This window comes from Electrophorus electricus, chromosome 23 (assembly GCF_013358815.1).
Source record: "Electrophorus electricus isolate fEleEle1 chromosome 23, fEleEle1.pri, whole genome shotgun sequence".
Classification (NCBI taxonomy): Eukaryota; Metazoa; Chordata; class Actinopteri; order Gymnotiformes; family Gymnotidae; genus Electrophorus; species Electrophorus electricus.
Window position 1 is genome coordinate 3,354,554 of NC_049557.1, and position 71,778 is coordinate 3,426,331.

General features: G+C 49.4%; 2 protein-coding genes across 4 annotated transcripts in view; one reads left to right on the forward strand and one right to left on the reverse strand.

Moving 5' to 3' along the window:
* Positions 1 to 6,149: 6,149 nt before the first annotated feature.
* On the reverse strand, positions 6,150 to 54,452 carry ptch1 (patched 1). 3 transcript variants are annotated; one of them, XM_035521970.1, is made up of 24 exons: positions 53,823 to 54,452; positions 52,625 to 52,817; positions 40,917 to 41,106; positions 40,730 to 40,799; positions 40,541 to 40,632; positions 39,091 to 39,289; positions 38,794 to 38,915; positions 35,691 to 35,838; positions 34,127 to 34,258; positions 33,864 to 34,019; positions 33,619 to 33,717; positions 31,716 to 31,841; positions 28,750 to 28,868; positions 23,163 to 23,655; positions 22,562 to 22,871; positions 20,781 to 20,923; positions 18,213 to 18,399; positions 16,012 to 16,292; positions 14,636 to 14,773; positions 14,406 to 14,548; positions 11,205 to 11,304; positions 10,778 to 11,059; positions 9,863 to 10,451; positions 6,150 to 8,977 (listed from the first exon to the last, which is right to left on the reverse strand). In XM_035521970.1, the coding sequence occupies exons 1-23, from the start codon at positions 53,988 to 53,990 to the stop codon at positions 9,864 to 9,866; spliced, it is 4,479 nt and encodes a 1,492-aa protein (XP_035377863.1). In that variant the 5' UTR covers positions 53,991 to 54,452; the 3' UTR covers positions 6,150 to 8,977; position 9,863. The 3 variants fall into 3 exon arrangements, with proteins under 3 accessions (XP_035377863.1, XP_035377862.1, XP_035377864.1); XM_035521969.1 differs by having other exon boundaries at positions 9,863 to 10,463; XM_035521971.1 differs by lacking the exon at positions 6,150 to 8,977 and having other exon boundaries at positions 10,035 to 10,144; positions 10,239 to 10,463.
* Positions 54,453 to 69,236: 14,784 nt separating this feature from the next.
* ercc6l2 (excision repair cross-complementation group 6-like 2) overlaps positions 69,237 to 71,778 on the forward strand; it is an 11,098-nt gene continuing 8,556 nt past the window's right edge. The window contains exons 1-6 of the mRNA XM_027031692.2: positions 69,237 to 70,120; positions 70,229 to 70,345; positions 70,461 to 70,654; positions 70,781 to 70,942; positions 71,025 to 71,232; positions 71,362 to 71,619. Coding sequence (XP_026887493.2) covers positions 69,845 to 70,120; positions 70,229 to 70,345; positions 70,461 to 70,654; positions 70,781 to 70,942; positions 71,025 to 71,232; positions 71,362 to 71,619 — 1,215 coding nt within the window. The 5' untranslated portion in view covers positions 69,237 to 69,844. The remainder of the gene's footprint in view (positions 70,121 to 70,228; positions 70,346 to 70,460; positions 70,655 to 70,780; positions 70,943 to 71,024; positions 71,233 to 71,361; positions 71,620 to 71,778) is intronic.

Consider the following 71,778-nt stretch of genomic DNA (forward strand, 5'->3'; position numbering starts at 1 on the left):
ACATCAATGACCAACAGTCAGTCATGCAATCACCACAGGCTTATAAAGGAAAACATAACAACACGGCGAATACACGTGCCACCTGTGTGAGGCGTGGCATACAATCAAAACACATTACATGTGCAACGGAAAAGCACAACAGAAAGCACAACATAAACAAAAAGTCACATGAACGCTACCGCTACCAGATGGAGGCTGCTGACTGAGAGGCACCGTCACAGTACCTCCCACCAAAATGCGCTCCTCCCAGCATGCGGAAACATCCCAACCCAGGAACGGGGCAAGGTGAGCACCACGCCACCCAGACCCTGGGTGTCCACACCACCCAAAGCCTTAGGCACGGTGACACCGCATATCCCACAAGAATGGAGAAAGGCCTCTTCTCCTGATGGGGCTTCCCTGTGTCGACTAGGCATGGAATAGAGCATCCTGTTTCCTGGAATGGGCTTCCCAGGACCCCCTTTGTTGATCAGGCACAGAGACGCCGCCCCCTTACGTCGAATAGGCCCCATCAATCAGGCGTGGAGATGGCGCCCCCTTGTGTCAACCACAGACAGCACCCTGTGGTTTTGACCGGGCTCCCTCACTTTGACCTGGTGGCAGCCACCATGCTAGGAACAGAGCGCAACTGGTTAACATGCCCATGAGCGGCTCTCCAGACCCACCAGTTCGCACCTGACCGCTATGCGGGCGGCGAGACACGAGCAAGCCTTGATGGTGCAAGAGGGTGCTGTCTTGGTGCCCAGCCGACACGAAGGGGCTCCGTCGACACAAGAGGGTGGGCTCTCCACTAGCCCCGCCCATGGGGGACTCCCCTCCCCAGAACCAAGGCAGTTCTGGATACCAAGATCTCAGTCCTCCAGCATGGGCTCCATACAACTCTGGCTACGGTTCTTCTCCCTCGAGTGGCTCTCACGTCATGGTTCCTCACGGCCTTAGACAGTAGAGGTGGAGCAGGCGAGATATGGGAGTGGCACTAACGTCCCTGGTGAACTTTGGGGAGCGCTGCCCCAACACGAGCCAGGCAAACGAGTCCACTGTGACCGAAAGAAGAACCAATGCAGGAGGTCAGGGGAAAAAACAAAACAAAAAGGTCAGTCATTCTGTCACGGGCGAAGACCATGCGAAAAAGAAAGGAAGCAAACATGAGTCTTAAACAGAAGAGTTTAATGAAACAAATGAGACAGAACCAAACATAAGTGTGCGTTAGTGCACACAACTAAAGAAAGCAAATGTGACATCAATGACAATGTGACAATCAGTCATGCAAACCCAACAGGCTTGTAAAGGGAAAACGTAACAATACACAGGAGATGAATAAGGCTCGACATGTGCCACCTGTGTGAGGCGTGGCACACAATCAAGAGGCATGACATGCAACAGAGGAGCACAACATAAACGAGAAGCCACAAGGAAGCCACCAGAGTTTTAAATAGGGCTGTTCTTTGACCAAGTAACTTAATAAGAATTAAAATTGCGCGGGCAATTATTACAGGTTTTGGACAAATATGCGCTGCAGAACTATACTCGCACTGCTGAGCGATGACACAGTTCACAAACTAGCACTGCGGTATCTCACGTCCTTCTCTCCGGTGAACAGTCAAAGCTGTGTTAAAAGGAAGAACGTGTAATGGTGAGCTAAGTGAACTGTGAACCATGTGCCCAGTGAGCGATACACATTTCAGTTTGACAGAGATGATATGGCAGCACAGGCTCATGCACTTTTGTTTGTGAACATGCCACGAGCCTGTGACACCGAAGGAGGTTAAGTGTGCTGTCTCATAGCATAAACGCTCGAGTTGCTAAAAATATGGTGAGACAGACAGAAACATCATGCGCAATTGATCTTAACATGTGTAAGCGTATGTAGCGTACGTGCATGTCATTTGAAATGCTTGGCTGGACGTTGGGGGCGGGGGGCAGAGCAGCAGAGTAGAGCTGGAGTCCATGGGGTTTGATTAAAGCAATCGTGTAGACGTAACATAAACGAGAGCGGTGCGAGAGCAGGGGCCACACACAGAGCAGACACTGCACGATCTGCCCCTAAATCACACCCAGGTGAAAGAGTCGCTCCACAGCACTAGACCGCTGATTTCAAAACTTTCGCAACAAACTCTCTGGGCTTAAATGAGCGTGGGCAGCACAGGCCTTGGTTTGGGGCTGGCATGACGCGAGTTTTCGGAGGAACACACCAGGTGTTTGCTGATGCGGTATGTGAAAGCTTTGTATGGCCTAGTGCAATAGACCTTCCTTAATGGTTAAAAATCGATAGCATGGATGCTGATAGAACATGTAGCACATAAGGGCTATTGGGGGGCCTGGGGTCACTGATTGCCGTGTGCGGGGGCCTGATTGTGATTGAAATCACCCACATTTCAACTTCAAGTTTCACTTTTTACGTTGGTTCGAGTCAGAGTGATATGGTCTGCTTTGGCCATGCAGGGTGTTGGATTCCAGAGGTGACACTTGATTGCAGCAGATACGTTTTCCTCCTCTGGATTGCGCATGTCCACTCTGCAGTTGTCTGAACCTTCGACACAAATGTGCATTCAATTAACACAGTGGATTCAAACAGGGATGTATATGCAGGGTGTAAATAACACCCGCATCCATGCTCTCCCTCGCTCTGGCCAGTATTTATTAAAGTTTAAACATTTAATACTGGACAAATGACATGTATGGCTGAGTGGAGGAAAATAAAGGCATATTTGATGAGGGCTGCTTGCTCAGCGGGGTGTTTTAGGCCGGTTTCCCAGCATTTGCTGGGTTCACCTCTGGCATGGGTCCATAACGGCCACCGCCGCAGGTTCCTGCCCTTGGCCTATGCGTGGTCACGTCCAGCCAAACCGCGGCGCTGTAAGAGAGAGACACAGCGCACAGCACAGGCCTGCAGGCAGAGTGCTTCACCTGTTCGTTGGCAATGGAGCATGCGGCGCAGGTCTATGCATGCTCGTGCTTGGTCGAGAAGCGAACAAAAACAGATAAGTGTATTCTAACATCTCAGGTCCAGTATTCCAGGTCCGCTATTACAGGTGCAGAAGGGTGGAGGCGATCAGAGAAGAAAAGGTGGATGCTCGGTCCTGGGGGGGCGGAGGGGGGGTCTCACGAGCTGTTCCGCACATGTTATTTATTAGACTCCTGGCACTGCGTCAGAATCAGTACGCCACAATGCTGGAACAAAATCAACCTACCATTGGTGGATGCATAGAGCATTAGCGAATTCCAAACTGTTTACAAACATGGGGCCCCCTCTCATTTTTGCTCTCTGTCTCTCTGGTCCAGGGCAAGGTTACTTTTGGTCGGCTGCTCTCTCTCTCTCTCTCTCTCTCTCTCTCTCTCTCTGGTCCAGGTAAAGGTTCCTACTGGTTGGTTGACCGGAGGCTGGTGTGGGGCCCTTGCTGTAGCAAAAGCAGGATGTTTTCCCTCCATGCAGTGCGTGTGAAGTCAAATGCGGTAATTTTATTTGGATTAGCAGAATATTGTGTTCGCGCAGCACTCCCAAACACACATGAAAGCATTTAGCGTCTCTCTCTCTCTCTCTCTCTCTCTCACACACACACACACACACACACACACACACACGCGCACACACACACACACACACGCACTCACTTTCTCCCTCTCTTCAGATGACGCATATGTTTCCATAGGTTGTTGCGTATTTGCGGGCGAGGACAAGAGACTATAGTTAAAACCCAAAAAAAAAGGAGAATGCATGTTACCGTTATTTAGGGTTCTCATAAACTCAGGGCAACGGGAGAAAGAAAAACAACCACTGTAATCCGGCGTTAGTTTGTCATCTTCGCAATAAACATATGTACATCACTTACAGGGAAACGTGCCGACTGATCTGGAAAAAAGGCGGCCCGGAATGCGGTTGGGATTGGAAAGCGGAGCAGAAAGAGAAAAACGGCTCCCGAGGAGCTGAGTGAGGTCTGTGTGAGCGTCACGAGAAACCTCCAGCCTTGGCTCGCGCTCTACAATCACTGGAGCCGAAACGTAAATAACGGTTTGGTTTACCAGCGCAGCAAAATAAATGATGCGAGAGGAAATCAAAGTAAACAACATCAGTCAATGTAATTATTTTCGTGCTGCCCAGGCCCCTGATTCCGTGCCTTACTTGTGTACACACATGCCAAAATATTTGGCCTTTTTTGTGACATAGTGATCGCCTATGGCATGTTGTCATTTACGTATTGACTTTGAAGAAAAGGGCCATTTTACATTTTGCTGAACGCCTAGATATCGCGCGTGCATCACGTGCATCTGGAGCTCGTGAGGCCATTCAGACTGTGGGCAGGACCACAGCAAGGAATCCTGTGTACCCTATCCTGTGCAAATTTAGCAGCCCCTATATTATCTGACCATAAAAATCGTCAGTAAAACAAATACAGTCATTGCATGATAGGTGAAGACCATCCTTCTTTTATTAGTCAGGAAAACATTAGTGTTCTGTTAAATGTATTGCTAGATCCAGCAAGTTTCACTGCTGCCTGTTGCTGCTAAAATCACCAGCTCTCTTTGAACACTTCGCTTCCTAGTAATACATCACTCGCTACTAACAATGCCTCTTTGTCCCCGGTGCATTACGTGTCTCTGCATGTCATACCATCGCTCCCTGGTAAGGGAGTGTAGCTCTGAAAGATTCGGGTGGCGTAAGTCTCGAGCTACCCGCTGGCGGGTGACGGCGGTGGCTGTTGGGGCTCATCCGGGCGTTCTCGCACAGACGTCAGCCCGCTGTAGCCAAACAGCTGGACAGCAGCTCGCGACGCATAAAAAGAAACACCTCTCTCTCACACACACACAGATGAGACGTGTGATTTCAGGGCCTCTGAATTCTTCCATTAATGGTTCCCAGCTCTGAGGCCGGGGAGCGTGAGCCTCCATTCCGTACAGCTGTCGCGCACGCGGGCTGGACGCCGGTCTGCAGCGCGGAGGCCGCCGCGAGCTCCGGCCGTCGCGGTTAGCTGCATTACCTATACGGAGTGGAATTCCGAGGACATGCACGGGCTCTTTCGCTCCAGCGCGTCGCTCGTGAATGGCAGCGAGCTGTTGCGATCGTCTGTGCGCGTAGTCAGAGCAGGCCAGCTTGACCTTAAGTCTCACGGCACTCGGTGTAGGCATGACACTAACATTTTGTGCTTGACTGGTTTATGATACATAGTGTATGTACATTATGAAGCATGCGCGGTATGATCATGTTTGAGACGCTGTTTTTTGTGGGTTGATTTTAGTTTAGTGAACAAATGCTGTAAAAGTATTACAATTATCTTTTTTTTCTTTTGCTATCAGAAAATCTTCGGGAAGTACGTCCCCTTCAGTCGCGCTCCATAAAGTAATGCTCTTTCCACAACAGTCTGCAGGAGACTTATTTTTAAAATGTTATCAGGTACCTCAAGACAATCTTAGGACCTGTAACAAAGTGAAAGGAAATGACATTAAATCACTTATCTAACATCTTTGAAGAAAGAGGCAATGTTAAATTTTGCAGAACATCACAAATGATCAATTACCATTTTCCCCCAATACCTGGGAACTCCATTCAACAAGTCACTAAAGATTTGTGCCACCTGTAATGTACTGTAACTCATATCACACGACCTGCTTGTCAGTGTGGATTGGCTACCATAGCTAATGCCCTTATTGGCTGTAAAAGGCAAATCCGCCACCCCGCAGTCCGTTCAGACGGCAAATGCGCGCAGCGTGTCAAAGGGTACGACGGCCAAGCGCGAGGCCGGTGGTGCCGGCGCGTGAATAATAATCGGCCCCCACCCGTGCAGGCGAGTTACGAGGGGTCAAGCCGAATCAGTTTCCATCACTGCGTTGTCCAGGCCGCATTTCCCCCTTTTCATTACTCGGAGCACACCAGGTGTATTGTAACTACGACCAATTTCCTTGCAGTCTATAAACCTGTCAGTCAGAGGCGCAGAGGGAGAGGGGGCGAGAGGGGCCCAGGAACGTTCCGCCGGGAGCGGGAGAGCGTGGACAGAGCCGCCGGACCTCGCTCGCAGGCTCCGTCTCGCGCAGGACGCCAGCTCCAGCGCGCGCTTGTTATTTGGCGCGCTCGCGCCCATGCTCGTGCGTGTGAAACAGGCACGTGTCAAAGCGTCGCTGCTCTCCTCCACGACAGACTCAGTCACGCGGTCTGCTCGATTTTTCACATTCGTTTATTTATAACAAAGAGACAAATAAGTTATAATATTTTTATTTGTTAGAATTCTATCAGTGTTTGAACATTATTATTTAGAGAGCTAGTACATTTTCTACTTTCATGGCTAGCTTTTCACAAAACCCAAACAGTCTTTTCAGAGTTCATTCAATCTCTTCTATAGTAACACTGTAAAAGGGGAAGAAGTTAGCAATGAAAGTGTGCACCTTAATGACTTAATGTCTCTGTTATGTTCTCACAAAAAATGGTAGCATTACATATAAACTCTTTAAAAATATACTTCTGTCAAATAACTTGACAACTACTATGTACACTACAAAAATAAATTTTCATATAAATAAATTATATGGCATACATTTATCTTTGTAACTGAAATGGACATACATCCACACCAACCAAGGAAAAAATGACAGTCTGTAAAAACCACTCATTATTTTCCTTTTAGAATCCTCTAAGAGCTGTGATGAATCTGTATTGTAAATGTTATATACTCTTTTTTTCCTATTTAACATTAGTAAGCACTTTATACATATCAAAATCCATTAATGTAAGAACACAAAAACTGTAATAGTGTTTTAAGACAGACATAAAAATCCCTGCATTGTTAACAACTGGCATGTTGACCATTATTGAACAAAACAATATCTTATAATACAAAAATATAAATATTGCAAAACAAATGTAAAAAATGAACAGAGTATAAAAATGAATAACAATAGTTGCCAGCCATGATTCTCTCCTGTTTCTGCCAATGTGACATTTAGGAGAACATGAAACACAAACAAACAAACAAACAAACAAACAACTCAAACAAGCAGTTGACAGAAGGATAAACTTTGCTGAAGAAAAGAAAAAGTGAATGAGGAATAAAAAGACAGATATGTCTGACAGGAGGCCATAGTTGGATTAGAGGAACCAGCAAAAAGTGAACTGCACACACAAACAGCCTCCTCGCACACACACACACACACACACACACACACAGACACAGACACACACACACACCAGACTCAGACTGAAGTGTGGGCTCCCTGACCCTTGACCATAGAAGCACTCACATGCACCATTTGACCGTCGAGGGGGAACTTCCAATTAGTGTCATGGCGTTGTGTTGTGGAGTTTTATGAGGTGAGGTCAGAGAGAGCTGCTCGTGCTACACCGGGGGGCCAGTGGTCGCGGCCTGTCACTGAGGAGGTGGACGGACCACACGGCGGAAAGCGCTCGTCTCGTTCGGCCATTCAGTGGCTAACCCCTCGGCGCGCCCATCAGCGTAGCTTATTGAAATATGGAACGTGAGGGGCATCAACAGGCTGCTATAATAGCTACGGCTCGACCCGCTAAACCACCAGAGCCGTAGCTGTAATAGTTTATTAAACCATATCGTTAGCTTTAAAGAAAAAAAAAAAAAAAAAAGGAAAGAAAAATAATGCCTTTCTGTAACGTAGACGATAAATGTAAGAACAGTGCTACCAAGGCTGACCAGTTTCCACAGTAAACCTAATGACCAACAACATAGTACCAAGTGAAAGTCACAAAAAACCATACTATACCTTAAACTACTGTGTCGATTATAGTTTACCCAGTAATACAGTTATGAATGCCGAGAGCATACGTGAGTTGAGACTAAATGGCCATTTTTACAGTAAAATAACTTGAGACGAGCTAGAAGAAGAGGTTGGCCGTGGAGCAGGTACAGCAGAGCCACACGCAAACGCTCTTTGCACTTTCTTCATTTCTGAACTCCCACGCATAGCGTGGTTCAATGTTAATCGTATATATATATATTTTTTCCAACTACCACAGGTTTGTGATAAATTAACATCTGAATAAAGCATACATTATACTTCAATACACGCAGAACATGCAGATGACACGCACACACACACCATTCATCCATTTGCAATTCCTGCACAGTAACACTCGAAAAGACCTGACACTGTAATATGAGGTCTGAAAATGAAAAGACTACACAGTTCCTTGTGTAGGCACATACAGTTAATAACAGCTAACATATTCCGTAGCCAGTACATACTAATAAAAGTATTGTTCAGAAAATCTCTACAGAAATGCATGGACAGTTTCAAGAAGATATCCAACACAATATGGGAACTACAGTGAATGCATAAAGAACCCATGTATATGGCAGAGTAATGGTTTTGCCCAGTAAAGGACAGAGCTACTAAACAGTACGTCTTCCTTAGCCTGCATGCATGTGAATGTGTGGGGGACGGAGTGAACTCTTTGAACTGAGTGAAATGTTTGTATAGGGTGCTCATACACACTCATGCACGCACACGTACTCACACTCACACACACGCACAAATACATACCCTCGTATGTGCGCAATAAGTATGCATGCACGCACACATGCGCCCTTGCACACACCTACGTGGCACTATATAATGCTCAAGAGAACAATTGCATAGAAGTCTACAAGCACATCACACCAACACCTTAAGCAGCAGTGGTATTGGTGTCTGGATGCTGACAAGTGTGTCTAAGATGGAGCTTCCTCGTGTCATGGATACACAGAGGATGGACAGTAGTCGCTGGCCGCCGTCCGGCCCCACAGACCGGTACGATCGTGGCTACTCTCCATTCTTATTTACACTCATGTACGCGTTCTTCTTTCGTTTTGTTTTTCCCCCTTCCAACGTTCCCAGCCACATGTTGGACAGCTGCTAGACCCGTGCTGCCGAGAGAGTAGGCAGCACGAGAAGTCCCGCCTCTGCAGCGCTGTGGCTCCTCCCCTGCCAGGAGGCGGACGCCTCGCCTTTGGCCCTTTTTCGCGGCTCGGATGTCCAGGCTCTGCGAGGAAGAGGGGAGATGCAAACACGGTTAATGCTGGAACAGGACTAGTGACGCACTGGGACGGCTTTTCCCTGAGGTGTTGGGCGAGGGGAAATGAGACAGTGCTAACTAGAGCCAGAGCGGGTCAGCCGAGCCCCGAGGATGCCAAGCCCGCCCGCTGTAGTAAGATTTCCTGGTCTAGGACAAATGGCCCCGCCTCATTAAGAGTCAGTCAGCTGAGGAGTCGAACCAGGTGTCTCACACTGGGACAATGGGGAATCTCCGCGGAGCACGGGTTCCTCAGGGCTCGGAGTGGGAATCTCTGATCTGGAAGCATTAAGTCGTAGTTAGGGACCTCTATTTTCCCCAGACCCAGAGCCACTATTCTGGTCTCGGAACTGCCGTTGCAGATGGCTGACAGGGCTAGCTCCTGGGTTGAGGCTTTTTTTTTTTTTTTTTTTTTCCCCACCAGAAGCACCACGACAGGTGCTGCAAGTCGCTACCGCTGTGCGACGCTTGCTAGTTAAACGTGACTCACCGCGGTAATCCACATGTGCAGGGACAAAATGAGAAATACCCCCCCCCATTGACTTAACAGTACTCCCATGGGAATGCTAATAAAGTATCTGTTAACACGGCGACAGCCGCGATGACTGTGTTTGTCGCGTGCTACACAAGGCTGGTGTTAAAGATTGCACCAAGAGACACACGAGTGTGTCACAAGCGACTGGTTCAAAACGGGCCTTCAACGTCCCGTAAAAATGTTCGCAGCACTTTACTGTTTTCACGCTGCATCGTTATTACACCTTGCTTTTCTGAACTGGACGCAACACACCAGTCGTATTGCAATAGTACCACATTTCTAAAAGGCTGTGTGCTTCACTACGGAACTACAGGACGCACCTCATCTGGAGTGGCTGTTGTGGTGGTCTCTGGGAGAGTCTAGCTCCAGGTCCTGAAGTTCCATGCCCTCCAGTTTGGAGTCTCCGCCGTGGTGACTTTCTTCAAAGGGCACGTGCGGGTCGGGGAAACGGGCGTCTGGGTAGCCTTCTTCCGGAGAGCGATAGCTGTCGCTGGAGGTGTAGCAGGGGTAGGCGGGGCTCTGGCCGGGCACACCCGAATGGACGGCCACCGTCACGGAGGCCGAAGCTGTCACCGTGGTAATGGGCTGGCAGTAGGCGGGGCCTGGGGGAGGGGGGTTGGTTGGGTGAGGGTAAGGGTTGTGGGGGCGGGGCTGGCGCCCCGCCGAACGTTCTCTGGGGCCGTAGTGGCCGCCCACCTTGTTGGTGGTTTGGAAAGCATCCGTGCGTGGCCTCTGAGGGGGAGGTGGGGCGGAGCTGGCCGCTTCTCTCCGGGGGTCCCTGCCGCCGTGTCGGTGGGAAGCATGAGGTCCTGCATCCTGGGAGGGAGGAGGAGGATGGGCAGAGCGATGATGGCGATGGTGGTGATGATGATGATGAAGGTGATGATGCCTCGAGTCAGTGGGCCCAGCCTGCGGAACACACTATGTTACACATGTGAAATTAAAAACCATCTGCAGACATTTCCATCTTCCTGAACCCTGACCATATATTAACAAGCATCACTGTAGCAGTATCAAGTTATCATAACTCAGTTATCATTGTAACCAAGGCAACAGCATCCTTTGGTATGTTTAAGACAACATCAAATCAAATCAGAACGGACCTTTTTTTAATCTTGGTTCATGTTCCTGGTCATATTATGCCTGATTCATCAGTATTACACTTAAAATATTTAGACGAGACCAAGTTCACCATGCATTGCCTTTTGCCCTCCTCCAATGGCGTCTTGTCTTACCGAATAAGGAGGCAAAGTGGGCGGGGCTGCGTGGGGTCCACCTTGGCCCTGCCCCGTGCAGACCCGCACCTCTTCGGGCCGGGCGGCTCGCTCCCTGCTTGCTGTGAGGTTGTGGTGCTGGAAGTCCTGGCTGGTACCAGATGTGGTGGAGTTGGAGCTGTATTCAGAGTCGGAGGAGTCCGAGGCCGCGGCATGGTTCGGCTGCACGGTGAAGTGCACCACCGGTGGGAACGGGTCAGAGGACGGAGTGGGCAGCCGGCTACGTCCATCCGCGGGAGACACCTGGACACACCAAAGAGGTTCACGGTAAAGACCGAAGACACGTCTTTGTTTACAAAGCATCAGTGTTTACACTCAAACTGCGCATCGGAGGGGGACCACCGCAGGTCGGCTCGGCCCGGCGGGCGTGGGGACACCGCCCTCTTACCTCGGGGTAAGGGCCAAAGTAGGACAATAGGACGGGTAGCAGCACCAGGCCGTTCAGGACACCCAGCACGGTCAGGATGGCCAGCACAGCGAAGAAGTATCTGCCAAAACACACACACACACACACTTAGTCCAACAACTGATCATTACCTTGTGGCATTAGCTGGTTCCACAAATAAATAACAGAATAACTGGGAGTTGATCCAAGACAATAATTCTACAAAACACACACCTGAACCCCCCCCCCCCCCCCCAACACACACACAGACAGACACACAGGAAGAATTCATTAAGTTCAAAAACCAGTTTTACCTTGTGCCAAACAAAGTCTCCAAAGAGGGTCTTTTAGAGAACAGCACAGAAAAGCTGGAGACATAATTAGTTGGTTAATTCAAAGGCACGGAAAAAAAGCGAGACCCCCCCCCCCTTGTTTTTTTTTTTGAAGGGTGAGCAGAGTACAAGCAAACAGGGGCTGAAGCAAGGCGGTAAGGAATGTGGAGCAGGGGGCTAAGGGTGGGGGGAGGTGGGAGATGAATCACAAAAGGACAGGGGCCTCTCTCTCTCTCTCTCTCTCTCTCACTCTAAAAAGGAAAGAGAAGGAGAGAGAGAAGGAAAGACAGGAAGAAAAAACAAGCAAGCAAGCAGAAGAAAACAAACGGAGTGAAGGGTATAGAATTTAAACAATTTAGTCTAGGAGAAGAGAGGAAGAATGGCCTCAATCTCTCTCTCTCTCTCTCTCTCTCCCTCTCTCTCCATCTCTCTAAGCCTCTGTGAAATCTCCCTGCCTTTCACAATCCCTTGGTCTAATTAAATCTCCAGAGTATCAGGTAAGACCCCCCCCAGTCTCCCTGACAAATCCCTCTCTCCTCTCCTCCTCTCCTCTCCTCTCCTCTGCTTCTCTCTCGCCTCCGCGGCTAGCCTTTCCCTGTCTCTGCGAGGCTGCCGACGCGCCTGTGCAAATTGCGGCGGCTCAAATTGCAGCTGCCATCCTTTGTCTCATTAAAAGGCACGCAGGGACCCAAGAGGGGTATTTTTGAAAGAATCTTCCAGGAGGGGGATCTGGGCTTTAACCGTGCTCCCTCTCTCCTACCCAGGGGCAAAGCTCCGCTACCTCCAAAGCAAACCGCCAAGACACAGGAGGCACCAAGCCACAGACACCAGTGGGAGTCAGCAAGGTAGTGGCTGTGTGTTTAAAACGTTTTCAAAAGCGTGAGCGTGCACATATGCCGTGCGCGTGTATGTCCCGCCAGCTGGTGTGCCGCACGGCCGGTCCTCAGTCTAAACTCGGGGCCAGATTTCTGACCTACGCGGCTCATCGCCTCCACGGCCTTTGCACTGTGACGACGGGCAGCTGAGTGAGGCCTCCCCCAGGCTCGGTGGCCACTGGGTGTTCCTGTCAGCAGGGTGACTAATCCCTAGCCTCACTTCGCAAGCCTCGGTTCGGTGTCAAGGGCGGCGGCACCGCCGGACAGAGACAGGTCCGCACACCTTCGGCCAGAAGGTCAGTGGCTCCTGAGTGAGCGGGGGGCCCTGAGCAGCGATTTATACCGCTGTGGGATTTTTCCACAGACGAGCACTGCTCCCAGATGGAGATGGAGGCGAGTCACATAGGCAGCGGAGGGTCCTCCTGGGCGAGGCTGCCGCGTACCCGCGCCGGAAGCCGCGTCTCTCCAGCGGAAAGGCGAGCGAGCGCATACCTCGCTGAGCTGCACGTCCGGACTGTTTGGACTCAAAACATTCGCAGCCCTGACAGGGGAAAGGCAGGGGAACATTTATTTCTGTAAGACTAGAAAAATATAGCCTGGCTCGTTTTGTCCTTTGTTATCTTTTCTCCTTATCGTCGGGGGGAGGGGGCTGTGTGTTCATTTGTGCGTGTGTGTGTGTGTGTGTGTGTGTGTGTGTGTGTGTGTGTGTGTGTGCGTGTGCACGCGGAGGGAAGGGGGTTGTGTTTGGTGAAAAAACAGTGGTTATGTTTCAATGAGAGCTTGCAAGAGTGACTCAGTCCCATTGTGGAAAGAGGTGAAGAGAGGAGTGTGTGTGTGTGTGTGTGTGTGTGTGTGTGTGTGTGTGTGTGTGTGAGAGTGTGTATAGATCCAGAGTGGTTTGAGACTGGACAGCTATCCAAGCCTCTCCATAGGGAATGAACTGCTCAGATATAGCCTGTTTAACTAACATAAGTGACTATTAGACCACACCACATTACACTACACCATATTATACCACACCAGATTATATTTGACCAGATTACACCAGACCAGATGATACCTGACCATATTATACCACACCAGATTACATCAGACCAGATTATACCTGACAAGATTACACCAGACCAGATTACACCAGACCAGATTATACCTGACAAGATTACACCAGACCAGATTACACCAGACCAGATTATACCTGACAAGATTACACCAGACCAGATTACACCAGACCAGATTATACCTGACAAGATTACACCAGACCAGATTACACCAGACCAGATTATACCTGACAAGATTACACCAGACCAGATTACACCAGACCAGATTAGGGCAGCCTAGATTACACCCTCTAGAGGTGCTTTAGCGTGTCAGCATCAAGACAAAAGGTCTGCTTGTTTCATTGAGTCTTTTAGAGGAAATTCATTTTTTAAAGCATGTTCTCTTTAAGAAAGAGAGAAGTAATAGGGCAAATTAACATAACAGCTGTTCCAGGCTTGCCAAATGCAGTGGAACACTTCACGCTTAATATTCAGCCCCCCATCTGATGTAAACCCTCTCACATCCTGCTAAATGACACAGGTGTCTCCCTTCAGCCTTCTCTTCCATTCTTAGCAAGACTGACAAAAACAATAGAACTTGCACAAGACCTATGACCTAAAGGTACAAAAGACACACACACACACACACACACACACACACACACACACACACACACACACACACACACACACACACACACAGGGGGACCCTGAGGGTTTACGAGTGATTAGGAAAACGAAGCACTCGGTAAAGCGCAGCATCCTTGTATCAGAGGACGCGTGATTCATTGTTCAGTGGATTAATAGATTAGTAGCTAGTTCTCAACATTATTTTGAAACTACGGTTCTGCGGTTAGCAAAAAAGTTGGGGGGAAAGGTCAAAAGGTCAGAAAGTACCGGAACATCTTGGGGGGGGGGGGGGGGGGGGGGGCGCTCCTGACCCGGCGCTTCTGCCTGTACCTGACTATGAAGTCGAACTCGGAGCCAGCCAGCATCAGCACGCCCAGTAGGGTGGAGAAGGCTCCGTCCAGCACGGGGGCGAACATGTGCTCCAGGGCCAGCACGGCGCGTCTGCTCCGGTCCCCTACGGCGGTGAGGAAGGCCTGCGGAGGGAGGGGGCACGACCGTCAGACGGCGGCCCCCTGGGGAACGGGGGGGCGCGCGGGTGGGCTGTGGGTGGCAAGACTCACCAGGGCCACGTGGACGGTGAACTCCACGCCGATGCCCACGGAGGCGATGAGGATGACCACGGGCACGGCGCTCAGCTTGATGCCGATCAAGCCCATCATGCCGAACAGCTCCACCGTCATCAGGGACAGCACTAGCACCTACAGCAGCAGAGACGTGTCAAGACGAGCGCCTTCCCAGCCGCAAGGCTTCCGGGATATTCCGGGCTCAGAAGCACATTTGTGTTTGTGAATGACGGCCAGTTGTGTTTCCGAATGGCTGTCATTTGTGCGCTTCCGCGGGATCGTCCTAAACCGACATTTCTCAGCGGGAGAGCCGGCCGACAGGACCGTCTTGACAATGCAGGCGATGAGGGGAAAGGTGGGGAATGCTGGAAACCTCTGGAGCTGAGAACACAGCCTGCGTAGACGACTCTGTGTGGAGCTTAAACTGCCTCCCGGATGAGGAAAGTGGAGGCCGTAATCAGCCGATGGGTCTCGGGTTTCTGGGGGGGCTGAACAAGGGGGAACGAAAGGGACATTCTGGGCCGGGGATAGGGGGTGTATGGGGGGGTTGTGGGAGGGTGGGTGGGGTTAGAGGGGAAGTTTGGGGGGGGGGGGGGGGGTGTTGTCGGGGAGGCTGCTGCCACAAAAGCAGGATAGTAAAAGCGGAAGCGGTGCAGTAACTGCCCCTTTCATCTGTCCGTCACAGAGGGACAACATGACTAGATGGCTAAAACACAGCCTGTAGTAAAACAGGCGGTGACCATGGAGGTGGGGTGGGCCGATGTGCTACGATAAGCGCACAGGCGTGTACTTAAAACAAAGACGAACGTCGGAGAAGGCCGAGAGGGCGAGGGTCTATTTTGTGCGCAGGGCGGATGCGGTTGCTGTGGTAACCCCCTCGGTCATTTACTTTAGAGAAATACCCTGAAAGGCTCCATGCAGACTAAACAAGCTGGGCCTGACAAGATAATCACAAAGAGCCCGGCTGTAAAAACACAGGTTCTGTCGGGCTCGGCCTGCCTCCTCCCTCCCTGCTTTGCCTCATTCTGCCTACCCTCTCCCTGCCTTGCCTCGGTCTGCCTCCTCTCTCCCTGCCTTGCCTTGTGGTCTTAGAAAACGCATTTTAATTACTCGCAAGCTTCAGCAAAATCAGCGAAAAGACTCTTATTGTGAAGGTGTAGCCGCATAAGCCAACAGAAGGATGTGAAGGTGCAAAAAACAGAATAAAACATCAGTGTTGGATAAAAAAAATAAAAATATGAGCGCGAAGGTGAGAAAAAGCACGTTACCGCTGTACACACGTGTTCTACCAAGGTACGTGTGAAGTTTTAACAGAAATGGGGTCACGCGGGGTAAGGCTAAAGTAAGCGTCAAGGCCACGGCGAAGCACTCACGATGATGCCGGCCGTCCAGGGGTTGAGCAGGAAGACGGCGCACACCAGGAAGGTGCAGGCCAGCACCACACTGATGAAGAGAAGCAGCCAATGGCGGAGCCCCACGTACTGCTCCCAGAAGTGGAACGGGTAGCCGTTGGGGTAGCTGGCCACGCCCCGCCGGCTATAGTCGGCGCAGATGGCACGCACGCTCTCGATGGCCTCCACGAAGTGGGACGTCTCACGCAGCCCGTTAAGGTAGAAGGGGAACTGGGCATATTCGATGGGCTCTGCAGCAGGAACTGGTTTGGCGAAAGAAAAAACAAAAACAAAACAAAAACATACATACATCAGAAACAAAAAACGAAACCCAAAAAACCAGAACAAATCGCCACTGATAGACTGGGATTCTTATGCTCAGCTTTTATTTGTGCAGTTTCTTTGCTGAGTCTTTGCTAACGAGGTTTACTCCCACTGTAGTACGGTAGTGAAACAGAACCTCAGTCGCCTGCTAAAACGATTTTCCTTCCGGTAAGCTAATGTGTCGTCAGACCAGAAAGCAGGCCCTCTGCAATGCGGTACCTGAGCCACCCTCCTACCTACGCTTCCCACTATACGTTTTGCCATTTCGCCACGACAGCTTCTGGGGAGACACGGGAGGAATTACCGGCTATCAGCTCCCGACATGCAGCTAAGTGTCAGCACTGACACTGATCGGTTGTAATTACGCTGTCAGAAACCTACCCCCCTTTCCCAACTCATCAGAAGCGCCACTCAAAAGCACGTCCATCACGCAGAGCACGGCTAACCACAACTTCTTGCTGCAAAACGTGACCTGACACGCTCTCACATGCATCCCCAGGGTAAAAAAAAACGCTTATGCTTTGATTCGAAGCCAAGTTAGGACCCCTCCTACGCGTTGTGTGTGTGTGTGTGTGTGTGTGTGTGTGTGTGTGTGTGTGTGTGTGTCCCCATGGGTGCTCAGGACGAAGGCTTGCTGCCCCCAACTCCTCTCCTCAGCTGGGCTTTCATGAGCCTCCCCACCCATGACTCATCGCCGCTACCAGTGACCTGGAAGTGTCGTTCTTAAAACCACAAATAAAATCGCAAGAATGTGACCTGGACTGCCTACCTCTCTGGAGTTAGGTGTGTGTGTGTGTGTGTGTGTGTGGGCTCCATTTACAGAAACATGGTTTTGCCCCCATTATAATCTCCAAGATAAATTTTCCGTTAGGACGGGAGTTGGACGGTGGCCGGCCGTGCTGCGAGCGCTCTGGTGTTGAGAAGTCCTCTCGCCTTGTTATCCAATCATGTACTCTTGAGCACCCCCTGCGTGCAGGCCACCCGCTACCCACAACCACACTCTGATCCTGATCCTAGGCGACCTCCCACAAACTCCCCGGGGGCAGCTTCCCAACACCTCCGCCAAAATCCCAGTACTAATAATACTGTACTAAGATCGTGATTCTGTGTCCCAGCTCATGCCACCGCTAATCAGTTCCTACTGCAAACTCTCAACGCTGCAGGCCGTATCTCAACGCTGCAGGCCGTATCTCAACGCTGCAGGCCGTATCTCAACGCTGTAGGCCGTATCTCAACGCTGCAGCCCATATCTCAACGCTGTAGGCCGTATCTCAACGCTGCAGCCCGTATCTCAACGCTGCAGCCCGTATCTCAGTACTGTAGACCATATGTCAGTACTGTAGACCATGTCTCAACACTGCAGCCCTTATCTCAGCACTGTAGGCCGTATCTCAACACTGCAGCCCTTATCTCAGCACTGTAGGCCGTATCTCAACACTGCAGCCCTTATCTCAGCACTGTAGGCCGTATCTCAACACTGCAGCCCTTATCTCAGCACTGTAGGCCGTATCTCAACACTGCAGCCCTTATCTCAGCACTGTAGGCCGTATCTCAACACTGCAGCCCTTATCTCAGCACTGTAGGCCGTATCTCAACACTGCAGCCCTTATCTCAGCACTGTAGGCCGTATCTCAACACTGCAGCCTGTACCTCGACACTTTGACCCGTCTTTCCCAAATGCAACCCCTCTTTCGATTCTGCACTCCAGCTCTCAAATGGTGCAATACTGGCATCACTTTTCCATGCATCCTGTTTAAATACAACACACACACACACACACACACACACACACTCTCACACACAAACAGCGAGCATAGAGCTTCAGGTGGAAAGCAGCACGGCGCCTGGGTCGTACTCACTGGTGAGCCGGCCAATGGAGATGGAGTCGGTGGGGTCGTGAATCCACTCGGGTGGGTGCGGCCGGATGCTGGCCTGAGAGGCGGCGTAGGCCACGGGGTCGTTGCTGACCCAGGCAGTCAGGTAGACATAGAAGGCGCTGGGGTTGATGATCCCGTTGGCATCCACCAGCCGGTGCGCCGTGGTGACCTGTGGCAGAGAAAGAGAGCCTCAGCACCACGACAGAACCGGAGAGAGAACGACGACCTCCTAGGGGTCAGGGTCCTGGGCCTGGATGAAACCTAAACTGGAACAGAGCCAGTGTTTAGTCTGGAGACTTGGGCTTAAGCTGTGTCTGGGAAACTGGCACCATAAGAAGTGGTTAAATCAACATATTGCTGCAAGTTGGAATGAAAAGTTGAAAAGAGATGTTGAATTGTGCAAAAATGAAATGGGATACAAACAGCTCATTCATTATCATGTTCAGTAGGGAGAGTGTAATACTTCCCCCAACACACACACACACACACACACACACACACACACACACACACACACGGGGAGCTACCTGCCGGGAAGGTAAAATCATTACGATATGGTTCTCTTTGCCCCACACAATTCTCAGGACAATAAATCCACAGTCTCTCAGTCAGGAGGTGTGTGTGTGTGTGTGTGTGTGTGTGTGTGTGTACGGTGGCTGGGGGGGTCGAAAGAGAGACCGTGAGGGAGGGAGAAATTGCTTGAGTTAGTGTAACAATAAAAAAATTGGCCCAAGTCCCCTGGGTGCGCCTGTGTGCAGTTAACCTCGCTGTTAACACAGGAGGGAAATGCCACCCAGCAAATGGAGGGGAGCTATAAAAATAACACAACATCTGTACAAATGCTGCTAACACTTGCGTCTCCTGACCCCTATGGATACCCAGAATGCCCGGCGCCACTGCGCGTTCCTGCCCCGGGGGATGATAAAGTTGACCCTTGACAGATGCAGTAAAATGAATTAAGGCATTAAAAAAAGGATTGTATACCGAACACACTTTGCAAAAAAAAAAAAAAAAAAAAAAAAAAAAAAAAGACCATGCCATGATTTAGGGCAGAAAAGTGAACAATACAAGATAAATCTGTTGTAAAACACGTGTGAGAAATAAAAACAAAAAACAAAACAAAACAAGTCTTTGTAAATAAAAATAAAAAATGGATTCATGCTTTCATTAATAAGATGGACGACGGAGAACCGGAGGCCCAGACACAAACACGGTCCATTCGGAGAGGAGGAATGGCGAGAAGACAAGCAGTGGGTGGGAGGTGTTTGGGGATTTGGGGGACGACTTGGATTCCAGAGGTCTGGATTGAATTAAGCCGCAGGATAGGCAACAACTGTATGTCTTCAAGCTGTCATGAGGAGGCTGTGACGCGAGGCCCGTGGCCTTCTGGCCCACTGACCCCCCCCCCAAACACACAGCCGCAGGAAATGACATCACAAGGCCGCACACCAACGCAGGCCACTGCCCCTCGACCGACCTATCCCCGCCCCCAACACACTCGCTTCTTTGGCCAGTATGCAGACCACACTCGAAAACAAGGGAACCCAAATTGGATTCTTCCTGTGTGTGTTTGGCAGCAGGGTTGATGCACAGAAGAGAAGCATGTGAGTGCTCAACGACCCCCCACCCCCACACCCCCGCGCCCTCTGGCCTGGCAGCTATCCAGACGTCTCCTGTTCAGTGTGTGTGTGTATGTGTGCGTGTGTGTGTGTGTGTGTAGAAGGGGGCGTGTCTGAGGGGTGTGTGTGTGTGTGTCTGTGTGCGCGTAGGTAAGCATCAGGTGTGACAGTGTGTTTACAAATGATTGAACAAGTGAGTGTGTGAGTATGCAGAAGGGAGAGTGTCTGAGGTGCGTGTGCACGCGTGTGTGACAGCACAGCAAAGGCACAAAGCAGCCTAAATGAAGCACTAATTGCTTTTTCAGAGGCGAGCAGCATCCCCACTGAGGGCCTTAAATTCCTGTGCTTGGTAAAGCGATCAGTGTGAAAGGGAGAGCGATGGAATGAGAGCGAGATAGAGGAAGAAAGAGGAGTTGCAAGAGAGGAGGGGGGGGGGGAGATATGGAGAGGAACAGGTACGGTGCGGATGTGTGGGGGTGCGTGTAGGAACGCACTATCTGTGACGACGCAGATAACCAATCCCGTGTCCCGACCCAGCGGCACAGGACAGTCCTGCAGTGTCGTGTGTGAGCTCGCGTGCGAGATCGTGTGTGCTCCGAGCAACGCTGTTGCGCTCCTCTGGGCCTCTCCGGTTCCTCCCCCGTGTGCTGCTCCATAAAGGCAGATATATAGGGGCTCCGTATTCTCTCTAAGGCTCAGTGGGGAGACGCGCATTCATGTTGTCAGCGCCTTTTGATGAAAAAGTGGCGCGTGACTTAAAGAGCCACAGACAGATGTGCTCCCGTCCGGACGCCACCCAAGGCTCTGCCGTGCGGCTAGCGGGGGGGTGGGGTGTGGCCTTCTGTACTCGAGAGCAGGTCCACTGTCACAGGAGGGGAAGGGGAGGGGAGGGGATGTGGCAAAGTGGCTGGGCTCCGATTGGCCGGCTTACCAGACTGCGGTTGATTGGCTTGTCTCTGCGGCCCGTCTGAACCAGGAGCTTATAGGCCAGGACAGCGTCATCAGAGCCGTTCTTGTAGTTCTCCTCAGTGATCCTGCCTGCACGCTTGTCCTTATCAAACGCCTCCTGCAGGCCTGCACACACACACACACACACACAGACAGACACAGACACAGACAGACAGACACAGACAGACACACACACACACACACACAGACACAGACACACACAGACACACAATGAGAGAGTTATCTGACGATCAAAACCCAGAACCCAAAGCACGGATTCTTCTCAAGTGCTATGAGGAACATGGTGAGTGCGGAGTTCAATAAAACTCCCTCACTCTGCCTAAGGCCCGACCTCAACCAGCCAGGCAGCCCCAGCCCTGCTGCTCTCTCGCTCATTTCTGGGACAAACTTATTTCTCTTGCCTCTCCAGAACAGCGCTCACTCTGCCCCCCCCCTCACCCAATGCCCGCGCTCCCAGTAGAACCCCATTCTGAAATAAAAAGGCTCTGCGGAGGGGTGGAGGAGCAGAGCAGTGTGGCCAGGGGGGCTGGGGCGAGTCCGTGCGTGCTGCCCGTCCTCTCGCACAAAAGCACACAGAACAGCTCCGCGGGCAGGTATGCCATTAACACAGAGCCACTGACTCACTCACACACACACAGAGTAGAATGGGGTTTGCCTTTGAATGCATCCCACCCAGGATTACCCGGAATTCTAAGAGCTTGTCACATAAAGTGCGTGTGCGCACACACACACACACACACACACACACACACACACAGTAGGTACATGTCCTCCATCTCTCTTCTCGTTCCTTTTCTTGCCTCTTTATTGATAGTCCCCTTTTCACTCGGCCTCTCTCGATCTCTCTTTATGGAATCTTAAGCCATTAAATGTGTTATAGCTTTGAGGCTTAGCTGGCTGATTTATATTTGTGAAAAACAGATGAGCTAACGATGGCAGACCGAAAGAGGGATTCTTCGAAGGCACGCTCGCATGCACGCGCATGTAGGCACGAACGCACGCACACACACACACACACACACACACACACACACACACACACGCACAGAGAATGAGGGAGCGTCTGGATTCTGGACTGTCAGTTATCTAAGACAAATTAATGATCACCATCGTATTACAGTGACGATACTCCACCAGCAAACCAGTATGAAACTCACCTGACCTCACACACACACACACACACACACACACACACACACACACACACGCGCGCGCGCGCGCACACGCTGAACACCATGTCTCCTCGGCATGTACAGAAGGTCTGTATCTGGGCCACACGTCTGTGATCGTGAGTTTAAATGTCAGTCATTATAAAACATCCATGTATTTTACACGTTCGTTTTATATCCCCTTCACATACATTCAGATATTTTCTCATTTTTCCCCTCCTTTTTTAATATCCTCCTAACTTTATTTGTAACACAGATCCTACACCATGTAAACATTTTTAATATGAAGTAGTGTGAACGCTAAACCCATGGTTGTTCTACATCACCACGCTTTTCTTAAATATTTGATCTGATTTGGTTCCGGTTTTCACAGGTTTTCGTGCGGGTAACCGTGTGCCTAGGAACCGCCGGCTCTGAACGCCCACAGCTCCAAGCCACCCAGGCACCGACCGGGGGCGGAGCGTAGCAAAAACGCGAAAAACCCGCCCAGAGCGGGGGTTCCAGTGGGCAGCAGAAAGGGAACCAGGGAGGGGGGGGCGGGGCGGGGTGGTGTAGGGAGCTCGGTGCGCGCTACCTTGCAGCCAGTCACGGAAGTAGTGCAGCCACATGCGGGGCAGGGAGCCGTCGTCGCCGCGCAGGACGTACTTGACGCCGGCGAAGCGGGCGTGCAGCTCATGGAACAGTGGCTGGGCCTGCGCGTAGTCGGCCCGCTGCGTCACCACGTACATGTTGTAGAAGGAGAAGTAGCGAAACTGGGCGCCCAGGAAGTCGTACTCTGCCGTGTCCCGAGGCACGATGTCGGTTAGCTCCAGGCCGTCGCGCACCAGCGTGGTGCCATACAGACTAACGCCCAGCAAGGCGAGGAAGAGCAGGATCACCGCCACCTGAGGTCACACACACACACAGATGAGTCACAGCGTTTTCACTCGCAGTCGTGCTAAGAACTTTCCGCTAGTTTCCATCCAGATCTCGGCCCCCGTCACTAGTTCACGCAGCCGGTCCACATTTGTTAAGATACTCTGTTCTGGTTCTGGTCCACTTGTTCTACTCTGTGGCCCCAGATCTGAGTTAATCAATCAAAGAAGGGCTCAGTCCTGTTAGCAATGGGGCAGAAACGTGGACGGCCCCAGGGGCATCCCCGGGGCCCGTTAGCAGGAGTAGCCCCCTCTTCTTACCTTCGTGGTGGGCTGCAGCAGGAACGGCGCGTAGTGCTTCTCCGCGAACCAGGCAAATGTCCAATGAGAGCAGGCCGCCTCCCCCTGACCCGGCCCCACCTCCCCGGCCCGCGACAGGAGGTCCCTCGTGGAGCTAGCGCCCTCCTCGCTCCGGTAAGAGGCGGCGTCCGGGGGCGGGGCCCCATGGGCCGGGGGGCTCCGGCGCATGCCTGCCACCCCACCGCTGTTGCTGTTGTTGTGGTTGGGGGCGGGGCCGGGAAGGTAGGGCTGCACGGAGATGCGCGAGCGCGGCTCGGCCGTGGTGTAGTAAGCTTGCGTGCGCGGGTCGTACTCGGTGCGCAGCTGCACGGTCGACTGCATGGTGATGTGCGTCTGCTGCGCGAAGCCGTGGCTGCCGTAAGGGGGCGGCGGGCTGTAGCGGCCCGCCCCCTCGCCCGCCCCCTCGCCGTACGCCGCCACGGGCTCCAGCTGGATCACACGGTTGCTGCACGGGCTGCGAGGGGAGAGAGGGGGGGGCGTGAAACACGTTGCCACCGGGCCACGCCGTGAATCTGAGCCTGCTGGGTCGGACCAGAACATCGACAGCCCTCGAGAGAGAGACATAAAACGGTGGAGGTAGTGTGTGCGTATGTTAGATCAGGTGGCGTGTGTGTATGTATGATCACTGTCTTATGTCTTATTATACTATGGGTGTTCATGTGGGTTGAATGGCAGTAATTGTTATATGCAAACAGTAAATGCAATCAAATGGCAGCCAGGAGCGATTAACAGACAGGAAGCAGCTGATTGGGAGCGGCGTTCGTCAGTCACAGCGGAGGGCGAGGCTTCAGCCTCAATTTCCTGCCCGTGTTTGGGAGCGTGACGGAGAGAATGCAGTGCGTGCGTAAACCTGAGAGATTTCTCTGAGAGTCTAAATCTCTCTCTCTCCCTCCCTCCCTCCCTCACTCGCTCCCTCCGTGGTTCTCTCTCCCTCCCTCCCTCCTCACTCCCTCCCCCCCTGGTTCTCTCTCTCTCCCTCCCTCCCTCCCTGGTTCTCTCTCTCTCCCTCCCTCTCCGGTTCTCCCCCCTCCCCCTCTCCCTGGTTCTCCCCCCCTCCCTCCCTTCCTCCCTGTAGTTCTCTCTCTCTCTCTCTCTGGTTCTCTCCCACTCCCTCCATCTCTGGTTCTCTCTCTCTCTCTCTCTCTCTGGTTCTCTCCCACTCCCTCCATCTCTGGTTCTCTCTCTCTCTCTCTCTCTCTCTCTCTCTCTCTCTCTCTCTCTCTCTCCCTGTAGTTCTCTCTCTCTCTCTCTCTGGTTCTCTCCCACTCCCTCCATCTCTGGTTCTCTCTCTCTCTCTCGCTCTCTCTCCCTCACTCGCTCCCTCTGTGGTTCTCTCTCTCCCTCTCCCTCCCTGGTTCTCTCTCTCTCCCTCCCTCCCTCCCTCCCTATAGTTCTCTCTCTCTCTGGTTCTCTCCCACTCCCTCCATCTCTGGTTCTCTCTCTCTCTCTCTCTCTCTCTCTCCCTCACTCGCTCCCTCCGTGGTTCTCTCTCTCTCCCTCACTCGCTCCCTCCGTGGTTCTCTCTCTCCCTCTCCCTCCCTGGTTCTCTCTCTCTCCCTCCCTCTCCGGTTCTCCCCCTCCCCCTCTCCCTGGTTCTCCCCCCCCCTCCCTCCCTGGTTCTCTCTCTCTCCCTCCCTCCCTCCCTCCCTCCCTCCCTCCCTCCCTGTAGTTCTCTCTCTCTCTCTCTCTGGTTCTCTCCCACTCCCTCCATCTCTGGTTCTCTCTCTCTCTCTCTCTCTCTCTCTCTCTCTCCCTGTAGTTCTCTCTCTCTGGTTCTCTCCCACTCCCTCCATCTCTGGTTCTCTCTCTCTCTCTCGCTCTCTCTCCCTCACTCGCTCCCTCCGTGGTTCTCTCTCTCCCTCTCCCTCCCTGGTTCTCTCTCTCTCCCTCCCTCCCTCCCTCCCTCCCTGTAGTTCTCTCTCTCTCTCTCTCTCTCTGGTTCTCTCCCACTCCCTCCATCTCTGGTTCTCTCTCTCTCTCTCTCTCTCTCTCTCTCTCTGTAGTTCTCTCTCTCTCTCTCTCTGGTTCTCTCCCACTCCCTCCATCTCTGGTTCTCTCTCTCTCTCTCGCTCTCTCTCCCTCACTCGCTCCCTCTGTGGTTCTCTCTCTCCCTCTCCCTCCCTGGTTCTCTCTCTCTCCCTCCCTCCCTCCCTGTAGTTCTCTCTCTCTCTCTCTCTCTCTGGTTCTCTCCCACTCCCTCCATCTCTGGTTCTCTCTCTCTCTCTCTCTCTCTCTCTCTCTCTCTCTCCCTGTAGTTCTCTCTCTCTCTCTCTCTGGTTCTCTCCCACTCCCTCCATCTCTGGTTCTCTCTCTCTCTCTCTCGCTCTCTCTCCCTCACTCGCTCCCTCTGTGGTTCTCTCTCTCCCTCTCCCTCCCTGGTTCTCTCTCTCTCCCTCCCTCCCTCCCTCCCTGTAGTTCTCTCTCTCTCTGGTTCTCTCCCACTCCCTCCATCTCTGGTTCTCTCTCTCTCTCTCTCTCTCTCCCTCACTCGCTCCCTCCGTGGTTCTCTCTCTCTCCCTCACTCGCTCCCTCCGTGGTTCTCTCTCTCCCTCTCCCTCCCTGGTTCTCTCTCTCTCCCTCCCTCTCCGGTTCTCCCCCCCCCTCCATCTCTGGTTCTCTCTCTCTCTCTCTCGCTCTCTCTCCCTCACTCGCTCCCTCCGTGGTTCTCTCTCTCTCTCTCCGGTTCTACCCACTCCCTCCCTCCCTCCCTGTAGTTCTCTCTCTCTCTCTCTGGTTCTCTCCCACTCCCTCCATCTCTGGTTCTCTCTCTCTCTCTCTCTCTCTCGCTCTCTCTCCCTCACTCGCTCCCTCCGTGGTTCTCTCTCTCCCTCTCCCTCCCTGGTTCTCTCTCTCTCCCTCCCTCCCTCCCTCCCTCCCTGTAGTTCTCTCTCTCTCTCTCTCTGGTTCTCTCCCACTCCCTCCATCTCTGGTTCTCTCTCTCTCTCTCTCTCTCTCTCTCTCTCTCCCCCTGTAGTTCTCTCTCTCTCTCTGGTTCTCTCCCACTCCCTCCATCTCTGGTTCTCTCTCTCTCTCTCGCTCTCTCTCCCTCACTCGCTCCCTCCGTGGTTCTCTCTCTCCCTCTCCCTCCCTTGTTCTCTCTCTCTCCCTCCCTCCCTCCCTCCCTCCCTGTAGTTCTCTCTCTCTCTGGTTCTCTCCCACTCCCTCCATCTCTGGTTCTCTCTATCTCTCTCTCTCTCTCTCTCCCTGTAGTTCTCTCTCTCTCTCTCTCTCTGGTTCTCTCCCACTCCCTCCATCTCTGGTTCTCTCTCTCTCTCTCGCTCTCTCTCCCTCACTCGCTCCCTCCGTGGTTCTCTCTCTCCCTCTCCCTCCCTGGTTCTCTCTCTCTCCCTCCCTCCCTCCCTCCCTGTAGTTCTCTCTCTCTCTCTCTCTCTGGTTCTCTCCCACTCCCTCCATCTCTGGTTCTCTCTATCTCTCTCTCTCTCTCTCTCCCTGTAGTTCTCTCTCTCTCTCTCTCTCTCTGGTTCTCTCCCACTCCCTCCATCTCTGGTTCTCTCTCTCTCTCTCGCTCTCTCTCCCTCACTCGCTCCCTCCGTGGTTCTCTCTCTCCCTCTCCCTCCCTGGTTCTCTCTCTCTCCCTCACTCGCTCCCTCCGTGGTTCTCTCTCTCTCCCTCCCTCTCCGGTTCTCCCCCCCCTCCCTGTAGTTCTCTCTCTCTCTCTCTCTGGTTCTCTCCCACTCCCTCCATCTCTGGTTCTCTCTCTCTCTCGCTCTCTCTCCCTCACTCGCTCCCTCCGTGGTTCTCTCTCTCCCTCTCCCTCCCTGGTTCTCTCTCTCTCCCTCCCTCTCCGGTTCTCCCCCCTCCCCCTCTCCCTGGTTCTCTCCCCCCCTCCCTCCATCTCTGGTTCTCTCTCTCTCTCTCTCTCTCCCTCACTCGCTCCCTCCGTGGTTCTCTCTCTCCCTCTCCCTCCCTGGTTCTCTCTCTCTCCCTCCCTCTCCGGTTCTCCCCCCTCCCCCTGGTTCTCTCTCTCTCCCTCCCTCCCTCCCTGTAGTTCTCTCTCTCTCTCTCTCTGGTTCTCTCCCACTCCCTCCATCTCTGGTTCTCTCTCTCTCTCTCTCTCTCTCTCTCTCTCTCTCTCTCTCTCTCTCTCTCTCTCTCTCTCTCTCTCTCTCTCTCCCTGGTTCTCTCTCTCTCCCTCTCTCCCTCTCCGGTTCTCCCCCCCCCCTCTCCCTCTCTGGTTCTCTCTCTCCCTCCCTCCCTCTCTGGTTCTCTCTCTCCCTCCCTCCCTCCCTCCCTCTCTGGTTCTCTCCCCCCCTCTCCCTCTCCGGTCCCCCCCATATCGCTCCCCGGTTCTCTCCCCCTCCCTCCATCTCTGGTTCTCTCTCCCCCCCCTCTCTCCCTCCCTCCCTCCCTGTGGTTCTCTCTCTCTCTCTCTCTCCGGTCCCCCCCCCTCTCTCCCCGGTTCTCCCTCTCCGGTTCTCCCCCCCCCCTCCCTCTCTGGTTCTCTCTCTCCCTCCCTCCCTCCCTCCCTCTCTGGTTCTCTCCCCCCCCTCTCCCTCTCCGGTCCCCCCCATATCGCTCCCCGGTTCTCTCTCTCTGCCTCCCCCCCTCTCCGGTTCTCGCTCTCCCCCCCCCTCTCTCTGCCCAGTTCTCCCTCTCTCTCCCCGGTTCTCCCTCTCTCTCTCTCCGGTCCCCCCCCCTCTCCCCGGTTCTCCCTCTCCCCCCGTCTCTCTCTCTCCCTCCCTCTCCGGTTCTCCCACCCCCCCCCCCCTCGGTTCTCGATCTCTCGCTCTCTCTCTCTCTCTCTCTCCGGTTCTCCCCCCCCCCCCCCTCTCTCTGGTTCTCTCTCTCCCTCCCTCCCTCCATCTCTGGTTCTCTCTGCCCCCCCCACCTCTCTCTCCCTCTCCGGTCCCCCCCCTCTCTCTCTCTTCCCGGTTCTTCCCCCCTCTCTCTCCGGTCCCCCCCCCCTCTCTCCCTCTCCCTCTCCCTCCCTCCCTCCCTCCCTCTCCGGTTCTCCCCCCCCCCCCTTCGGTTCTCTCTCTCTCCCCCCCTCCCTCTCCGGTTCTCTCCCCCCCCCCCCTTCGGTTCTCTCTCTCCCCCCCCCCCCTCCGGTTCTCCCAACCCCCCCCTTCGGTTCTCTCTCTCTCTCTCTCTGCCTCTCTCTCTCTGGTTCTCTCTGTCTCTCCCCCTCCCTCTCTGGTTGTCTCTCTCCCTCTCCTAGCCCGACACACACACCCCACACACACACCCCGACACATACCACACACACACACACCACCAACCACACACACCACCAACCACACACAAAAACACCAACCACACACACTACACATACAGACGATTACGACACCTCAAAATGGCATAAAGCCAGAACAGAAACTGGCTACCCCCCTCCCCTCCTCTCCCCTCCCCTCACATACGTCATGTATACACCTTGAATGCATGATGAACAGGACTTGTACGCTGGTGGATGGTGGTGCTAATATCCCAGAGACAGGTCACCTCATCTTATGCCACTGAGAGGGAGTCACATGGCTGCCTGTGTGTGTGTGTGTGTGTGTGTGTGTGTGTGTGTGTGTGTGTGTGTCACCTGACGAAGCAGCAGAAGATGTCAAAACGGCGGTCTTCTCGGCGATACAGGTCCATGCTTAATATGGCGGGGAAGATGAGCAGCACCATGGCGAAGTTAAACACCACCACGACGGCAGCCTGAGACAGGCAAGTGCACACACACACACACACACACACACACACACACAGTTACAGAAAAAGCATGCTCGAACAGAAAGCGCACATCTGGGTTACGGGCACTGCCCAAACCGCACAGACTGAACAAATTCAGTTTCAAAACAACTGCCTTGGTCTGAAAAAACCTGGCGCACACACACACACACACACACACACACACACACACACACACAGACACAGAGAGACACAGACACACACACACACAGAGAGACACACACACACACACACACCACCCAAGACTCATCTGGAAGGCGTCGGGTGGCGCGGCTGGAACCTGGAACGTGGGCAGGCGAGCTATTACACAGGCTGCAAGGATGAAATACTGTGCGTGGCCCTGCAGCGCACGCTGAGATAAGCTCTTACAGCTCTGCAGAGCAGATTTAGCGCGCTGAAAAGTACGGCAGACTGGAAACGCTCCCCCTCGCCCGGAGAGAGAGCGAGCGGGAGGGAGAAGACATGAAAATGAGTGGAGAGGAAGAGAGAGAGAGAAAGAGAGCAGGAGAGCAGGCAGATTGTAGCATGCCCGGTCTGGTTAGCTTGATTTCATTTGACTTTTTCTGCCCGTCGTGTTCCTAGGTGGAGGCAGGCTGCGTTCGGCTGCCAGACCACCCAGAGAGTAGCAGGCCGACGGGGTGAGGAGGTGCTGAGCGAGGCTGCACACCTCCCAGCCCGGAGACGCACCCTCTCTCCGGTTTCCTCCTCTGCTGTATGTTCACTGCAGGGGCCACCGATACGCCTGCTCCTACTTTTAAAGGAGCGTCTCACGTGTGAGAGTGTTTGTGAGGGTGTGGGGGTGTGTGTCTGTGCGTGTGTGTGTCTGTGGGTGGGGGTGACTCGTGAAGAGATGCAGGAGAGCGGAGAATATAAAGGCTGAGTGTGTGTGTGTGAAGCAGCAGCCCTACAGATGAAGCGCTATGAGGGTTGGCGCACACACACCCCCCCCCCCCACACACACACGCACTGAGTCACACAGAACCACACAAAGTGAAGCCTTTGGCTCCAGTGTGGAGAACTTCTTTCAACTGCTTCATGCACCCACGCACACACTCACAAATTTCCCCACATACTATACCGATCATTACCAGCGTTTTGTCCTCTTGAGACTATACTCTCTGCTGTCGTTTGAATGACGTCACGGTACCGCCACGTGTCCATCACCACGTTACTGCTTTAACTGCCTGTTCTGAGTCTTCCGCTCCACTCGCACAGGCCTTATGTCCCAACCGGGAGGGGCACAGGGACAGAGACGCCTCGGATGGTACCACGCAGGTCACCGGGCAGCTTACAGTGAACATCTCACTGGTAGACCTCGCCGGTCTGCTTCTTGCTCTCTCTCTGAAGGTGAAGTGAGGCAGGCACGGTTTGAATCCCACAGTTCTAGTAACAGTGAGATCTTTCCGTTGAAGGCCATTTGATCGTGTGCGTGCATGCTGTCGAACAGATGTGATCGGGACCGCAAACAACACGGCGTTTGACAGACGATGTGTGATCCGTCTGTCCACAGACGGCAAAACGCAGCGCATGTGTGTGTGGTTATCATGCTTACGGTTGCCAGCTCTCATGTCATACAGCAACACACACACACACACACACACACACACACACACACACAGCAAAGGGGGAGGGGGATAAAAAAGTGGAAGTCGGATTAAATTCACTGAATTAATATCCAATGCTGTCACTGCTCGGAGTGTAGGAGCTGGGCGAGGTTCGAGGGCATTATGGGTAAACGCGAACCACCTGCTGCAGTGCGCCAAGCAGGTGATCTGGCGTTTGGGGGTTCAGGGGGAGCTGCGGACTGGCGCTGCCCCTGCAGGTGTGGCAGCTGGGAACTCTGGGAGCGCCCTCGGTGAGCAGAGTGGGAAAAGGGCAAGAGGACATCTCCACTCACACAGCTGTGCAGGTCGACCGCAGTGAGATCGCTTCACCTAAAGGCCGAGGGGTTAAGCGGGCGCGTGGGTGTGTGTGAGTGTGCGTGCGTGTGTGTCTGTGTGCGTGCGTGCGAGTATGCGTGCGTGCGTGTGTGTGTGTGTGTGTGTGTGAGAGAGTATGCGTGCGTGTTGGGGAGCTGGGGGCCATATGCACATTGAATTGGTGAGGTTAGCAAGGTCACCTAATCAGGCAGGTCAGAGTGCATGTGCACTTATATGCACACACACACACACACACACACACACACACACACACACACACACACACACAGGTCTAATCTCATCCAGGACCCAGTGTGCATTTTGGAGGTGCCAGTTCAGGCCTTGCCTAGCTCCGCCCACCAGCAGCCGGTGGGCGCTTCTTCTGCTTGCACCACACCAGGCCGACACAAAATCACGCGCAGCTGTCTGAAGTCTCGGGCACGCATGCACACCCCCACACCCCCTCACACACGCACGCTGACAATGCTAATGCACATACTAAACCTGCCAAGCCAGAGACCCTTTAACAACCTCCCACACAGATGCCCCACAGAACACCCCCCCCCCCACCCGAGGATTCAGTTATGTGTGCTCAGGCCACAGCTTGGGACGCATGTGGGCTGTACCACTAATCAGCCACAGCCGGGGGAGTTACAGGCAGCATCAGGCGTCAACCTGTCACACGCTCTGTTTGCTGAATGAAATCCATAAATGTCGCCTGGAGAAACCTGGAGCCAGTGAAGGCTGAACAGAAGGCCTCACAAGCACGCATACACGTGACCGCCCGCCAACACAAAAGAAACGTGGGTCTAATAAGGACATAGCAAACTCCTGCAGAACTCAGCAGCTGAAATGTACAAGCACATATAGACACACACCTACACACACTACATACCTGCAGGGAGAAGGCCCGCAGTGCTGGGATAGGGATGAGGGCAGCCATGAAGAAAGCCGTGATGTTGCTGATGGAAGTCAAAGCCACGCTGGCCCCCGTTCTCTTTAAACACTCGCCTGTACGGTCCTGCAGTGAGGAACACACACACACCCACACCCACACACACACACACAGAGCATGGTTGAAAAACAAAGCCCCTCTTTCACAAACACTTATCTCTCGTTTGAGACGCTTGCAGGTTCCACGCGAGTCACGGGCTGGATATCGTCGTGGGAACGCACAACTCACCCAACGTCCCTCAAAACATCGCCTCCCCCGTCTGGGGCAGCTCACCCAGACATGGAGGGCTACGGCCTCATCTCTACCACCCCCCGTTAGGGACGCCACTCGGGAAGGCCTGCGGGACAGCCCGTCCGAGAGAGACGGCCCACCGTCTCCGAATCTGCCCCGGCATCTTAACGAGCTGAAGCCCTGATGAAAAGCCTTTTCTTTCTAATCCACCATTATGTGGCTTTTTATGAAGGGGAGGAAATTTTAAAAAAAAGCGGGGTGGGGTGGGGGTGGGGGTGGGGGTTTGGTTGATTCCCCCCCCCCCCTTTATCCCCAGCCCACGCAGAAATATTTTCCATGGAAGGCAGGAGATAGATGTTTGGAGAGGCGCGCTGGGGGCCGCCGGAACACGACCGGCTCATTGTCTTGTTAGGATAAGCTCCCCCTCTCTTCATTTCAAAGCCATTCAGACTGTTGTTGAGGATAAGAAACTGTTCCAAACTCACACACACACACCCACGCACGCACACACACACACCCACGAGAGGGTGGGTGCTGCAGGGGTAGAGTGGGAAGGGAAGAGGTTGAGAGTAGAAGAGTGTGTGTGTGTGTGTGTGTGTGTGTGTGTGTGTGTGTGTGTGTGTGTGTGTGTGTGAGTGAGAGAGAGAGAGAGAGAGAGAGAGAGAGAGAGAGAGAGAGAGAGAGAGGAGAGAGAGGGGGGCATGGCAGTGTGTGTAGCAGGGGGGACGTGCAGGACCACACAGCGAGTGTGGGGAGTCAGATGGGCAGGGCTTGCCGCTCCTGCAGGGCTCTGTTTACTCTCCATACAAAAAGGTGCAGCAGTGCACACAAACACGTCCCGGATACATGTCCCGACGCAACCTGAACCCTCAACTCTCCTGTCCCGCGCGCGCACACACACACAGGCCAGATATAGACAGACACACACACACACAAACAGACAAACCTACACAATTGTAAACACACCAAAATAGATAATGGTTTAATCTGCAGTCTCTGCCTCAGTACATTTGTATTGCCTAACTACCACATGGACATTAATGTATGTTTGTGCAGCAAGCACACATAGCTGCCTGTGCAGGGTTTACCAGCAAGTAGCTTATGGTGTAACAAACGGGAAATCTAAATATCACGATAGGGAAAGTCACCTAAACCAGGTCATGCATGCACGTCCCCGCCCCCAACGACCTGCAACCAAACATCTACGTGTGATGCGGGTTAACCAGCGCAGGAACATGTGCCGTTCACCCGGCCGCACCCCGAGGCCCTCCGAGCTGCCCGCACCCGGCCTGGAGTGCCTCCCCTGGGGGCCCTCGGGGGGGCGGGCGGCCCTCTGTGACGCTGCCGCACATCAAAGCCTGCGAGGGCCGGGGTGTGACTCCCATCACAGGCCAGGACAGGCACCCACACACATTCCTTCACGCGACTGCGAGCACGATGGCGGCGATTCTCACACACACCTCCACCGGCACCAGGGGCCACGCCGGCTTGTCTCCGCACAATCTCGCACGGGCGGTTAGAGATCGGGGGTGGATTAGCGGGCGGCGGAGGTGAGTGAGGGAGAAGAGAGGGCATGAGACAAAGAAAGGGAGAGGTAGAAGGGGTTACTTGCCTCAAAAGGGATCCTCTTGTTTTGGCCGGTCTCGCTGAAGGCGTGAGCGAGGAGAAATACGTCGTCCACTCCCACGCCGAGGGCAAGGAATGGCAACACCTTCAAACACACACACACACACACACACACACACACACACACACACACACACACACACGCACACGAAAGACACTTGAAAACACCAGCCTACCGTCAACTAACAGCAGCTTTGACACCCTAGGTGACACTTTGTGTGCACGCCGTACCTGAGTAGTGGCAGCGTTGAAGGAGATGCCGATGAGCGAGCAGAGGCCAAGTCCGGCGGCGACGGACAGCGTGACCAGCAGAACACCGGCCAGCCCCACGGCCCCCTGGGATCGGGCACAGTCCCACCTCAGCATGGTCAGGCACGCGTAGGCCAGCTGCACACAAGCACCAGACAAGCAGCCCACTCAGCACCCAGGCAAAGCGCCCCGCCCCGCCCCCACACGGACGTGGGTGTGCACTGCATCGTAACGCGCATAGGTACCATGAGCAGGTAGCCGCTGGCAATCCGTATGCCGCTCACGCTGGAGAAGGACTTGAGGATGTCTTCCAGAGTGGTGGTGGTGAAGGTGAGAACCTTCTGAGAGGAGTTGATGGACACGCTTTGCTGGACCTCCTGGAGACGGGAGCGCACAGGGACAGAAAAACAGGGCTGGGGGGTTCAAAGGTCACCTGAACAATCCACTGCAATCAAACTCGGCTACTCAAGGTTACAGGATCATTCCACCTATAACACCAGAAACAATAATCGCTATGGACATCAGTTTCCAGTTCCTGGACATATAATCTGGAACTGGTGACGGCTCCATCAAACCACACACAGACACAGACACACACACAGAAAAACAAACACATTCAGGCACTCACACAGACATACTAAGGGGGTAACCCTATGCCAAGCAGGGGTCAGAGCTTAAACAACCCAGACCAGATGATGTCACACACAAACCACCAATGGGACAGCAGCTGTGAAAGAGATTGAGCGCTGTGTAGGTTAATGTGTTCCAGACGGGCTCCCACCACACACACACACACACACACATACACACATACACACATACACACATACACACACATACACACACACACATTCACTCTCTCTCTGCCTGGTTGGGACTAGTACTACAAAAAGATCATATCTTCAGTGGGTTCACCCTCTACCTGACTGAATTCTGCTGGTATGCTTCTTTTGTGCGACTCTAGGACTCGTACGGCACCACAGAGGCATCCAAGCATTAATCCCCCAAAAGCAAGGAGGAAAAACATGTTCACGACTTAACTCTGACCCCTACGCACTGCCAAAGAAAGCAGATTCTCTCTCTGGCAGTCAAAATGTCACATGTGTGCTAAAAGTATATCCAATACCATAACAGCTCTCCTGGGTATACAGTAAGCTTCGCTCACCAGCGGTGGAATTTGAGTGGCCTGCCTCAAGCACATGCTCTGAAGTTGTGCCGGATTTGAAGGCGACCTTTCCTGACCTTTCCTGATGCTCCTCCCAAGTTCACACATAATGCAGGCGTTAACACGGAGGAAAAGAGGGGATGAGGGTTCTTTCTGAAGCGCCAAACAGCTGGGTCCTAACCTTAAGGGTGAGGGCGAGTGAGTGAGAGAGAGACTCTGGAATGTGTACTTTACTTATGACTCGGGGTGGAATGCCTTCACACACACACACACACACACACAAATTCGCTTGTGCGCGTCGTGTGTGAGTGTGTGTGTCCAGTCACAGTGCAGCGAGGCAGGCTTTGATGTAGGTACGTCATAGTACGTCAGAATAATTCATATGTTACGTGGGACAGCCTTTTTCCGACGTAATGTAACGGCGTGAACTGCGGGAGATTATATGAATGACATGAACTGCAGACCTTTTCTCACTGTTCAGGTCTCGTCAGTGCCACCATGGAGTTTTTAGCTCTATTCTGCATCTCAAATGCCTTTTGACTTTCCGCCACTAAAGAGCCCGGCCGCACGTGCCGTTCATCGGGTACGCCACAGCCTGGCTTTGGCCCGGAGGGGCCGAGGGATAGGAAGTCCGGGCCTTTTACCTCGGAGTACCTCCTCTGCCAGGCCTCCAGGATGGCGGCTGCCTTTTCCTCGTTCCAGTTCATGTGCGAAACCTTGTTGTAGCCCTTCAAGTGCTCGTACATCTGCTTGGGCGTCATGAGCTGGAACATGGTCTGCAAAGCCTGGGCGCTGAGAACAGGGAGAGATGGAGGGGGAGGGAGAATCGTGAGACGGAGAGATAGAGGCAGGCACATCGTACTCCACAGCCTCAACCCTAAACCAAACCCTAACCCTTAACCTAAACCTAAACCTAACCCTTAACCTAAACCTAACCCTTAACCTAAACCTAACCCTTAACCTAACCCTTAACCTAACCCTCAACCTAACCCTCAACCTAACCCTCAACCTAAACCTAACCCTAACCCTTAACCTAACCCTTAACCTAACCCTTAACCCAAACCTAACCCTTAACCTAACCCTAACCCTTAACCTAACCCTAACCCTTAACCTAACCCTTAACCTAACCCTAACCCTTAACCTAATCCTTAACCCTAAACCTAACCCCTAACCCTAAACCTAACCCCTAACCCTTAACCTAACCCCTAACCCTTAACCTAACCCCTAACCCTTAACCTAACCCTTAACCTAAACCTGACCCTTAACCTAAACCTGACCCTTAACCTAAACCTGACCCTTAACCTAAACCTGACCCTTAACCTAACCCTAACCCTTAACCTAAACTTAACCCACAACCTAAACCTAAACCTAACCCATAACCTAACCCTAACCCATAACCTAACCCTTAACCTAAACCTTAACCCTTAACCTAAACCTTAACCCTTAACCTAAACCTTAACCCTTAACCTAACCCTAACCCTTAACCTAACCCTTAACCTAAACCTAACCCTTAACCTAACCCTAACCCTTAACCTAATCCTTAACCCTTAACCTAACCCAACCCTAAACCTAACCCCTAACCCTAAACCTAACCCCTAACCCTAAACCTACCCTTAACCTAACCCTTAACCTAAACCTGACCCTTAACCTAAACCTAACCCTTAACCTAAACCTGACCCTTAACCTAACCCTAACCCTTAACCTAACCCTAACCCTTAACCTAAACTTAACCCACAACCTAAACCTAAACCTAACCCATAACCTAACCCTAACCCATAACCTAACCCATAACCTAACCCATAACCCTTAACCTAAACCTTAACCCTTAACCTAACCCTAACCCTTAACCTAACCCTTAACCTAAACCTAACCCTTAACCTAAACCTAACCCTTAACCTAACCCTTAACCTTAACCTAAACCTAACCCTTAACCTAACCCTTAACCTAACCCTTAACCTAACCCTTAACCTTAACCTAACCCTTAACCTAAACCTAACCCTTAACCTAACCCTTAACCTAAACCTAACCCTTAACCTAAACCTAACCCTTAACCTAAACCTAACCCTTAACCTAAACCTAACCCTTAACCTAAACCTAACCCTTAACCTAACCCTTAACCTAACCCTTAACCTAACCCTTAACCTAACCCTTAACCTAACCCTTAACCTAACCCTTAACCTAAACCTAACCCTTAACCTAAACCTAACCCTTAACCTAAACCTAACCCTTAACCTAAACCTAACCCTTAGCCTTAACCTAACCCTTAGCCTAACCCTTAACCTAACCCTTAACCTAACCCTTAACCTAAACCTTAACCTAAACCTAAACCTAACCCTTAACTTAACCCTTAACCTAAACCTAACCCTTAACCTAACCCTTAACCTAAACCTAACCCTTAACCTAAACCTAACCCTTAACCTAAACCTAACCCTTAACCTAAACCTAACCCTTAATCTAACCCTTAACCTAAACCTAACCCTTAACCTAAACCTTAACCTAACCCTTAACCTAACCCTTAACCTAACCCTTAACCTAACCCTTAACCTAACCCTTAACCTAAACCTAACCCTTAACCTAACCCTTAACCTAACCCTTAACCTAAACCTAACCCTTAACCTAAACCTAACCCTTAACCTAAACCTAACCCTTAACCTAAACCTAACCCTTAATCTAAACCTAACCCTTAATCTAAACCTAACCCTTAACCTAACCCTTAATCTAAACCTAACCCTTAACCTAACCCTTAACCTAACCCTTAACCTAACCCTTAACCTAAACCTTAACCTAAACCTAACCCTTAACCTAAACCTAACCCTTAACCTAAACCTAACCCTTAACCTAAACCTAACCCTCAACCTAACCCTTAACCTAACCCTAAACCTAAACCTTAACCTTAACCTTAACCCTAACCCTTAACCTAAACCTTAACCTAAACCTAACCCTTAACCCATAATCTAAACCTAACCCTTAACCCATAATCTAAACCTAACCCTTAACCTCACCCTAACCCTTAACCTAAACCTCACCCTAACCCTTAACCTAAACCTCACCCTAACCCTTAACCTAAACCTCACCCTAACCCTTAACCTAAACCTCACCCTAACCCTTAACCTAAACCTCACCCTAACCCTTAACCTAAACCTCACCCTAACCCTTAACCTAAACCTCACCCTAACCCTTAACCTAAACCTCACCCTAACCCTTAACCTATACCTAAACCTAACCCTTAACCTAAACCTCACTCTAACCCTTAACCTAAACCTCACTCTAACCCTTAACCTAAACCTCACTCTAACCCTTAACCTAAACCTTAACCTAAACCTAATCCTAACCCTTAACCTAAACCTGAACCTAACCTTAACCCTAATCCTAACCCAGCATACACATCACACTCAATCTGTGGGCTCCTGTTCTCGCTTTTACAAAACCCGAGTAAAAAGACTAAATCTGCTCCAGTACCGCAGCCTGTCGTTATGTGACAGTCTGAACTGAATAATACCAACAGGGAAAGCCGGAGTGCTTGCCCTCTTCTCAGAGAGCACACACTCCCTCAAGCGGACGGGTAACGACCCTCGCACTAGCCGAGCACCGTCTCGCTCTGCTGACATCCAGAGGAAGTGTCCCTCCAGACCGTGAATCAACCCTTCCTTAGCTGCTGTATCTCAACACGACTGGGACTCCCACACTTCCTTGCCTCACCGGACCTCCGTAGCAAGCGGCATGACGCCATCGGCACCACGCTCCTACCTGAGGAGAATGCCGCTGTTGTTCTTCTCGGCTCCCCCCACGATGAGCTCCTCCTGCCAGTGCATGTACTTCTTGGAGATTCCGTGGCAACCTCCGGTCAGGATGCGGGCGATGTCCAGCGGCTACCGGGAACAGAGCGCAGTGATGTCCCAGAAGGACCCAGGAGTGCAATCTTAGACAAACTAAATCTTTAGATAAATGAAACCTCATCGGTACACGGAATGTCCGCTCAGGGCGCACGGTACCGTCAAGGTGCAGTTTGGTACAAGCAGCTCCAGGCATGGGTGTCGAAGCTACCTGTGTGGAATTCTTGTTGGGAGCAGACAGAGGGCAGTCGGGGTCGGCAGGGTCGATGCAGGGCCGGTCCATGTAGCCGCGGCCCACCTCGGCCTTGACCAGCATGTCCTCCCAACTGTCCACCACGTGGGTCACTGCCTTCATTTCCGCGATCAGCTCCAGCGGGTCGAAGTTCATCCACTGCAGGGGGGGTTTACCGCTGTAGGAGGGTCCAAAAGCAATCAGTCTGGAACCAAAGTGGCCTCTGCCTGCATTTCACTCCTGCGTGTCTGATCCAGCACATTTAACTGCCTGGAGATGATCTGATTAGGAGAACCGAAGGGAGACCAGGCCTCCGTGAAGCTGGAGGGCTTAGTCATAACCACCTTTGAAGCGGCGAAGTGCCGCCATGGGCCACGGGCAGCTGAGGAGATAAAGGACCAGTTCAGCCAGGCAAAAGCCGCCGCCGGCCTGGCTTCTGTCTCGCATGCTGGTGGCGGCATTAAAGCGCGGATCGGGTTTCAGGCCGCTTCTGTAATGACAGCTCTGCGTGACGGAACTGGCCCGACCGTCTGAGCTTCATCTCAGATAATTACACCAAGCTGCTGGTGCCCCTCGCGGCCTGCCGTCTACGCCTGGCTTCTCGAACCTCTCCGCACAGCTCCGGGCTTTCTCACGCCACCTTCTCGTCCTCGGCCTTCCTGCTGCCCCTCTCTCGCTGACGTCACCTAGAGAGCCCCCCCACCCAATGCTCCCTGCCTTCTGGAAGTCTGTCTGCATGATCTCCTTTGCTCCTGGGGTCTCCATTCCACTCGTCACTCTCTCACTCCTACCGAGCCACCATCTGCTATGCCAGCCCTACGCCAAATAAGCTGTGCTTCGCTTTCTCTCTCTCTCTCTCTCTCTCTCTCTCTCTCTCTCTCTCTCTCTGTTTTCCTATTATTTTTCACCCTCTGTTGCAAACGTTTTTTTTTTTGTTTTTTTTTTACTGTGTTCTGGTTGGGGGACTTGGAATAATGACCTAAGCCCAGTTAGGCACATACAATGGGATGGGGGGGGGGGGGGGGGGGGGGGGAGAGAGAGAGAAGCACGCGAGGGAGCGAGCGAGTGAGCGCCACACAGAGTGGGGTTGAGGGATATCTGCAGGATGTAACTGTTGTAAGGAGCTGTCAGGAGCTGAGGGGGGATATGGAGAATGGGCTTGCCTACACCAGAGGGGCATCACAACGCAGGCCTTCATCATGAACCAGCGCAGACACAACACAGTTTATCCCCTTACCTTCACTGCCCACTCACAAGCACATTTCTGTATCAGGAATGAAGTATGTATTTAGCCCCCCACCAATTTCATTTTTGTTTTTTTTTAATCAAATAACTTAGATTCTGGGTCAGATTTGGAGATTGGACTCACGAATGAAGAAAAAAACAAAACAATTCGAAACAGATGCGAAACAATGTGAGACTGACTTACGGGAGGTAGGCGATGCCTGAATGTAGCTTAGCACCTTCCCAGAAGCAGTCCAGAGGTGTGATGATCAGACAGGGATGGAGATTCTCAATGATCTGGAATGACAGATACGTCAAGTATCCTGAAGCCAGCACCCCACCCCAGTTACCAGACCGAGCAGCGCTCAGACAATGCTCAGGCGGCCTCTCTCACCTGATATGCAAAATTGTTTTCTGTGACGAGTTCTCCTGATTTGTAGCATAAATGTTCCAATTTCCATATGCTGGGAAGATGAGCAAAGAGAAAATGTAACAACACCAACAACAACAACGAGTGTGGGCAGTCTTGACATCGGAAAGTTGCAGGGAGGTAGAGGTGTGGGGGCGTGGGTGTTTGCTACCTGTTGTACATGGAGACGTGCACTCGGCTGGCCCTCAGGGCGGAGTCCAGGTGCTGTTTGAGTGCCTCGGCTGTCAGGATACTGGCCCCGCGCTGCCGTGGGGTCTGGATCATCAGCTGTGGGTTGTACATGGCCTCCTCGCCGATCTTCTGCCGCGTGTATCTCAGCTCCTGGTTCACCCTGCCGTCCACTGCAGAGAGAGAGAGAGAGACAGAGAGAGAGAGAGAGAGAACTAATGACACAGAACAACTGGAGCCAGGCACCCAACAGTTTAAAAAACAAAACAAAACAAAAAAACAACAACAAATAAACCTAACCTCATACACATATATATGTATGTATGTATGTATGTATGTATGTATGTATGCATGCATGCATGCGTGTGTGTGTGTGCGCGCGCGCAACACGCATACAGAGCAATTATTATCATGGTAGGCACGTACCATTCTGGCATACAATAACAAGTCTCACACACACAGCAATAAAAGCAATCCGGCCACAGCATGCCAAGGGCCAGTCCGTGGTCCAACTTGAACTCCATGACTTGCCATTATGTAGAGGAAGTGCATTAAAATGACAGAGTGCAACTCTGTCCTGCTCTCAAGAGCTTTATCAAGACACACAGATGGTATACGTGGAAAAGCCACCGCACTGCCTCACTAAAAAGAGACCTTGTGCCTAAACTATTAAACTACCTCAGAATAAACCATTCTATTAGTTCTTAAGCCTTTGGCTTGCATGAACGTGCACACCACCAGACATGTATGATTGATGAGTGTAATCAGTGGCACTGGGCATATGCCGTGTGTGTGTGTGTGTGTGTGTGTGTGTGTGGTGCTTTACTGAGCTTGTGCAGTGGAGTCCTCATGCGGTACACCTTAGCGCTTTTTAAAAGAGGCCCCGGCCGGATGGGACCGCCTCGACGGGCTGCCGGTCCGCTGCACCTCTCTCTACCTGGCCACCAAGGAAATAAGACTGCCCTGCTTTCAGGTTCAGGGAGCCGGGCGTGGGCGGCCATTGTGGCTCAAGGGGGCGTCCCGGTCGCTCAAACCGCCACACAATGCGGGGCAGTCGTGCGGGAAACCGGATAAATTCAGCGCAAACAAAGACACAGCGGTGCTTTTTTTTTGCTTTTTTTTTTTTTTTTTTTTTTTTTTTTTTTTAAACCGTTAAAACTCTTATTAACAGTGCATTGGTACGGTACTGCAGAGGAATGCATAAACAATGTATCCACAGCCGTCTTGGAAATGATTAAAGATAATTTAATTGGGAAGGGGACAGAGTTAAACTGACCACACAAGGACTTCGTAGAGATTACCCAATATTTTGCTCGTTTTGATGGAGAAGTTGTGAGGAAGCCACAGCTCCAAACTCTCTGGTGCTCACCTTAGCTCCTCACAGCTCATCATCACTCTGAGCTCAAGCCATGTCCTTGTACAACATCAGAAAAAGAATCTCTTTATTTTACCATTCAGAGTCAACCATTTCTTTTCTCTCAAGCAGTACGAGTCAACTCGTACATGTGCGTGCCACCTTTATCACATCAGGGGTCCAACATCCTGGCACAGTCAACAGACAAGAAGGCGACATCTACTTCTGCTTAACCTGCTTCACTTCTAATGGGAGGAGTTGTAAACCAATATGTTACCATTTCTAAACGTTAATCGAACCGAACTGAACTGAATTTAACGATGGCTTTCAGTTCAGAAGACCAGCCCAAGTCGTGCGTTTTCAAAGCCATTGCAACCGAATAAAAGATGAAAATAACCTTGCATTTCTCTGAGGCTGGACCACCCAGTCGGCGTGGAAAGACACAGGGAGAGGAAAATGTCTCCACGCATTAGGCCAGCGTGCTGGGGCCTTTTTTCCTGGGCCCAAAACACGCTCACATCTGATACTGTTTTAGGCGCATGTTTGTAATATCCTTGATTAATCGCAGCTTCAGCCCAGCCGGAGCTTCGTGTCTACATGGTGGCTGGGGCCAGGGCCATTATGGCCTGAAATGGCTTAGCGTGTTCTTTATTTGGAGGCCCCGGGAACACCAACAGCCTCCCGCTGGAGGAGAAAGCCCGGGAAAGCCAAGGACACTCGGCGTCGAGCTTCCCTCCGGACATGCGTCGCGCCGAGCAGAGCGGCTCCCAGACGGGTAGAGGCTCGTCGGTGCGACGGCCGCAGCCACCCCGGGAGAACCGCGGAGGGGCCTGAAAGGCCGCTTGTGTTACTGAAGCGAGGCGACGCCGGGGCCCAGTCGGACTCCCTGATCTTCTGCGGGCGCAAGGACCCTGGGGACTCAAACGCACTAGCTTCGAGAGTGAAGTTAATACCTGTGCCCGTCCCTAGTCCGACCATCCCGCCCTAAAATACAGGGGCAGAATTAACAACCTAAAAGAGAAGTTAATGTCAAACGTTACTAGCAGAGGTACATTTAGATAGATCGCTTCATTAATCCCAGTGGGGGATCGGTCACACACAAGCATAAAAATACCTACAAAATAAATCAATACAGTATACTATACAATAATAATACGTACAGCAAACACAAGGTTAAATAAAAATAATATAGAATGTTCGGTTGCGTAGATATTTATGCTACTATAAAACCATGGGATTGGGAATCAGGAGCCCCTGTAAGATGTGTAGAGACGCATCACTGGGTCAACGATGACCGCATTAGCTGGCCAGTGAGAATAAGTGCAGGTACAGTGGCTGTGCACTGTCCATCATATACATATTTTTGCATTGAAGGCATTTAGCTGATGCTTTTATCCAAACTTCCATTTATGACTGTAAACAACTTGAGGGTTAAAGGTCTTGCTTAGGGGCCCAACAGTGGCAGCTTGGTAGTGGTGGGGCTTGAACCAGCAACCTTTTGATTACTAGTCAATTACCTTATACACCGAGGCACTACTGCCTCATAGAGTAGCAAATGTGGTCACAGTACATAGGGTCACTTAGAATATACAACTGAAGAGTGTTTCAGTGCACAGTGATGATGATGATGATGATGATGATGATGATGCTGTCCTGACACAGTGGAGAGGCAAGTGTGTACAGTGTTCGCACGACACTACAAATTTGAACTTTGTCATTTTACAGAAAATATCAATATCCCGGGCAAAGCTAACCAAGCCCTGAGCTAGCTAACGGCTCCGGCATGTCCTCTCACGGCGTAAAAAACCTTATTTAGCAGTGCAGTGCCGGTTTGGCGTTGGAGGCGTGCGACAAGCAGTGGTCGTGAGGTACTCGAGGACACGCCTGCTGCTGCTCTGCCCCGGGGTTGGGGGGTTGGAGGCAGCTGTTCAGTACGCCCTCCCTCTGCGGCCACCGCTGCAGAACCCTTGCCCTTGGAACACTGCTACTGCCCCCATGTGGCGTGGAGGCCTGCTAGGCTGGGAACAGGCAGGGACTACGGCTGACCGGGAAGAAAAGAGGGCACACGCCTCCGATATGAAAAGCAACCAATATTTTGCTTTGACCAGAAGGGACAGAATGTAAGTGTTTCCAGAGCTCTCCAACTATCCACACAGCACGTGCGTGTACACAAATTGTGATGATGGTGAAGTCAGCAGACATTGCAGCAGAGCATCAGTGATGAACAGGTAACAAGTAAACCTACACTCCACGTTTAGTAATGGTATTCCCAAAGTATTCTTTCATATTTGCCCGCGTTAGACCCGGCTGCACGATTAGTGATGTCTGTGTGACATATTCTCCCTCCCAAGTGCAGGGAATGGGAATGAGAGTGAGAGAGTGAGCGAGCACAGGCTGAATCTGGTGTGCATGTCAGTGTATGTTTGAGCTTGAACCAGACCCATTCACTCTGTTGCATAACATTAACCCCTGAACCTCCTTTTCACTGCTGGGGGGGGGGGGGGGGGAGGGCGGGTTGGAAGGGGCCTGCCATTGCCCCCAGGTTTTCAAGCTTTGCCCCGCCATTCTCCCCATTCATCCGCACAGTGGCTTTTGATTGGCCTGCCTGTGAGGGTAGCATGGACCTCCTCACAAAAGACACCTCCCTCCCACACACACACACCTCACCCTCCTCCCAGACGCAGCTGACTACGCCAAATCTGGCCAATCCCGTGTGTGCTGGATGCTGCCGAGGGAAGACGGCTGGCCTGGCCAGCATGACGGGGGTTGGGGAGGTGGGGCGCAGCGCAGGGCGGGGGTGCTGCGTGTGGCACTGCAGGCACAGGGAGGCACTTTTATGACTGTGTTGCGGGCGGGATTAGCTGGATTAGACCCCAACTCAGAGAGACCCCCTGCGGTCACGCGGAAGTCCCCGAGCGGGGTCGGAGCATCGCGAGCTCCCCGCTCCTGGCGCAGTACCCCGCGCCGCCCGGCAACGACCCCTGCCTCTGCTGGGGCCACGCCGCGCAGCCCTGCGGGTCAGCCTCGTCTTCCACGGCTCCACTTGCGCCACCCCGCTAAGCCAGAGTGAGCTTAATCGAATTCAAAGCCCGGGCAACTTGGATGAAGCGAGCAGTGAGCGCAATTTTCCGGATCAAAAATATTTGGTAAGGCGGCTAAACAATCCCAAAGAATTCAGGGCTTTCGTTAGTACCAGTAAACATGCACTAAAGAGTCCTTATGCTGAGTAAGTGGGGACTCGGTTCGGTCCACGGTGACGCTGCCGGAGAACTAGCCCCACATACTAAGTGCCGTGCCCGCACACCATCCGGCCGGCGAGCACTCGGCCGTCTTTTCAGAGCTTCCTGATGCCGAGAGGGAAACGCGGGATGTGATCTCAGCGAAGGCGGGAGCGAAAGAGAGCGAGAGCGATTGAGAGGTTCGGGAGGGAGGGGACAGAGAGTTCCTGACCCGCAGCTGTGCCACAATGCCCCCAAGCAGCCTGCTCGACCCCTGACACAAATTTTACACCGCAGCTGCCATTTACTCCACACCGCATTACCATATGCATGGGCCGCTCTCCCCTAATTATGCTAATCACCTGTCCGGCTCCGCGCCCCCCAAAAAAGGGTGTATTTAGCAGTCCGCTGCGTACAAATGCAGCTTACTGCAATCCAGAGATGTACATTCAGAGCTCCCTGAATGGCCAGATTTTTCCACGTTGCTGGCTTCATTCAGATCTCTTACCCTGAAGAAAAAAACGATTCAAATGAACTAGATCGCACAGCAACAAAAAAGCAAGCAGAGAAGATTATTTATTTTTATTTATATATATATATATATATATATATATATATATATATATATATATATATATATATATATATATATATATATATTTTATTTATTTTATTTATTTTTTTTTTGTGTATATATATGTGTGTGTGTGTGTGTGTGTGTGTGTGTGTGTGTGCGTGTGCGCATGCAGCCAGAGTACTGAGGACTTAGTGTGCACCTACGCAAACACTTGGTGCGCTCCAGCAAAATAAGATATCAGGAGCAGCAGGCATGCACCGGCCCTGGACGTGATGGGGTTATGTTCTCCCTCAGCTGCATAATACTGCATTATCATAGTTTATCTAAACAAAACGCAAAAATAGAGATCCTTTTGCTTTCTTCTGTACCATTTGCTGAATCTGTGTGGAGAACTTTACTCTTTAATATCCAGAACTGATCAACAGTAACCTAATGATAAACTTTTAAACAAGACAGACACACTTCGACAACTGCAACACAAACAATCAAAAGCCCATCAGGGCCTTTTGCTCACTGCCATCAATAACGTTGCTAGCTTTCTCCATGGAAGAAACCGGTCCTCTGGTCCGTGTTTTCTACTTTAAAACATCAGTTACGTAAATTACATTCAGAACCAAACCGGAGCCTTGACTTGCACAGTGTCAAAACGTCTGGCCGGAATTCTTAAGACGGGCACTTTATGAAGCCTGTGTTCAAGCACATGGCCAGAAGGAACTCCAGCACCAGAGCGAAGGAGGGGAGAGAGAGAGAGAGAGAGAGAGAGAGAGAAAGCAGACCTTATAGCGCGAACACAAACAACACTATAGCTCGTATGCAGCTTCCCTCTGCATGCCTCCCTCGCTCCGCTCTGCCCCTTGGCCACCGCGAGAGGGAGGGAGCAGAGGGGAGGGCCGGACCACCCGGCATCCGTGGCAAGACACAGTGTTTACATTGCTGTGCTTCACTCTGTAATACATCTGGCATCCCAGGGCTGGACTCCCAAGAGAGGGGGAGGGGGAGGGGTTGGAGAGAGAGAGAGTGAGAGAGAGAGAGAGAGAGAGAGGGAGAGAGAGAGAGAGAGAGAGAGAGAGAGTGAGAGAGTGAGAGAGTGAGAGAGAGAGAGAGAGAGAGAGAGAGTGAGAGAGAGAGAGAGAGGGAAACGTTTCGGAAGAAAAGCAAAGAGGAGAAGGGGACGGTGGTGGGGGGCTGGAGTAGGTGAGAGAGGAAGTAAGAGAAAGTGAGAGTGTGTGTGTGTGTGTGTGTGTGTGTGTGTGTGTGTGTGTGTGTGTGTGAGTGTGAGTGTGAGAGAGACATTCTGGTGTCTCTGGTTTTTGAATAACACCAGGCAGAGGTATGCAGAACATAAACACAGGACTTGGAGTGTTGTCAGAGTGCCGCTTGTGAATGAAAGGCCGCTCCGTTCACCTCATCCTGTCTATTTCTAACAGTTTTAGCAACTTTAGGGCAACCCTTTAATAAACACGTCGGCAGGGAAGTCAAGGTTATACACTCTAAACCAGTGTCACCCGTGAATACCGCACGGTAATCGTAACGGCCTGCTGTTCCACTTTGCTGGTGAGTGATGACTGTACAGGAACAAAAAAACCACAAGCCAGACTTCTGGTCCACTATCTGTGTTACACCACATTAAACTAATATGTTTCTGGAGAGGACAGTAGGCTACCGACCAAAGAATCCAGAGCCGTGCAGTTTGAACCACTTCAGAGGGGATGGAGCCGAACAGCAGAGGACTCAAGGGTGGGGTCAGAGCCACGGAACTGCGGGCCACCCATCTTCATCCTGCCCTGGCCTGCTCGATGTCTTCCTCCCTGGCAGATGAAGGCCTGATGAGCTCCTCCGGTCCCACTCCTCCTCCTCCGGTTCAAACACGCCACGCCGCCTCCTCCGCAGAGCGGGGGAGCTGCTCCGTCCACATGCAAAGGAGCACGCGGATTAAAGCGCGTGCACGGCAGATTAAACGCCCCTGCGTGTCGCGGCAGTAAGACAGAGCCAGGCCCCAGGACACACTCCATCACGGGAGCTAGCGGCCGATGTGGGTCTGGCTTAAGAGGTCACGTTACCCCTGCTGGCTGTCCATGGCGTCTAAAGATGAAACTTTAATGCCACACTGATGCTTCAGAAACCTGCAAAGTCATATTGATCACAATCACTTCTATAATCACACTGCCCTCTGCTGGGTACATCGGATACTTTGCTGGCCCACTCATAATTAGAAATGCCCTTCAACACTTGATGAAAAATTGCATAACGGTGTCTGTCCTTTTCCTGGCGGTATTCTCTGCAGTCATCGCTGGCCGGAGCCATGAGCGCTCACTCTACGCCCGGGACATTCGGCCAGTATCAGATGAGCTTTTAAAGAGTGGTGTCTCCACTTGAAGACCTCAGGTCCTGAGGGACAGAGCCTTGCGGCCCCCTGTTTCATGACCTACACCTCCACACCCCCCACACCCTTTCTCAAAAGAACGGAGCAACCCAAACCTCAGTATCTCAGTGATTTCACTGCAGGGGCAGTCCCTTTCAACCATCCAACCAAGGGGGATGGCCTACAGGAAGGAAAATGTTTACGTGAAACTCTTTTAATTAAATTCAGATGGCACTGGTATTTTCTTTAAAAAAAAAGAAGAAAATGAGAAAAAAAAAAAGTGTGTTTTTGAAAACCTGGAATGCCAAAAATATACTCATATAGTCTTGGGCTCCAGTGCTTTCCAAAACCTTTCCTTGTTTTCAACTTTAGGGTTGTTGGATCACTTGTAAACACTAAAACGCTGACAGATTTTATGCATTTGACCACTCAAACTGCCTAAATCACACATTCCCAAAGTGTTGACTAGTGCCGCAATGCTGCGTTTAAGTTAAACATAACTTGTGTTGGTTTCACTGCTGTGAAGGACATGCCTGGGCCCACATACGACCATTGCACAGCCCCTGAGCCCACGCACAACCACCGCACAGCCCCTGAGCCCACCGCACAACCACCGCACAGCCACCGAGCCCACCGCACAACCACCGCACAGCCACCGAGCCCACGCACAACCACCGCACAGCCACCGAGCCCACGGCACAACCACCGCACAGCCACCGAGCCCACGGCACAACCACCGCACAGCCACCGAGCCCACCGCACAACCACCGCACAGCCACCGAGCCCACCGCACAACCACCGCACAGCCACCGAGCCCACCGCACAACCACCGCACAGCCACCGAGCCCACCGTACAGCCACCGCACAGCCTCTGAGCCCACGCACAACCACCAAGCCCAACGCACAGCCACCGCACAGCCTCTGAGCCCACGCACAACCACCGCACAGCCACCGAGCCCAACGCACAGCCATCGAGCCCAGCGCACAGCCACCGCACAGCCATCGAGCCCACGCACAGCCACCGCACAGCCATCGAGCCCACGCACAGCCACCGCACAGCCATCGAGCCCACGCACAGCCATCGAGCCCACGCACAACCACCGCACAGCCATCGAGCCCACGCACAACCACCGCACAGCCATCGAGCCCACGCACAACCACCGCACAGCCATCGAGCCCACGCACAACCACCGCACAGCCATCGAGCCCAACGCACAGCCACTGCACAGCCTCTGAGCCCACGCACAACCACCGCACAGCCATCGAGCCCAACGCACAGCCACTGCACAGCCTGAGCCCACGCACAACCATCGAGCCCAACGCACAGCCACTGCACAGCCTCTGAGCCCACGCACAGCCACCGAGCCCACCGCACAGCCACTGCACAGCCTCTGAGCCCACGCACAACCACCGCACAGCCACTGCACAGCCTCTGAGCCCACGCACAACCACCGCACAGCCACCGAGCCCACCGCACAGCCACTGCACAGCCTGAGCCCACGCACAACCACCGCACAGCCACCGAGCCCAACGCACAGCCACCGCACAGCCACCGAGCCCACGCACAGCCACCGCACAGCCACCGAGCCCACGCACAGCCACCGCACAGCCACCGAGCCCACGCACAACCACCGCACAGCCACCGAGCCCACGCACAACCACCGCACAGCCACCGAGCCCACGCACAACCAGTGCACAGCCTCTGAGCCCACGCACAACCACTGCACAGCCACCGAGCCCAACGCACAGCCACTGCACAGCCTCTGAGCCCACGCACAACCACCGCACAGCCTCTGAGCCCACGCACAACCACCGCACAGCCACCGAGCCCACCACACAGCCACTGCACAGCCTCTGAGCCCACCGCACTGGGGAAAAAAAAAATCAAGCCTGTCAGATGGCAGGGTGGATTTCAGAACAAGGGACAGACACAAGTCCTGATTCCCATCTTTCTGAAGTGTTGTGTAAACTGTGCGAAAGAGTCCTCACGGGCCTCCCTGCTGCACCCAAAAAGTGCAGTGATTTTAAAGTCACTTTTCAGAGACTAGATGTTCGGTCGCTTTTTACACACCTGAGCGGGTCAACAGTGGGGTGGCAAATTTCACACAAATGCCAGGAACGCTGACGGTTCATTTTCCCTTTACGTGGATCTTATATATATTCTAGATGCTTTACTTGATAGCTTATATCCTGGGTGAAGTGCACCCGTTAACAAGCCTTCATGCAAGATTGAGAATGAAAGCTGACTTGCAATAAACCATTTGACAATCATCTTCCCTTTCCCAAGGCTTCTCGTCTCGCCCGATTCGTCTACGACATATTCCATATCACAGGACACGGTCAGCATAGCTTAGTCTGCATCTCCCTACCAGACTATGGAACACACGTCCTTAACAGATGCACAGCTCAAAGATCGGAAGCAGAACGAAAACGAAAACTCAGACAAGCTCTGTTTCCAATTTTTACACAAAGTGAGTGAATATTGGCTTATTTTAGAGCCGAGGACCCCAGGAAAGTGCTATCCACATCGATCTTAACCTTGGAATTTGTAAAGCAACCAAACAAATTATATGTGTTGGACCACGCAATCCTCAATGGCAAATGATGAAAGCTGTAATGAGATCAGACTGAATCCCATTCAGGCTGAACTTGAAGGGAAGATGCGAGACAAAAGCTCCATCGCGGGGTCATTCGGAGGTCGCCAGCCAGAGAGCTCCACACGAAACGTAAACACGCATCCTAATAGACACCGGGGCTGACATCTCCCAGTTCACAACCCTGGACGGCCAGAACTAATACATCCCTCAGCTGTGGCGTTTAATCCAAACAAACAGATTTTGATGTTCCTGCCTCTGGCAGCTGTCATATCTCCCAACCTGAACCTGTCAGGGAGCGGAGTAGAGGTCTGGCACAAGCAATCGTCTGTCACCTATTACCTACCTTAATGAAATGTTTATTGGAAAGCCGACCACATGCATTTAAGGTAAATGGTAAGGTAAACCAACTTTACCATCCTAACGATGGAAACATGATCAGGAGCAATGTAGCATCTGCCAAGCAATTACAACATTGCAATTTCCACATTTTTCTTTTGTGTACACAAAAGGTGTAGCTTGTACGATGCCTGGTTACCTGCAACTTTCAAAAAAGAAATAAACCATGTCACCTTAAAACTTCACACCTAAATGTAGCAGGTCAGTTTAAAGATAAGACGGTGAACCAGTGAAAAATGATCTAGTGAAACCAGCAGCCTATTTATTTATTTTGAGAAACGCTATATGTGGTGTCCAACCGGATTTTCCTTCATCTCTACACAAGATAATTTACAATCCTCCAAACAGAAACATGTCATTACACCGTCTCGAATCACACGATCTCGGAATTTTAATGCTATTTTATGAGCGAGGCTCATACAGATATGCCTTTACAAAACAACCCCAATACCCTTATGCAGTTGAGCAAAATTAAAACAGGTTGCCCGTTACCACCACATACTATAAACGATGCTTTTTTAAAAAGAAACATGTTCATTTAAACATAACCTATGCTTTACGAGCCCGGTGCTATCATAAAGTTCCCAGACTGCTGGAATGCTGATGTGCGGATCCAGCGGGCCTTCCCTTATCCCAAAACATCTCACCACTGCCTTATTCACGCAGCATCGCAAACCGCTTCAAAATCTTTTCAGATCGTGCGTGGGGTGACGCCGGGCGTTTTTTGGGGGAGCGTGTGCGTCCAGCCCTGCGTTTCGCTCTCCTCCTCCTTTAACCCCGAGACAAATCTTTTCTGGAAAGTTGAAGGCTGTCCAAAAGCAGGACCACACACAGGCCCCCGAGCGGCGCGGATCGGGTTCAGCTGCTGGAGGCAGACACGCACTCGCACACACTCACAAAATGGCGGCTTGGACAAACTTTTTCTCCACTAAACACACACACATACACATTTACTCCCGGACTAAGATCGCGGAGATGCATAGAAACCGCAAGTTCGCCGGCGCGCGAGATCCCGCCTGGAAAGCTGGCGTAAACGAAACGCGCTCGAGCGCGTGTAGAAAACTCGGGGTGTTTTTTTCTCCCTCCTCCACGTTTGATCTGGAGCCATGCCAGGCCCCTATACAATAAACAGCCCCCCGAGCACGCAGCGCAGACCCCGCCATCCCACCCAGGAGCGCACGTCTTACCTTCCACCCAGAGCTTCTCCACGTCCGTTTCCAGGTTGGCTGCCCGCAAACCAACGGCGAAAGCTCCGAATATCAAAAGGCCCACAACTAAAAACTTTCCGCAGTTCTTTTGTATGTAACAGCCGAGTTTAAACAGGAGTCTTTGAAACTTCGCTCGCAGCCACAGCGGTGCTTTCCTTCCAGTCGCATTACCCTACGAGACAAAAACAAAACAGGACCATAGATTAATTCTCTTTCGCTTAAAGGTGACTGTTGCTCTGGTTGAAGTCGGGAGTTAGAAACGTTTTCACAGTTTAACGGGACCGCAGACTATATCCGAAACACTGTTACGAGTAGTCAATAAACAACAATAACAGTGGCTAGGGCACGCGAATAAAACCCTACCCTGGAATGTTTTGCACCTTTTTACAAGACAACGTTTTACATGTAAAAGGACCTCACGATGTAACTTCCCCAGTCAAGTAGCACGCATTATTCGAGAATGACTGCACATACAGCCTACATAATTCGGCTGTTTTTTTGTGTGTTTTTTTTTCTTTTCCCCCAAACCGGGGGATTATTGGCTCTCATATATCTCACGGGCTGCTGGAAAGCAAAAGATTCGCTCCTGCGCGACACCGTAGCCGCGAGCGTGACAAAACCCCGTCGGGCGACAGAGATCTGGAGGTGCACGTGGGTTCCTGCTGCATCGTGCAGACGCATTGCCATAGAGTCGCGAGACGCCGTGGGCTCTGAGCAGCAGCCATCGCGGAGGGAGTCACGACAACATTTGTTAACGGAAGAGGGCAGCCACATGGACCTTAGCCTCTGCGGCACGGGAGGAAAACCGCTCCCCGTGTAGATACTATCGCAAAAAAACAAACAAAAAAAACCACGTCTGGGCTCTATGTTGGGGTATGTTTGGGATGCACAAAACAGGCTGCATTACGGGGTGGTCTTCAACCCACGAGCTCATAGGTGGGGCTAACGTGTAGTGGTACGGCTCGCGCCTGACAGCTCTCTGGTAGTTAACGTGCATGAGCGTCTGTTGCATGCACCGCGGGACGTTACAAAGCAGAAAAGGAGAACCCTTCTCGGAGACACCCCCATATCGGTGCAGGAGCTATCCCGTTACCTAGCGACTTAACAAAAGTCGGTGAGTTTTCGGGCTGTCCCCCACTGGCTAGCTCCACATCAAACAGACAAACAGCCAATGCACCTCCGATATCTGCTCCAGTGCGAACGCGGCGTCGCAATAACTCGGCCGCTGCAAATACTCCAGATCCGATGCAGTTGCACGACTGTTCCCCCTAGTCCTCCGCGTTAACCTCGGCCGTTCGGGGTCCCTGTTTTCTTGCTCAAAGGAGACATTAACAGCCGAGGCCATGTTGCACAGTCTGCGCGGAGCTTCTCGTTATCCACGTTAGTATATTCCCCCGTAAGCGTTTTTGGATATCCAAAGGAAACAGAGTTTCTCTCTCGGTGTTCCCAGATCCACAAAGTACTTCATACTCCTGTTTGGGACGGCGAGTCAGAGTCTGCGCCTTCCATACCAACATTTCGCGATCCGGAGGTCTCCCAACGATTCCCACATTCACCGTTTTCTTTAAAAAAATGTGGTTTCAGAAGGCAAAGTGGAAGTGGCGCTTTCCATCCAAAGTGCAACAGCGTCGATCGCTCTGTGGTCGAAGCATTCTGCGTACTACGCGGTACTCCCCGGGACACGGCGATCTCCGCGATTCAATAGATGAGAAAAAAGACCACTCTCCATTTGGAGACAGAGGAGGAGGGGTAAGGCAAAAAAGAGACTGAAATCCCGCCTCCAGGTCTGTCAGATGGCTGGACTTTCTCGGATCTGATTGGTTCCAGAAGGGCAAAAATTACTCAGCAAACACGACTATTATTAGCTGCTTAGCAACAGCTCACCAAAGTGGAGAGACCACCCAGGCGGAGCGCTCTCGCGTGTGCGTCCCGGACTCCGGGGGCGCCTTAAAGAAGCGGCCCCCACCTCTCCGTGTTTGCGCGCAGCCGCTGCAAGCGCCGGGCTCCCGGCTGAGAGGCTCCCCGGCTTGCTGTCGACGAACGCGTCGACTCTTTACCACTAGACTGCGTCCTTAAATAAGTGGCAGAAAAGGGTTAGTGATTTGCGACCCGCCTGCTGTCTCTGTGCCCGCCGTGCGCACTCGTTTCTCTGTGACAGCTCCTAGCCATTAGTTAAGGGTAGACGTGTTAAATTCTTCGCGCAAAGCCAAAGAGAGGGAACAGTTTGGGGGGAAAATTGCATTGAGTCCGCTGACCAAAAGCAAAATTCTCAAAACATAATTTGTATGTCTGGAATTTTTTTCCGTTAAGCGTTTTTAAAAGGATAGTTGCACGTTTGTGTCATGTGCATAGATCAGAAACACAATTCGTGTACGTCTCTTCCGTTGCCTGAATTGTACCTTTTCCACCTGGGCATGTTGATCTCGGCCATTCTCAGCGCTGACTTCTGGCTCCAGGGCACAGGGAAAATAAAATTAAGCAGTACTGTCTTTTATGATGCACAGGTACTGTTGTCCTGCCACGTTCATGCCAAAACATGGGAATTCCTAGACATTTTTCATTAGATCAGTTAGAAACATCGCCCAGTTCACATGTAATTCTGTGAACTTGTAATTTCACGAATTCGCGATCTTCTAATGATGTTATCATATAATCTGCTGAATTAAAAGGATTCTAAAAAGCTACATTTCCCCATTTGACATCACCTAGCCTGCGCGGGTTACGCCTCGAACCCAGCGCGTCTTTCGCGATACACGCCCGTGTTTGCTCTGCAGCGCAAAGTTGCGCGTTTAATCATCCGGACGTGTTTGACAGACGTGAGCGCTGCTCTGCCAGTGTTTACACTCTCTAATTTCCTCTGAAATCGTGCAGCTCTTGTATAATCAAAATGACAATGAGGAAAGTGGAAGGGGAAAAAAACATTTGGCTCTCACACCGGAAATATGATCCTTTTGCAATTGGTACATTCATTTACACAGCATGTATGTTGATAGTGAATAGAAAGTGAAATTTTCTGGTGAAATGCAGATTTACCTGAATATTTAAGACAAATCTGGATGTGAGATGTATAAAATGAGATTTAAATATCTGTGGGACTTTTTTGAATATTTAAATATCTGTGGTCTAAAAATTGGAAAATTATGTTGAGGTGTTTCCCAATACATAAAACAGTATATCCAATGACACAGTAATGAAACATGATGAATTAAAATGACATTTAATTAAAAGCACATTTTAATAAGTGGATGACATGAGAGATTTCTTATGTTATTGAAATGATTTTCTTTTCCGAAGATACCAATTAAGCTGTAAATATGTAAGCTATTGCAGTTGGTACCTAAATTTATATTTGTTCCAAGGACCTGCTAGTAGGTCTTGATTTCCCTTCCTCACTCTTGTAACTACACATCTTTAGATGAGTTTAATGGAAAACTGATAAGTCTTGAGATTCGGAGGGTATTTAAATACCATTCAAATTGTGTGAGAGTTACTTGTATGCCCTCATGAGAGATTTTAAACCCCAGCATTGCAGCACTGTCTTGGAGAACAGTTGTGAATGTCAGCGAGAGTTCTTGACAAACATAAACTCTTTGAGTAATCACTTTAGCGTGTTACCATTCATCTTCCTTGGTCCTTATTCTCATTTCTTCTCAAACTTTATAGTTTGGGAACATCCATTTACTTCACTGTTAATAAGGTTACCGAAGTTTTTACTAAGGTTAAGGTATTAAGGGCATTATGTGAGTAACACCTCCATATGTGAGCCAGTCTCAGTGAGGCCAGAGTTGTGGAGTGTTGCCTCCAAAAGGACTTTCTGTTTTGCAGACCTCCTCACATTTTCAGATTGGCCATTATAATATAAACACAGCTGGCTGTAATAAGTGAATTGGCTACATCATAATTATTGCTTTGACTTCAATTTGACAGCCAAAAACAAATTATGTATACAAAGTCACGAAGTCAATTGAGTACCTGAATCGTATATTGTTTCTGACAACACACTTTTATTATAATAAAAAATGTGAATGGATATTTTGTGTAGACAGGTTTGTGTTGCGGATTTGACAGAACTACACTATTTAACAATGTTAGTGAAAACATTTGAGTACTGAGGTTTTACATAATCTAAAGAATCAAAAATTTTATAAAAGTAATTTGTATTATCTTTACCCATAAATTAGCAAATTCATATTTGAGTATGGTGAAGCAACATTATCTAATCACTGCAAATTCATAAACATTTACACAACCCGAAAGGTACAGATGCCAGGTATACCGTTCATACTTTTGCTTACAGCTTCATCTGTATGGAATCGTACAGCATTTCTCTCACTTGTAATATTTAATATGAATCACACTGGGTTACATCCATTCAGGTTTTAATATCTGATTCACTCTATGCATTCCACAGGCTACCAAACAGTAATAATGGTTGAATGGCTGTGTCAAAGGGTTCTTCCTGGCACAGAAAAAAAGTTCAGAATACGTTCTTACAAGTATAATGCAATTTGCTTTAAATCTCCATCTCAATTTCTACAGTTGGGTAGGGCTGGCAGGACATTCGTGCTGAGGCCAGTCTACATCTCTGTGCACAAACAAAACGTTGGCCATGACCTGTAGGATTTGTGTGGTATAACATTATGCAAATGTGAAAGACCACAGGATGCATCAAGGCTCGTATGCCCATGCTTCTGTCTCTCTGTAGCAAACTATGGTTTCATCTGTCTTGGTCATTTGGGCTAGCACAAATACACAGCCTTTTACCTCAGCCCATGCTGCAAGACTGCAGCACGACACAAAGAGACAACTCTTATATTTGTGCAAATGTTCTTCAGGTCTTTGTTTCAGCAGTTTATTTACTTACATCTCTGCCAGAAACTCAGTTTATTCCAGGATCTGCATTTATGGAACACCAAGTACACCATGCAAGCCATATTCCTCCCCTTTGGCTTTTATCATGCATTCTGTGTATAGACAAAACTAAAATTGGAAGCTCTCTCAGACAGCCGCTTCAGTCCCTGTTTAAAAGATTGATGACTTTTCCAGCCTGTCCAAAATGAATACAACAGCCGATGACAATTGGTGCTTGTTACCACTTATGAAATCGCTTGGGGAAAACGCACATCAGTCATTGGTCGGCCGGGACAGTGTAGGCGGGAAGAGGTGTGGCACAGATGTTGGCGTGATCGTCCTGCATTCGGAGCTGCAAAACACCAGGTGTTTTGTGTTCCTTCCATCAGCACAGCCATGAACATACATACAGCGTGATGGATGACCACCTCATGAACTCATCTTGATCTCCACTTTCCTCAGGTCTGCCATCATCATGCTAAGATCAACCACGAAGCGGTGGAACCAGAAGACGTCAACCTTGTGCGAGTTATGAAAGTCCAACGTATCTCTGTTGTTTGTGTCTTTTGTTGCATTTGTCTTGTGTGTGTCTGTTGAAGGCAATCTATATTGATCTCTTTCATGAGTAAACAAATTTTGAAGGGCAAGTGTTAGATGGCTAGTTTTAATATCTGTAACATTTGTAAAGGCTCCCGTGCAATTACAAATATAATTTTATGTAAATATTTGGGAATATATAGTGAGGCGCTTTTTTCAATACATTTGCCTTTTCCGTGTTTGACTTTTCCAAGACTTAGTCAGTGACGCCCAGAGATGATGCTTGTATTCCTAACTCCTTAGCCGAGGGAGGTTCCTAACTCCTTAGCCGGTGTTTCTGACTCCTCTCCTAATATATGACACAAAACTCGGATGCACTGTATCACATACATCAGTTTTATACTTTAAATATAAAAATAAATGTGTAAATGTTTGCATATATGTATATTAGCAATTACTCAGTCTGTCCAGACACAGAACATCTAGACAGCGTTGGCCGTAACTCTCAGGCACAACAGAGACCAGTAAATACACAGCACAAGTGCACACAGCCCATTAGCATGTGTGAGTATGACAGTGCCACCCAATACATCCCAATTACAACTTTCACTGGATTTTAAGACACGAGAACCTATTTAAACCAACTAGAGAGTAGGTGTACCTAATAAACAGTCACTGAATGCTTGTGTGTGTGTGTGTGTGTGTGTGGCAAAAAGTGTATATGACACTTAAACATAAAAAACCCCCACAATCATTACCAGGCCAAAAAGATTGGTGGGAGCATTCTTCTCTGCTTTTGAATTTTAATTAATTCACACATATGCAAATGTTCCTATAAGCAACACTTGCTAATTGATGAAATCTGTTTAATATATCCATAGAAATCACTATAATTTAGATGAAATTGTTAAATGAGAGTGTCTGAATCCAGCGTAATTTAACAAATTTGATTTGAGTAATTCTGGGGCATTTCTATATTCTCCCAAACATTTAAATATTTGATTGAGTTCTTTCCAAATCAGTCGTTTTCTTTTGTTTCCTAGTCACGTGATTGGACACTTTCAGATGGGAATCCCATTAAGTGGCAAAACAGGTAAGTGATGAGAGAGTGATGATCCGTAACGTACTGTAAGCATGGTGACTATTTTCCATTTTCATGGAATGAAGGTACCTATACATCATCAGATAATGAACAGTCTCACTCCTCTTTCATTCCAGCTCATTCTTTCATTCACACACTCACACACACACAATTATAGTTAATCTCATTCCTCTTGCCGAAATAACTCTTCATGTCCTTTTTTTTCGCGATTCTTTTCCATATTTAACATTTTTGGAAGCCTCTTTTTTTGGGTGGGAGTGGGTTAGGTGCTAGTTTCACCAAAACGGCTGACGATAACGTATGAATCCCAGTTTTAATGCTTTTCCTTTCCAGTGGTCTCACATCTAAGCCTAATTTCTGGTTACAAAACCCAACACAGATTCTGCTCCACTCACAAATGACTGGAAAGCCCCATGAGAGAAAGTATCCTTTGTCTTTTGGAGGGATTTTACGCAGAAAGCATGCTGCTGCCAGAACGTGTTTGTATTATAAAAGTGATCATTTCTAACTGTCAAACACAGCGTTTGGGAAGACTTACGGGCACACGTGCTTTGGCGGCCTTCGCACGTGTGCTGCAATGGAGGGGAAAGTCTTGGGAAAATAAACACTTCTTCCATTTGTATTTGTTAAGCAGATGCCTGTCGTTTTTCATTCTGTAAGCACAATGCGAGTCCCGGAGGGGCCCCACGGGCACCAGGTTCTTTCTTCGCCTTTTCTGGATCTCACGTTTGCTGCGTTTCTGGCTCAAAGAAACGGCGCAGTCAGCAGTTCTTCATACCACCGCTTGTCAGTAAGGAAAAAGGGCCAACACGTGATGACTTAGTTGCAGCCTGGTTATTGAGAGCTTCAGATACTTTTAATAGCACATTACACAATCCTGTTATTTGCAGTTTCAAAGTGGCATTAGATGGCTGCATTTGAATCTGGATTTAAACCAAAAACTCACGCGCCAGAGCTCAAAGCAGGCATGTTGATCCATTAATACATATTAGTGTGCAGCTATGTGTCCCATGGTCTGCTGCAATTGTATTTCCTACAAAGTAATCCATCTTATTGGCTCTTTACTTCCATTTGTAAGGGAAGTATGTAATTTATTTTAAAAATGTGGAGTAAATAAAGCCTCCTTAAAATTAAACACAGTCCTCTGGAATCTGAAACAATAATAATGTCAAGATGTTAAGGAGAGGATTCAGAATTTCACACAAATAATAATAAATTATATATATATAAATTGCTCTCCTTTGTCATGGTTTCTAGAGGCACCAATCCCTGGTATAAATCCCTCGTGGTATGTGTAAAATGTAAAAGACAACAGTGAGTGTCAGTGCAAATAACTTTTCATAATCATTCAATAAGTAAGACTTGAGAAAACTCTTCTTGACTGTTTCACACAGAATAAACCATCTACGAATGACTAGCTTGTTTCCTTAAAAAAAACCGTGTGTAACATACCAGGGCTGACGATGGCAAAAGCCATTTTTGTTTGCCAGCTGAAGTGTCAACGTGACCTGGTCAATTAGATGTAAAACGTGGCTCCCATTCATATACTCATACAACCTTTTAAATGTATCTTGGGTACTTGTGTGAAAGGTTATTCCACTCTGTGTGTATAAACACGTGTTAGATAGAAATCAGGGCTAAGAATACCATTAAATAGAACATATCCACTATTTCAACAGTGCAAACTAACCACATCTGTATTTTACTACTGCCCGGACTACAGGCAGCTGCAACCATTTCATCTAACTGAAACTCACCCTTTTCATTCTGTTGCTGCACAGAAACCCTTACGCAGAAGTACAGTATGACAAAATATGTAACAAGTTAAAATAATGTAATTAATTAATCAAGACGTCAACATTTCCCAAGTCTTTTTCTGCTTATTTTGAAGAGTAGTTTAAATACAGTAACGGTTACAGCGGAGCTCACTGTTTAAAGTGCGCGACTTTGGGTTTGCTGATTTGCATAAGACGTTTTTGCATTTCAGTTGACCAAATATTGTTTTAGTCATAATCTCTTGGTCTATGAACAAATCTAATCAAATACATTTATTAAAGAAAAGCAAATAGCAAATGTTGTCATCGTAAAAGCAATCAATCAAAACGAACAGAACGGACAATTCCAGATCTGGTGGCACCAATGTTTAAACTGGCCGTTGCATGTTTCTCAGTATACGTAGGGTGACAAGTCGTCGTAACGACTGCTCATAACATTTATAGCGCAGGGCCTTAAGTGAGACTGGGAAATCGAAGATAGCGCCACGATCGCAGGCAGAATAGCCCGTGATCCCATGCAAAAGCTATATAGACATGCCTGGCTTGGCTGGAGTGCTGGAATAACAGAGCCGTTCAATCGCTCTGGTACACAACTGAAAGCAAACATTCCATTTATTGTGCTGAGCTTATTATTATTATTATCAGTATGGATCCCAGGAAGAGAGTAAGCCCCCCCAGAACAATCCTGGGAGGTAGAAGACCACACACCAAGCAGTGTTTAGTTTACACCACGCTCAGGCAGACCACTGGTGCGGTCAGCTAGCGGGCTCGAATCACTCTTTAACATGACCTAAATCTGTTTTAACTTGCTGCTACGAACCTCTCTGAGCCCGTTGCAAAGTTTGATATTTCTTTCCATATGACCACCATGACTGGAACATTTTGTTCAGCCCCAGGTCACGGACACGGTCTGTGTATGAAGATAATGTTAAGTGCGTTTGTGTCGGGTCCAGCGGCATTTTAGATGACTGAATATGACGGCACAGGACCGTAGTGGGCTAGCTGAGTGCTTACTGTTACCCTCTAGTGGACAAATGAGACTGAAAAAACCATTTAAAAAACATCTAATGTTTATGCCTGAATTTGTTACATATCTCTGATCAGACAGATGTTAGTTAGCAGTTGACCTTTACTTTTTCATTGTGATTTAAGAATTTAGAAGGGTACTGTTTGACAGTCAGATGTGTTGTGCTTGAAGCACTGAGATTTATTTGTGGATGGACCACACACAGAGACCAGAGCGAGTGAGCGAGAGAGAGAGAGAGAGAGAGAGAGAGAGAGAGAGAGAGAGAGAGAGGGAGTAATTGCATTCATTTGTGAAAGTAACCTTGTGTGGCAGTCACTGAGCACAGCAGCATGTGATGTGGACTCAATGCACTCAGTGAATTCACAGTGCTATGAAACTGTGAATGCCACATCTGTTATTTGGTAGATGCGTCTTCTTTCATTTAATTGGTCGAATTATGGTGGAATTCTGCCTTGAGCAAATCTTTTATTCATTCTTTGGGATCAGAAGAATAATAGCAATTGCTGCCCTCAGCAATGCAGAGCTATTTGATATCAAATTAACATGGTTGTGTTAAGGTTCACTTAACTGGCATGAATTATGGCATTAGTAAGACATTAATATTAACAAGCGATGAACTCCAGCATTAATAGACCATAAGTAATGGTAACAAAATAATTAGAAGAGTAATCTTCGTGACTCGTGAATTTCTATGCATCTTTAAAACCTTACACAACACAACAACACTGTCTGGTTTTTCCTCCAATAATATAGACATCATAGCTAATTTGCCCATTCAGCACCGAAGACCATTAATAGTTTAATTAATTTGTTGGCATTGCTGGTTTATTTATACTGACTTTGCTGGTTTGTTTATGCTGTAATAATGTTAGCAAAGTGAATTTTAATGAAAAGTGTTTCTGACATCTCCTATACTAAAGAGCTCTATTTTGTAGGTACACATGCTGAAGCTCTTGAGACAACTGCTTCGGCGTTCCCTGTTCAGTACCGAGGGCAAGTGGAATTCTGAGCCTGGAATGTGGACACTGGGTCCTAGCAAGCTGGACCTTCTCTGGAAACATGTCACTCCGTGCAGTCATGCAGCTCTTCTTATTCCTGGTGGCCCAGAGGGAATGCTGGGTGTGTGGGGCACAAACGGCGCCGCCCATCCCTGATGGGAGCCGCAGAGCCAGCGGAGAGAGAAACCAGATTGCCCGGGCTTTTCATGCCCGGGTCAGGGAGAAGCCCGTTAGGACTTTTGAGGTATGGTGGAGGTACAGTGGATGGTTGGTGTGTCTGTTGTAGATTGAGTATGCTAACAAAAGGACCCTCTATGAGGTACTGGTATAATGAGTGGTGGTTCAATAGTAAATATGCACTCCCTCCCCCTAACACACACACACACACACACACAATCATTCCACCTCACTGCAAGACAAAGAAAAATAACCCTTACAATTTTTCAATTCAGGTCAGCACTGAATTCAGCCATGTATCTCACTGAGCAGAGCCACTGGGCTAAATCTCAGCCATGTTGAGCATAATACTGTGTAGAGGATAGACCACAGCTGTTCCTGACATTGACATTGCATTGTGCACCAACCGAACTCTGAGATTTCTATAACTTTCTGGTCCAAACAACTTGGAGTTCCATGCCCTTCCATGACAAAACTTACTTTGATGTGCACACTGTTTGCTTGTGGTTCTATAATTGGTTAGAAAAAAGGAGCTGGATGAGGTTCAAAGCCTGGAAAATATTCAAGTATTGTACAGCTTAATTAAAAAGCAGCGCACCACCCATTTGTCTGCATACTAGTTGGAAATTTGCTAAAAGAAGACAAATTTGCTAAAAGAACTGTCGAATGCACCTCCCATCAACAAACTCAAATTCCATCTAAACAGCACAGCAACAAGACAGAGTTTTCAAAAGTCGTACTAAGTTGGAATCTGGGCTCATGTAATGATAATTTGACAGAATGGAACAGACTGTTTTAAAATCTTCTTTAAAAAAAGAAAAACAAAAAGCTGAATGAGGCTTAGGCTCGGAATCAAGAATTATCTCTCAATAATGATTTCAAGAGTTTATGACCACATTGGATAAGTAATTACACAACTAGAGAGCTGACTCTCTAGGAATGCTGCTGGTTTCTCTTAAGCAGATGGCGGAGACCGTTTCGATGGGGTCAGAAAAAAGATCACATTTCTATCAGGAGTGTCTTGGGCAATGGGTGTGAACCTCGCTCGGGTGCTGACCTGCTGCAGACCACACAAACGCAGGAAATGATGGCTAAACTAAGGAATCTGCAGGAGAACGAAACCGTGGCAGAGGACAGCGATCACTGGGATGAAATGTTTTTCAGTGCTGTTTATATTCCCTGGTCTGAGGTTACTGAGTTAAAGGCCCTGAACTTACGTTCTCCCACACATCCCCTGCTATTGTGATGGACTTGCGTGGGGTGACGCAACATGATCATGGGGTGGCTAAAGTAATGAACAATTCATTAGTAGTGTAATGAAAGGAAATAGCTTGCTAACCAGCTGTAACAGCTGAACATTTAATTGATCACCTGGAGACACATGCTGAGCTGAGACAGTAGCTTGTTGTAATGGTCCTGTGAGCAGACATTCCCCTCATACTCTTAGCTAACAGAAGGACAAGAAAGTAAAGAGAACAATCATCCTCATTTTCCATTCCTGCAATCAATGGTTGTGAAGCCGAAACTGTCATTTTTGGCATGCCCGTGATTGGTTTTGGCTCCTTGCGCCTGGGTGACTCATGGGAGAGAGAGAGGCCGTGGAACACAGATGGAGCGTTTCCTATGCTCTGGGAGTCGAGGACAAATCTCCCATTCAGTGTCGGCAGTGAAAAGGAGCTTCTGCAGCGTGCGCTTGGGTCACTGTAAACCACCCCTCCCCACCCTGGCCCTTCAGAGCCTTGTGCAGGCTTTAAGTTAAACTTTCACCAACTGTGGACTCCGCTGCATGGACAGGAGGCTAGAATTATGGTGCGAGTTTTATTGGAAAGCTTCTTCAAAAACACACGGTTTACTAGTGCAAACCTTCGAAAGGCCGTGGCTAAAGAGAACTGCGGAAGGGCTTTTAGGTGTCAAGGTTTTGCATAATGAAGAGTTTCCTTTTTAGATCGCTCCCTTTCTCTCTTTGCTGCTCTTGCATACACTCTCTTTCCTCTCTAGCTTGCATGCAAAGTGATCTGGACATGGCCTGTGATGTCTGCGCTGCCACGGTACACTGCAAAACAAAAATGGTACTTTCTGTACCTACTCTCTCAACACTGGGGATTTACAGGGCGGCTGCCGCAAGCGTTTCCTATAGAGCTGCCCAAACGTTCATGTCAGGGAGTTTACATACTGCACCAAGTCACACACAACACTTTAACGAGCCACTGAACCGTAAGGGTCAGCACTGGCCGCAGACAAAAAAAGTACCCAAGATGGGTGGCAGGCCACAGGGACCACCCATGTCCTCAGCGGCTCTTTTATTTCTCATGATGAGAACATTTCTGTTTAGAGGGCTTATCTTTTTTATTTATTTATTTATTTATTTATGCGATTTTCAATGATTGCCTCATTAGAAAGAAAAAGGGCCTAAAGGAACGGAAGTAAAATCAACACTTTGGGCCCTTAAATCAGAATCCAAAACACAATTTTATCATTTGACACAACAGAATTGTCATAATAAGAACTGCTGTTGTGGATTTTATTTCCTTATGGCCTGTAGCTATTTTTAATGTGACATGCCTGTCTATTTAGTCTGCATAAATCATTTTGTGCTTGGGAAGGGACACACAGCTTCACAAACTTAGATATATTTTCCAGTTATTTCCTAATATATCTCATATAATAAAAAGATCACTTAAATGTTGGAATGTTAGAGGTGAATCAAAATTCTATATACCACCAGTGCCCAGCCTACCTCCTGGTGATGTCATATTTATGCATATTTTCTGTCCTGTGGTTATTATTGTCTGTCTCTAACAGTACAATTCTCATTGGCTGTGTTACATTCAGCACTTTCTTTACTTTTAGGCAACATGTGGTAATATGTGCTGGAAAGATCAAGCTCACATGTTAATCCAGGTAGCCGGCTAATATGGTGGCTAAGATGAAACCTTAGCTTTAGTTGCTATTTATGTGTGGAATGTATGTGGCATATTGCCGTCAGATTTACCTAACGGCTGCAAATAGAGACGTATTCATTAGCCTGACTGAAACCTGTTAACATGCTGTTCCTGTACTAAGTAATCTGTGACCGCTTGACCCCGTGCTGTGTGCAAGGTGCCTCGTGCACGCAGTGTTGGGTGATGGGACTAGGAGTGAGGAAGGATGCAAGCATGTGTCTACAAAATACAAAAACAAGGATAACGAGAACGAGAACCGTGCAGAAAACTGTCAAAGACCCCACCCCATCCCCACCCCCACCCCCACCCCCAAAACATGCTTTCGTTCATAGAGAGCTACTATGTAATATGCTTGTTACTCACACACTTACTGTATTGGCTTAAATAGTTGATGTTTAGAGCGACAAAACTGACTACAGTATTGAGAATGCACGTTCAGTCTTAGGCCACTGTTTGTTGTTTTAGCAATAGTATAATGACCATATATAATTATTTCTCAATCTCTTTATTAATATACAAACAGAAAATAAAGGAAACGTGTACACAAACTGAAATGTTCGGAACAAAATGGCTTCTACAGGCAAAAGTCAGTATTTAGCATGACGTCCCTTGGCAGTAAGCACATCTTGAACTCTTTTGGGGAGACTGTCCTGAAGTTTGCTGCAGAAATCTTCTGGTATATAATACCATGCTTCTTTCAGCACTTCCCAGAATTCTTCTTTAGGCTTTTCCTGCTACTTCTGAAGTGTAAGGGGAAGTCACACTAAATGCTTGCCACTATAGCATATAGAAGCTGTTTTTCTCCCTGTATTGAAATATTGCCTGCACATTTCCTGTATTTTCTGGGTGTATTCTAATAAAGAGACTGACAAAAATATTGCTAAAACAATTATGTTTGCCTTAGACCTTTGCACAGTGCTGTATATGGACTCACAAGTTGCACCTGTGAGTTAAAAGCCTAGAAACATACCATATGTACATATATGGCCACTGGGTATATTCTATACTACTGCCACTGCAGTACACAACTGTTCATTCAAGTCAAGGGTGTAATCTGATAGAGGGCAGTGTTAAAAACCAGCAATGCCACCCACAGAAAAAAGACCAAAGCAGTAAAAGAGTCAACAGAGAAAGAAAGTAGGAAAACCTTGCTCCGAGTTAATAGTCGCAACACCCTAAAACATCACCTCCTGTGTAGCCCAACATTCATTCATTGACTTCAGGTTATTTGGTTAAATAGCCAGCTATGGAAGACAGCCAAAAAACAATGCATCTGCCCATAAGACTTGTCTCACTAAACAAGATTTATTGCTTAAGCACTTCAAGTTCAAGTTTGAGCTTACCCGGATTTTCTGTCCCATGGAGGATCACATTTTAACAGGCCGCTGACCTCTCAGGTCCACGTCACCCCTCTGCCCCGACTCCCAATTTGTGTATATTTGGATTATATTTTTCCATGAAGGCTTAGAAGCAACTTAAACAAGTTCCATACAGTGTATACACAGTTTTCAGACACTGTTTCCCCACACACGTTAGCATGCTTCGGAGTACTCTTAAAATGGATTCAACTCTATATATCTATAGACAATACAGCACTATTACAAATCAATAACAGGTTTTGGAATGTTTTGTGAATTCGTTAAAAATAAACTGAAATATTCCAGATACATAAGTGTTCACTTAGTACTTGGTTAAAGCAGCAATGTCATCAGCAGTGTAGACACTATTAATTTCATTATGAAAACACAAACACATTTTATTTTAGGCCTTCCTTACTGAGACCTACATAACAACACTTTGTTAAATTAGTTCCATTCTTCTTGCATTAGTGAGTACTGTGACTGGTTATTCTCCAATATTTAAGGGTAACAAATGATAGGCCTTTCTGTCATCACTGTGCTGAAACGAAACAATCATTGTGTTGCAGTACGTAATAACACTTACGTGCTTTTACAAGTCAAAAAGGACATGAAACAAATTCAGTCACATAAACTCGAACCCATACTCCTCTGTAATGTACTGTCAGGCACACTGTACAAAAGAAAAAAAAAAACAGAGGACACATAAGAGACTTTGTGAAGTAGCAGTGCATCATAAATTAAACCTAACGCACGGTTATTACATATGACCACATGCAAAAGTCTGTAAAAAAAAAAAAAAACTCGAAGGAAGGAAAGTCATGGGATGTTGTTAAGAGAAATACTTTACTTTGTATTTGACATGTATTGTATGTTGTATATGTGATGCTTGACTATATTTAGACTTTTATTAACATCTGTTTATCTTTCTTTAATTTCACATGGAAGGAGAGCAAGTAAAATGTCCTAAAGCTATTTATTTAATAATATAATATGTAGCCCTGTCCCTGATTATGCAAAATGTTGGTGAAAAGTTGCTCAAGACATATATTCATCATAATCCTATGAAACTGATGGAAGGATGTCATTAGTAACAGAATACAAAACTGGACAGATACATGGTTCTGACCTACAGTAGTACACTGAACTCCAGCTGCAGCTACTGAAGCCAAAGGCATTTATACTATAATGGCATGCATTTGTGATGCAGATGTATTCTACTGAAATAAAATGTTGCGCTGCACTGGATAAGTAATGTTAGCACTACACTGAACTAGGCATGTTTCCCTGAACTGCAGTATTACTGCACAAGGTTTCTCACAAGGTTTTACCAAAGGTTTCTCTCTACTGCAGGTGTACTGCACAAAATCACTTATGTACTACTCTAGATAAATCGCACATACACAGCACTGGACTGCAGATGTACTACACCGAGTTGCATTGCACTAAATTGTATCTGTAACAACCAACGCTTTCCTTCATGCCCACCTAATTGAGCATTTCATCAGGTTCTGTCTTTAATCTTTTTTTTGGTAGCATCACGGTAGACTTACATATATAGTCTATCGCCCGAACCAATGTGTGCTGTGCCAATGTGTATTCCTCGAATAATAGTGTTACTATTTCCAAGTTGTAATAACAGCAAAAAAAAAATTACTACTATCATTTTCAATTTTTAAAAATTTGTAGGATCAAAATAAAACGTTTTAAAATGGTAACACATTTTTATTTATTTTTTTAAAATAAAGTAAGTATTACTGTTGAAAATGCCGACTCTCGTTGCAAAGATGCATAAACATGAAGCGTATTCCCTCAGCCCTTCCAACTGCTAGCTAGACTGCTAGCTAGGCGGTGAATACCTGATTGGATTCTGCATTTGTCTTGGCAAAACGAATCACTTGTACATTTATAAATCAACGAGCACATCTGAGAAGCACTGATTTCTTCATCACACCTAAAAACGTGGAATGATGCTTCCTGGCTAGCTAGCTAGGCGTCTTAGGTGTCTTTAGTAGGCTTACTTGCTAACGTAGTTATGTTAGCTAGCAAAGTTAGGTATCCTAGCTATCTAACTATTCAAGCTGGCTAGAAAAGACACATATTTAGGACGGTAGGTCATTGCAGTTAAAGATTTATGTGTAGGTGGAGATTTGTCTATCTAGCAAGCTGTTAGTCAAATGTTAGCCAGTTACCTAGTTAAGGTGCCCTTCAGGTAGCTAGATAGGCTTGCTCAATGAGCATTATCAAGTATTTATCAAGTATCCAGTTAGCTAGTATATAGCAGTTTTATATTGTCTGGCACTAACTAACTCCGTATAAATTAACCAGTTGCTCAGCAGTCAGAATAGCTAGTTAGCTTGCTAGCTATTTACTAGTCTTTAAAAAAAAAGTCCATTGCAACAAAAATGGACATTGCCTTTTAACTTGTGAAAATGGAGGAAGATGATACTGGACTTCGCTCGGTGTCTCTAGCTGCTGGAATGATTAATGCCCCATCCGAGGATGAGAAGCCCCTGTTCCATACTAACCAGAGCCCTGGTCCCTCCGAGCCATTCCTACTGTCAGGAAATGGTGACCAAGTACCATACACCATTAACAGATACCTACGGGACTACCAGCGAGAGGGAGTTAAATTCATCTACAACAGCTATGTGAAGTCCAGAGGTTGCATTTTGGGTGATGACATGGGCCTTGGAAAGACCGTTCAGGTACACTTATGTGTAGTCTTGTTCGTATGGACAGATGTAGTCATTAAGGAATTTGTAGATTAATTTTGCCTACATGATATCCACCTTTGAACTACTTGTGTTTGACAGGTCATCAGCTTCCTGGCTGCTGTTTTGCAGAAAACAGGGACATGGAAGGATGTTGAGAAGAACAGGCCAGAGTTTTTGCAGTCGCAAAGGTCCTGGAAACCATCCAAAATGAAGAGGGTACTGTACATAAACTTTCTGTCATTTTGGTGTGAACTTACTTGTCTGATTCATTTGTCCTTGTGACTTTACTTCATGGTGATTCCCTTCTCTCTCTCTCTTCCATATTTACTAGGTTTTCCTCATTGTGGCTCCCTTGTCCGTGCTTTATAACTGGAAAGATGAGTTGGACACATGGGGCCACTTTAAAACTGTCATTGTACATGGTGTAAAGAAGGAGGAAGAACTGGCCCGTGTGAATAGAGGACGATGTGAGATCGCTCTGACCACATACGAGACCCTCAGACTCTGTCTAGACCAGTTTAACAGGTAGCGTTACATTGCTGCAGTGTTTCTCACAAGCCACATTTGTTTATAAAGTATCCCATATTAGTTTTCATTATTTGTCACTGTCCTCCAGTACTTTACCTAATTTGATTTCCTTGTTCTGCACAGTATTGACTGGGCTGCGGTCATCGTGGACGAAGCTCACAAGCTTAAGAACCACAAGTCACAGATCACACAAGCAATGAAAGATTTAAGATGTAAAGTGCGTGTGGGACTGACGGGCACAATTCTCCAGAATAACCTTGAGGAGCTCTGGTGTGTCATGGATTGGTGAGTCATGGGTAGAACCGTATCATTTTCTGTCCCCCCCCCATTTCAAAATACATCATCAGACCTTTTTCTGTGATTTCAGGGCCATCCCTGGGTGTCTCGATTCACTGGCCAGTTTCAAGAACAAATTTTCGGACCCCATCGAACAGGGCCAGAAACACAGCGTGACAAAGAGGGCTCTGGCAGAGGGCCGCAGGGCTGTTCAGACTCTGGCTAAAAGATTGTCCCGCTGGTTTCTCAGGAGAACCAAGGCGCTCATCAGCGAACAGCTACCCAAGAAAGACGACAGGGTGACCTCCAAGAACCATTTATCCTTTAGTTGCTACCAAAACATTTTATTGTTTTAATCGTAATGGCCGTAACCCTGTTTACACCCTAATAAAATGGGCTGATCTCGTCACACTCTGGACCCTTTGTAGGTTGTGTACTGCTCTCTGACGGACTTCCAGCAGGCCGTGTATCGCGCCGTGCTCGACACGGACGACGTGACTTTGCTGCTGTGTGGCTCACAGAGGTGCCAGTGCGGCAGCGGCCGTCCCAGGAAGAAGTGTTGCCAGAAGTGCAATTCAGATGGCGTGCCCGTCAAACACATGTACTTCAGCTACCTGGCCATCCTGAGGAAGGTGGCCAATCATGTTGCTCTGCTGCAGTCAAAAGAAGGCACCAGTAAAACACAGGTAGGTGGTTGAAAAGGGCTTCTCATATCTGTATCTGAGGATACTGATGCAAATTCACAGATGATAGATCTAGGCATTTAAGCATAAATATAGATGATTGTAGATTAAATGACTCGACAAATCAGACAGTGTTTAAGGGAATAAATTGGCAAAATATTA

Coding starts and splice junctions, on each gene's coding strand:
- ptch1 (XM_035521969.1), bottom strand. CDS start 53,990: ATGGCCTCGGCTGTTAATGTCTCCTTTGAGCAAGAAAACAGGGACCCC. Junction 34,020..34,126: donor CCAGCGGCTACCTGCTCATG/GTACCTATGCGC, acceptor GCTTGTGTGCAG/CTGGCCTACGCGTGCCTGAC. Junction 14,774..16,011: donor CCTGGACGGCCGGCATCATC/GTGAGTGCTTCG, acceptor CTGCTGCTGTAG/GTGCTAGTGCTGTCCCTGAT.